Genomic DNA, 72,089 nt, shown 5'->3' on the forward strand with positions numbered 1-72,089 from the left:
ATCTTTTTTATATAATTATTTAATGATATATACACATACATATTAGAATCTATATATATATATATATATGTACATAGTCACAAACTCCATATACATAATGCATTCTAGAAATAAAATAGTCAAAAATTCTAATACAAAAATATGAAGATTGCAATAATTTTTGAATTATGAGTAGTATAGGGGCAACTGTAGCGAGACACAACAAACCCCCACTCCTCGGCCACTGGCGCCGACCCCCTGCTGTGCCTGTGGAAAAAAAAGAGTGGAGGGGACTCATGGACGTCTACGAGGCAATTTTCCCTTTAAATTTTTTATTTATTTTTAAAATTTTTTTATTTTTTTATTTTTTATTTTTTTGGTCGCGTGAACATGCTCGGGCTCAAACCTGGGTCCTCCACATTTCCAGACAGGGTCCTAGTATGCTGGGCTAGCTGAAATCTTATTAGAATAAGGATTAGATGTAGTATTTGTAGAGTAGTCCTCCGGCATAGGGGACCCTACGCTCTGATTGGCTTCCCTATAGTTGCCGGCAGTTTGATTGGATGAGGAGCATGTTTCTGAGTGAGAGGGAAAAACGCGGCAAAATAACACGTGTGTAAGAATCGGCAAGATGGCGGCCACCGAGAATGGAGACGTCACGAGAATAGAAGGGGTCGTAAAAAGCAAGTCTGTGCAGGTAGCGGTTACGATGGTTTTAGAGCTTTATGATGTCGCTTAGACGAGGAGAGAAAGGATAGGAAAATAGTAAATGTTTTTATATAAGCGATTTAAAATAAAAAATTTTTATTAAATATTATACTTATGTTTAAATGTAAATAATAATTTCGCAATGTACAAAATTTGTTATGTGACGGAAAATATGCAAATTCGCTGCTATATACATCGATAAAAACGAGAGCCGAGAAAAATTAACGTTCTATTATATATCCGTATGGTAACGAACAATGACTATCAATAAATCTACGTTTTAGTAATACAGGCTCACATACTTTAGTTTCGTGACCGGGTAGCTGAGACTGTTTGATACGGTGTCTTAGGACAGAGTCTATGACGTCACGGAGACGTAGGGAAGAAAGGAAGGGAAGAAAAATATTTTCGCCTGGTTCTTAAAAATAAAAAACATCTTTATTTATATAGCAAGAGAATATGATATAATATACAGGGAAAAATATTTACATAGTGCTTAATATTTATTTACAGAAAGATTATTTTACCGCTACGGAAAGTACACGAAATTATATTACATAATACAATGATAAAAGACAGAAAATTAAAAAATTAATGAGAAAATAGTATGTGATTAATTTTAGTAGGAAGAGTCGGCTTCCAGGTCTGGGAGTTCATCGATGAAATCCTGGATAGCCTTCTCGAAATTATCATCCTCGGAAGACTGGAGAAAGCGAACGGGGGTGGGAAAACGGTGGATCGGGAGAAGGACGCTCAGGAGAGAGAAAGAGAATATACAGGAGAGTAACTGGGTTCAAATGAGTCGTCTTCATCGTCCGAGTCTATAAACAAAAAATAAAATTATATATATGTATATATATATATATATATATATATATATATATGTATGTATGAATAAAATTTTCGCGTGTCGCCAAAAAAGTAATATTTACCCGATAACGTAATGACTTCGACGGTGTGACCAGGGCGTCTTCGCGAAGGTCCTGCTACAGGCTCTTCTGCAGGACGTTTTCTTCGCATTGATTCGGCTCCTATATTCGAAATGGCTAGCATATCTATTTTTAACAAAAATAAAAATTTTATTAAAATAAAAATTAAAAATTTACTACATTTTTTGTAATTGTTATTATTATAAGTGAAATATATTTACCTAACGCACGTTGTCGATGGTAATGCATTAGAAGATGGGTTATATAGACGCCGATATCTTTATCCTCCTTTTTTTCCGTAGCTAGTCGGTATGTTATAATTTCACCTGCTATATTTAATAGGCGGACATCACCGCCAAAATGTCCCAAGCAAAACATTATCGCCAATGCATCACTCGAACAGCTGTTGGCGGCCTTTTTAAATAAGCGATAATTGCTTTCGCTGTCTTCCTCCAATATGCGGTCGAGATATTTTTTGATATCAAATCGCGGTAGAGCAACAGCACACAATAATGCGATTTTTCTTAAAATATTGGCGACACACATTTTCGCACACTAGGACTTCACTTAACTTAACGTACAAAAAATTTCAAGAGGTGAAAAACTAATGTTGGATTTTTCATGGGAAATCAGAATTTATACATAATCCCCCCAGTGTTTTCCAGAAAGACAATAAAGTGGGGGGAAAAGGTTTCCTTATTCTAGCACTGGCCATTTTTAGTTATTTTCATTTTATGGCTGACTAATTCCCTTAGTTTCTATAGGGTTTCGCATTTGCCGCACCGAAAGAAATTACGTTACCTCAACCAATGAAAGAATAATAAAAAACAGGCACTAAAAAGTTCAAGCGTTTGGAGCATTATACTGTAAAAGGAAAGAGGGGAGATGAAAAAAATTTAACAATTTAAGTAAAGAAACATCATACGTTTATTGATATTAATTTTACATAAATCAATATTCTTATTATTATATATAATTAAGATATTATAGAGGAGTACATCGTCTATAACGTATTACAATTCGAATTACATGATTAAACACGGCAACGCATAGCGTACAATGTTTCACTTGTTTCTTTTTTCGCGAAGAAAAATTTTACGAAATAAGTGTACGATTAAGCGATCGTTATGTTCACAATCTTCGGTAAAAAGACTAAGAAACCGATTAAGATCATAACCGTTGCACATATAATATAAAAATACGCAACTATATTGTCCACATGTTTGAGAAAAAATTCCTTGTAATTGTTGAATATTCCAACGATGAATGACGGAGTTTCGACGAAGTCGGAGGAGAAATCCGGGGTGCAAGGGTGGTATTCCGTAGCTGTCGAAGTATGTGCCAGTACCATGCTCGTCGAGGAAGAAGGCGACCCAATGTTCTCCAGGTCGATTGTGGTCATCCGTATTAGCGACGATGGCTGTCGACCTCGTCCACACCCTCGGGACTCTGTCGGCTGTCGGATAAACTCCCGCATGCCTGGCATCGATGTGACGTAATGCTTGTAGAATTTCGCGAGAGTTCATTATTTTGACAAGGAGGCGAACGAACGAGCGGTATTATATATTCAATAACTTCGGTATTTACCTCCTTCGGTAGTGTGTCTTTGGTCGTGCCGGCTTGTAACGCTGAGTTTTCAATGTCGGCTTGTGTGGAGTTAGTAGTTGCTTCGAGCTTGTCTCTATCCATCAACGACGATAATTCAGATTTTTCAAATTTCTCTTCTTCTTTTTCTATTGATCGCTCGGATGTTTGCAGATTTTTGTTCTCTATTTCATTTCTATTGCGCGAAATCTCATACGCGCTACTGATTTCCTCGTCGTCGTCGTCGTCGTCGTCGTCGTCACAGGCGTTTAAATTCCAATTATCCGGAGAACCGCAAGTAGCTTGAGTACTAACGTTCGTATTGCCATAGACGATATTATTTCGCTCGATCAACCAATATTTTAATTTATATACGTTGCGTAATGCGCAATGAAAGATTCCAAATTTTCGAAATCCGTGGTAACCACAATATCGTCCGCGCACTTCTCTCTCTAACAGATTTTTGAATGCGGGAGAAATATCTTCCAAATTATATATATTTCTGGAGAGTAGATTCCGCAAGTAGGTTTCTTTTTCGGCACCTCTGACGTAAATGTATCGTGCCTGTCTTGTTATTTCACGTAGTTGCGATGTAAAATATTTCGGATTAGCTTCACCGTCGAACCATTCAATACCGTGATAATTTCGTGTAAGCCAGTTATTTTCATGCCTTACATTTCTTGGTAAATCGCCAAATGAATGCGGGGGCATCATAATCCAATGTCCGACGAATGGAGCATCAAGCGCGATAATAGCAACTTCCTTGGGGATAAACTTCGCATTGCCATCGCGGAAACCTTGTATGTCGATGACTATATCCATTTTGTAAAGACTGGAGCGCACTCGACAGCGCGGTTATAATAGTTTAAACTGTTCGCGAAGCGTCGACGTTCGTGTCTCGAATGAAACTGAATTCTTTTCTGTTATATTGTATATTTTTTGATATTTTATGCTGCTGGCATTTTGATCGAATGTGGAGGGGAGAAAAAGGAGGGAAATTTTCCGAGTATTACGTTGTAACAGGCAAATACTTGAGCGTGATAAATATCTATCCGGCAAAATCGACGATGACTTGACGAGACGAGTCGATTTCTATTACATTATCGAATTCGGCGTAAATAATACAATTAACGGTCTCAATGAGAGCTTTCTCGAATCGCACTTCTAATCGCAAACTACCATGTCTTACGAGATTCCAATGCCCTGCGTAATTAGCAGACAGATCGGGCGTGAGATCAAAAGCGAATAACGTATATCCCTTGGAATAATCGTCTCTACTTATAGAATTTCCTTCGTTCAAAAAATGGATGCCCGTTCCCGCGAAGAGAGTTTGATAAGCTTCGACAAAAGCGGTTCCTCCGGTGAGAAAACCGGTTGTAACGGTTTACTAGGAATTTGCATACCGTCGACGTATAGCGAGAAGAAGTTTATTCCGTAATTTTTGAAATTAAACGGATTTAATTTTCTATCCCCATTAAACGCTTTATTATTAACAAAGCCGACTATTATCTTTTTCGGAAGTTGACCCAGTATTACATTATCTAACGATTCACCCACAACACCACTGTGAATCGTTTTAACTTCGACTCTCGTGAGCGGATATTTGGCCGTAACTTTACTCAACATTCTAGCATGCGCGAGTAATAATCCTGCGCTTATTTTCGCCCTTCTCACGAGTAAGCTCGCATCCAGTATATGAACTTTCGCCGATGAACCGTTTCTGTCCATAAGACAGAACGAATCTTTCGAACGAATGAGCCTCAAGCGTACTTCTACACCGTTAATTAAAAATTTGTCTTGATTAAAAACATCGCAATGGAGATGTCCTACAAGATCTAGCGCGCGCCCGCCGCGAATGTAACGCGCGCGTCTCACGAGAGCGGAATTTGGCGATTTTGATTCCATCGGTTCGTCCATTTGACCGGGTGTATCCGCGTCCCATAGACAGGAGGTTAGATGGGAAGTTTTTGCGGGTGAAGAATAATTTAATAACGCCTCGATGTACGAGCGGTACGCGTAGGCGTTGTTTGGAGGCGACACGAGCTTTTGGTTGAAATACACGTCGATCTGATTGAACATGGAATGAAGTAAATGATTTACGGGGCCTATAGTGGCCGCGGCGGTTGCGCCCGCAGTATGTCCCGTGGAATCGACCGGTGTTTCTACGCGTACGCGGAGACTTAACATGGTGTGCGTGAGATTTAAATATTCTTCTCCGTGACCCGGAATGACGAATTCTATCGGAGAATCGTCCGAGAGCGAAGTCACGGGTTTGTAATGAATCCATTGCGAACTCTCGATACTAGTTTGTGTGGGTGGTAAAGAAAAGAGATCGAGTTCGCTCTTTAAACACTCGCTCGAATGCGTGTGAAGAAAGGACATGCTTATTTACCGCAAATTTTTTGTCGTCGCTGTAATTCTCACTGTTAGATGTGTTTAGAATATACGCCGTTTAAGAAAATATGTCGGATACGGTGCGCTTTTTACCGGTTTTACGCCGTTTCGCGGATGTTTTAAGTCTTTTCACTGTTGTGCGCTTTTTTCTCTTATTTTTCGATGTTTTTGTATTTGCTTTTTTTTTTCCCTCGCGTCTGGCGCTTTGACGAACTTTTCTTACGCGCCTGGCGTCGTCTACATAATGTCGCGGATTTAGCGATGCGCGTGTTGAGCCCGCCGAAAGGGAACTGAGCTACATGCATTTTTGCATCCGACTTATAACCTGAGCCCTTCATCAGACTACTTATTTTTTCTTTAGCTTTTCTCTTAAGATTGTCGCGCGATTCTTCAAATCGGTGCTTAGCCGCTACTTTAAACGGCATATTGTTTTCAACATCTTCGATTATATTAACACCGGCCCGTAAAACTTCTTTCCCCACAGCCCGTACCCCTCTGGTTAAATAAGGTAATACACGTCTGAACAGTCCTCCGAGAAAACTGCCAATACCGTGACCTCGTTGATAGGGCGATCCGACGAAAACTCGCGGAATTCCACCGCCTCGACTGCCGCCGTTTTGTAACTCGTCGTAATACGTCGAATAATAATCCATTAACGTTTAATTTTTTATCGCGCTCTCTAATTATTATTATGTTATCTACTCGATACGCCTGAAGTGCAATGTCACTGTCAGCGTTCCAAATTCGAATGGTATACTCTGTCCTAGTTGATCTTTTATATCTATCTCGATTGTGCGAAAAGACGTTTGACGCAGGGCAATGTATTGAGTGTGTGAGAAATGCTTTATTTGAGTAGACGCGAACGCGTAATCATTTCCAACATCAAGTGCGACTATTCGCAAAAGAGGAGATCGCACATCGCCGATAATATAGGGTTCGCAAATATCGCAATAGACAAAGAGCTTGTCGGGAATACCTCGCAACAAACTAGCTGGTTCGGCGGCTATTATTACTCGTTCACGCGGAAATACGTAAAATGGTGATGTATAAATTTCAACATCGTCATAAATCCAGGCTGGTAAAACGCCCGATGTACCGGTATTATTTTCAATTTTATCATGTTTCTCATCGCCATTCTGTATATCGAAGGCGGTTTCGCTAAAAAGCCATAACGGTAAACGTTCCACAACACTAGCATTGAGCTTATTGCGCGTATCGAAGCCGAGTATTCGGCAAATTTTTTCGGAAAAATTTACATAATGAATCATATCACATTTCATAATGTCGCAGGAAAGTTTCATAATAATTTTGCGCCCGATAATAGCTCCAAATTGCCAATGGATACGCGAACCTACGGATTTTGCAGAGTAATTCACAGCTTCTATAATATCGTGCAAACTTGAGTAAATACCCGAAGGTATTTCAGATTTCTTAGCGATGATTTTCTTTTTTTGGGGGCCTATCGTGAATTCTTGAATATTTATAAATCTTATGATTCCTTCTCCAGGGCGTATATGAAGAAAGCTAGTCGGAAATTGAATCTCCGTGAGCGCTACTTCCCAACGTCCTTGCAAGTCTATACGTTGAGGTAATTCAGTGGTGAAACATGTGGTTTTATTCTCCGGAAAAAAACGCATACTGCTATTACTAGGGAGAATCATATAAAATCCTTCCTCCCTCATTTTTGATTCAAAGATTTTAAACTCGAAGAGGGTATCCAAGAATCGAATTTTGAAGGATATCCTTGCCAACTAACTAATAATTGTTTATTGTTACCACGCCCCCTACTTTTTATCACACGTTCGACGATAAATTCTTCTTCTCGCAAGTTTTTAACAACAGATGCTAATTCTTGTTCATAAAAAATTCCGTCTATAACTTCGCCCGCTAAATCGCTTAATTCGTATACGTGCGGTTTTCTCCATTCGAGAACACGGTGAATTCGAAATATTTCTTTGCTCCACTTTGCCTCGTATCCTTTCTCAAAGGCTACTTTTGCTCTACTGACACGCACGAAATCGCCCACGTTATATTTAGCCTTTTGCCCGCGATTCTTTTTCTTCGCCCCATCGCCGTTGTCGTTCCAACGACGATTCATATTTTCGCGCGCGCTTCGCGCATTTTCCCTCGTAACGACTGCAGGTTGCATTTTGATGGTGGAATGTCGAGTATGATTGTAAGCGCGAACGATATCCTGCAAAACATCGATGTAGCGTCGCGTATTTTTGTGCGTAAAATATCGCCACATCCGTTCCTTGAGCGTTCTATTAAAGCGTTCCACTATAGCTGCTTTAATATCAGGATTACGTGCTACACAAAATCGAATATCTTTTTCTTTTAAGAAATTTTGTACTTGCCGAGCAATAAATTCTTTACTTTTGTCGGTCTGCAGGTATACGGGTAGACGCTCTTTGTTTCTCGAGAATATGCGTTGAAAGGCTTTTACCACGCAGGCAGCTGTTTTGTCGCGTAAAGGCTCTACCCAAACGAATTTACTAAGCACATCGATAACCGTTAATAGATATGAATAACCGTCATTATAACTCTTGAGATTACGAATATCGATCAAATCAGCCTCCCATAAGTCATCGATATTTGTCACGTTATAATGTAAGCGTGGAAATTTTCGACGTACCGGCCGATGTAACGTGTATGCGTCTTGCGATTTAAGCCAATCGATGACCTCGTTACGTGTGAAATTCGGTTTAGCGGCTCGCGATAAATTGGCCGTCGCCGAATAGCCGGCATAGTGCGAGGGATTGTATTACAATTTTTCGAGTTCCATCATTCGAGTTTGCTCCAGTCGAGCAACCCTTTCTTTTTTTTGTCGGAGAATCTGCGTAGCTCGTTAATGTTTTGTCGCCTTCGTCCTCGTCGGCGGATACAAATAGCGTATCTCCTTTGGTTTCGCTCGTTTCGTCTACCTTATGGCTGTACGACTTTGAACGCACGCTCGAAGTTTTCGGAGTGGAACTTCCGCGCGGAACCGCGTTTTTAATACGATGAGATCGGGCGTACGCATGTAATAAATCACGATTTCCTATGAGATTGAAAGGAGTGTCTATGTCGCGCAGTAATCGAGCAAACTGAATTCTTCCGGTTGCTTTTACTGTTTTTCTCTCGCGTATCGTCGTTTATAAGTTCCGCGATATTCGAACCCGTTATGACAGAGCCGTCTATAGTTACGAGTCCTCGTCTATCCCAGCTAATCTTAGATGTCGAAATATCAATCAAGTATTTTAATAGCGCTCGCGCTTTGTCGCGATAAGATTTCGGTACACTATCGAGAATTTTTTTGATCATTTCAGTCGATTGTGCGCGTTTTTTCCCGAAACTACTACTACTACTACTACTAGCGCTACCGTCACCGCGGCCACTGCTAATTAAAGTTGACGTTTCCATAAATTCGTTATCATCGACATCCAAATTCGTGTCTTCGTTCTGCTCGTCATTAATGTCCTCGCCGTTACCCTGTGTATCCTCACGTAAGCGTTTTTTCGCTTCCCGAACAAAGTGAAGATAACGTTGGAGTACTTCCTTATACAATTTCCATCTTTTGTCCTCATCGACAGGAGTCGCGAGGTTAAGAATGCGCCACATCTCCGCATCGAGCCGCGATAAAGCTGTTCCCGGTGTTCGTACTGAATTATTATTATTTACATTTTCCGCATTTGATATTTCCGTATTTTTCTTCGATGAATTATCAGTCATCGCAATAGATGCCATTTCCGGTTGCTGTTGCATTCGCTGCATTCTCTCAAAATTTTCGGTAGATATCAAAACCATTTTCTTAGCCCTCTCCATTCTTCAAAGTACAGGTGTTAGCACTTTCTTTTTTTTTATTATTTTTATTATTTTTCCTATACGGAGAATGTACGGGATGTATAGGATTGTATTTTTCTCTTTCATTCGCCGCGATAATCCGGGATAATATAGCCCCTAGTAAAGGTCCAATAAGATAGGGTAAAAATCCACCTCTCTGTACTAACAGTTTTCTTTTAATCTTCCAATTACCTTGTTTTGCCGCAACACGCCGTAGGATCGTTTTATGTTTGGCTAATCGCTTTTTATCGCTACAACAAAGCGGTACGTTACCCTTTAGCGTATTGAAAATGCACTCTTGAATGCACTTTATGAGCTTATTGTCGGCGGCTCGCAAGAATACAGTTCTTTGATTTTTTTTCAAATGACACAAGGTTTTTAAAAGGCATAAGTTTCTTTCACCGATAGACCGTCTAGCATTCTTTATTGCTCTATTCGATGTCATCAACTTTTTATCAGGTTCTTCTTTTTTCACCATTACGCTGTAATCGCACGACTGACAAGTTGCGGACACGAATTTTACCCTTTTATACGCCCCCACTTCTATTGTTCGATCTACGTGGTATGTAAGCGTAATGCAGAGTATCGTCGGGAAAGATGCACGTACGAAAGCGATATTCGTCTGGAGTCGATTGTTTCAAATCAAGCAATAAATACCCGTGTGGTCGATGTAGCGTCGTAGTACGCTTCTTCCATAAATTTTGGATCGTCGGGATATACTTGACGCGCTAGATGACGTATTTGAGCGCGATCGCGTGGATTTTTGAAAACTACTATGTAATTCGCGTTGAGAGATATGTCGCGCTGTCCGCGTCCTTGATGAAAGAGATTTTGAGAGATGAGTATAACGCTGAGATTTTTATGATGGCTTCCTTTGGTAAACAGATCTACGATAGCGTCGCACGACGATGATTCCCTCATAAGATCGTCAATTATTATTAATTTTGACGAGAGCGGATCGTTAGAATAATCTTCCGAGCGGGGTAATCCCTCGCGAAATTCGATTATATTTTTCTTCGATTTTATCAATGCATTATTAACGTAACCGGTCCTTTGTGCTTTTTTCTCTTCTTCTTTTTCACTCACGGCACATTGTAAGCGTCGATACGTATCTTGCCACTCGGCGTAATAAAATAAAATTCTCTCGAATCGAACATCTGCCATGACGGATAAATGACGAAGAAACGTTTTCACGAAAATTGTTTTTCCGCATTCCGTAGGTCCACAGACGATCGACATCCAAGGATGTTTCCACCGTACATCCATTTTGCGAAATGAACGATTTGCCGATTACGCTCGCACTCATAAATAAAAAATCATCGAATATTTTTAATATTTATCGTAGGTATGTGTTGAGTAATAAGCTTATCCACGCTCCGGGGGCCCCACCGCGGCGGCCGCATGCTCACGCTAGCGTTTCCCGGTACGTAAACGAGCGGAAAGCACCGTTGCCGATTAGCTGATAAGTAGCCGCGGGAATGATGCTAATAAGCGTATTCGCGGGGACGCGCTTGCGTCAGCGTTTTTTGAGCACCGTTGCTTACGAGCTTATAAGCGGTGCTCTATGGACACTTATGTTAGAAATAAATTGCTCGTTTAGCGTTCAACTAACATTTGATATTATTTTCGATAGAATGTTCTATGCGCAAAGTAAAGAAGTAAAGGAAATATTAGAGAGGGGTAAAGGGAAAATATAGTCTGTGATTTTTAAGGTGAGAAAAATTTCATATTTATTGATAATAATTTTTTATTTTTTATTTTTTATTTTTTATTTTTATAAAATTAACAATTACGATTTAAAATTATACGTACAATTTCATTAAAGCCGAGCGAAAGTAATTCTTCAAATACAATATTGAAATATACATCTAAAAAGGTTAAATCTCTTATTTGCGTTTGTACATTGCGTTCAATTTTTTAAAAATTATCACTAATCATGAGTTTTATAATTTCACGATTTATGTAAGCCGATGGGAGTTTTAATTCTATCTCGTTCATTAAGTAATTGGCGCAGGTGTTGACGGCGTCGGTGATGGAAACTAGCTGTGACAATCGAGCATCCACACATCTTGTAATATTTTCCATGCCGAGAAAAGTTGCTTTCTGCATCACAATAGCGACACTGTGCGTTTTTCGTTTCTTCAAGGGTGGCTGCGCTTGCTCCTCCGTCTCACCATTACTCGCGGATTGTTCCACATTTTCCTTGTAAGTCACTATCACAGCCCTCGTCCCGTAAGCGGTGGTGAAGCCGATGGAAATATTGTTGATGATAATCGGATTTGGTTTGGTTTTTTGATTCTCACTCAAGTACAGTCCTATCTGTTCCATGTTGAGTTGAAATTGTTGCCAGGTGACGGTATCGAGACAAATTCCGTCCACATAATTACCCGTTAATTTAACAATTGGTGCGAAATAACCTTCGTTTGTTGCTTGTAATCCCACATGTAGCTTTTTAGTACACGATGAATTAAGGTCATACGTTGTCGATAGTAATAAGTATCGCTGTTCGTTTCTTCTATCGTTGTCGAACTTGTTGTCCGATTTGCTAATATCACAAACGTGTGTAGATTTAACAAAATCGGTTAGATTCTTCTGATCACTGGAAACTTCTTTCGTGGCAGCCATTGTTATCACTTTCGAGTAAAACTGGGTGAATACTAGTCACAACAACGATAAATTCTTGTATCGAAGCCGAAAGGAAAATTTTCGTACGAGCAAACTCAAATGAATAAGAATTCGCATCTTCTCGCGCTGCTTATATATCGAAATATAAAGAAAAGTGGGGGGAAAAGTTTATATAAACAACTAAATAACAGGAAAAATCGTGATTTTTCATGTTCAATCTTGTTCAACTGGCTAAAAATTACGCGAAAAAACATCTAGAATCATCTAGAAATTAGATTCGTTACAAGAGAAAAATTTTTCTCTAAACTTTTTTTTCTCTAAATACATTTACAATATGTTATAAAGTGTAAATAAAAGCTTAGCAGACGTATAATAAATTTTTATAGCTTATATTGTAAAGAGAAAAATGTTATAAAGGACGAATTTCTAATTGACATAATCCTAACCCTTCTACGAAAATTTTAAAAGATTTTCACAACAAAGTCTTTACTTTGACACCTCTATAATAAAAACACCTATGCAATAAAACTAAGTAAATAATGTAATAACGTAATAAAAAATAAAATATTTTTTTGTCTACTTTTTTCTTAAAAGAAATAAAAAACCGGGATTTTTTTTTTGTCGGCGTTCTTTTGTTTTCTTTAAACTAATCTAACTACCTAGAAAGGAAAAATTCTAAATCTTTCAACGACGTTCCTTTTTGGAAAAAAGTGGGGATATGCATTTAAATAAATTCTCCGCGTCGAAGTAAAAAAGATAATTTCGAGTTCGACATCATCCGAAGTAACGCGAGTCGTTCCGCGGAAAATAGCGATATCGTGTATTTCGTGAGTAAGCGACAAAAATGGCTGGGCTTAAAGTGGTATTAGGAAAGTGCATAATTATAGGCTCAAATTTGTCGCCTACGTTAAATAGTGAACGCTATTTATCAGCGTTATCGGACGATTCATCGGAAATAAATTACTCAGTTTTTCGGGCATTTGCGTGTGCTAGTTCGAATATTATACTCGCTGTGCTATATAGACTAGGATATTTCGGCAATTATGCCGAGTTGTTACATATCGCGGGTGAGATAATAGAAATGCGCGAGGCATTTGACCACGAGGAGGAGGATGCAGACGGTCTTATAGCCTTCCTGCTATCAAACCATCGAGGAAACCGCTTAAACGGTAAGCAAAATGTTTATATTTATATTGTAGAAATGTAATGTAATCGAATACGCTAGACAGTGTTTAATCAAAATTTTCAAAATCATAATTTGTAGATCGAAACACGACTGCGACTGATGAGCGAGAGACTCCCTCTCAGCTTCGAAAACGTCCGGCTGAAGAAGAGCTCGAAACAGGACCTTCGAGTAAGTTTCGCATAAAAATAAAATAAAAATATTAATCTTTATACAAATTCTATATTCAATATTGATAAAATATTAAATTTTAGGAAGAGCACGTTCCGATGAAAACGACGGCGAAGCTGATATCATGGCATCACCAGGTGAGATACAAAATTTTGAAAAGAATAAAAATAACGTAGATGTAATTTTTATTTTATTTATAATTAAATTTTTCTTTTGTTTCGACAGTGCAGAGAGGCGGTGGTGGTCAAAATGAAGAAGTGACTCCTGAAGAACGAGTAACGCAACTCTGTAATAACGAGGAAGTAACTGATGAGGATGAGAATGAAGAGGAAGTCGTCGGCGAAGAACGCTGTAATCCCTCGTCGGAGACAGAAGATGGCGAAGAGGAGCCGGGGGTGGAAGAGGAGCAACAACGTTATGGGGTTGGCAATATTAATTTTAATTACGCAGATTTATTGACGGAAAATATGCGGCAATTTAGGAGGTTCGGCATAATCGGGAGAGAAGCGAGTTTCGCGATACGACCGATACGCGAAGGTTCGAATATTTATCACGCATTAGAAAATGCGTTTCGTGAAATTCACGCATATGCGTTAAATTTATGCGAACCGGGAGATTATGTGGGAATGACTTTCCATTCGGCGAATTTATCTCAGGGCCCTGCTGGATTATCCTTTCGTCCGGCTAGAGACATGTCGTATGAGGATATCTGGAAACTCGTGAGTTCAGTAGCGCAGAGTGCTGGGGAGCTCGATATCGCGGAACACTTTAACATTCGTGTTTTTAATGTCACGGTTCCTTCGGGTCGCGGACATGTTAAATTAACAAACGAAGACGTTGTGAAGCGCTCAATAGTAACAATAAATAATTCCGACAATTTATGTTTTCCGCGCGCTCTCGTAGTAGCGCGAATTTACTGCGAACGCGGTAACTTACGTACGGGTGAGTTACATGAAAAATGGAATAATATAAGACACATGCATTCCCCGCTTCAACGGGAGTTCGCATTACAATTAACTAGGAACGCTGGTGTTACGATAACTGAAGAGGGATGTGGAATTCCAGAAATCGAGCGCTTTCAACGATATCTCGCAGTTGATAATATCGCAATTGTAGTTTATAATTTCAGTACTTTCGGGCGCGGCAAGAAACCGATGTACGACGGAATCGCGCTACTTGCTTCTCTCGACCGTGAACCCTCGTTACGCTTAAATATAATGTATTATGAGCGTTTACGTCATTATAACCCTATTATAAATTTAAATGCCGCCGCGGGTTGTAGGAATTATTGCGAGCCGTGTAATATAGGTTATCGGAACGATAAAACGGGCCATCGCTGTCCAAATAAATGCCCGCGATGTTTCACTGTGCCGCCGTGTAAGCAGTCCAAAAGTATAAAATGCAACGCGTGTAATCGGGCATTTTTCGGTAAGAAGTGTTTCGAGCGTCATCGCAGCGTAAAATCGTACGACGGTAAATCATCTGAAAGTATTTGCAATGTCGTGCGATTTTGCGACGGATGCGGTCGCATCGTTAAATTTGGTGCGAGACACGAATGCGGTGTTTCTTACTGCAAATTATGCCGTTCACCAAAGCCTGAGAATCATTTGTGCTACATGCAACCTCTTCGACGTGATAATGGTTCCTCTACCGCACCGTCGTCTTCATCATCGGCAATGGCTCCAGCGATGACAGTTATGCGAAGCACAGAAGAGAGCACAGAATTCGTCGGTAAAGTGGCAAACGATCGTGCATGTACGAGCAAAAAAGAGCGTGTAGCATTCGTATTTTACGATTTTGAAACGCGACAAGACGAGTCACTCGAAGGTACGTCGAACGTAAAGAAACACGTTCCCACTCTTTGCGTGGCGCAACAAATTTGCGAAGCGTGCGCGAAAGAAAATAATTTGTCCGCGAGGTGCCGATGGTGTGGGGTGCGAGAGTTCGTATTTCGTCATGATCCTGTGAAACAATTCGTCGATTTTGCAACGCGTACGACAAAATACTTCAAGCAGATCATTTGCATAGCACATAATGCGAAAGCGTTCGACGCGTAATTTATTTTAAAGTATATTGTTGAAAATCGTAATAACTTAGAACCTAAATTAATATTAAACGGTACAAAGATCGTGGTGTTAACGGTAAGACATACGAAATTCATCGACAGTGTTAATTATATGCCGATGCGCTTATCCGAGTTACCGAAGGCTTTCGGATTACAGGATATGTCGGATAAAGGCATTTTTCCGCATTTGTTTAACACTGTCGAAAATCAGTCATATGTCGGCCCCTTGCCTGACGCGCATTATTATTCTCCGGAGACAATGAAATCGGAAGAGCGCGAACGCTTTCTTGTATGGCATACTGATATGCGACAAAAAAACACCGTGTTCGATTTCCAACGTGAGATCATTCGCTATTGTCGTACCGACGTTGATATTCTTCGACAAGCAGGTATGGCGTTCAGAAAAATTTTTATTGATCGTGGAAATGTATGCCCGTTCGAGGAATGCACGACAATTGCTTCGACGTGCATGACTGTTTTTCGGAAAAACTTTTTGCAACAAAATACGATAGGCGTCATTCCAACTGGCGGCTACAGAAAAGCAACCAATCATTCCCGTAAAGCTCTGCAGTGGTTGATATGGAAGGAACGCGAGCTCGGACATTCTATAAACCACGCAGGGCGCTCGCGCGAATATCGTACAATCGACGGCACGCTCGTCGATGGATATTACGAAACGCCTGATACAGAGACGCCTCAACGTCATGTGCTACAATTTCACGGCTGTTTTTGGCACGGATGCCCGTCTTGCTTTCCTATGAATCGCGATAGACCACTTTCTACATCGGATTGCAAGGATACGATTGACTCACGTTACGAACGAACTCTCGCAATCTCGTGGAGACTTCGACAACGGAAATACTTTGTGATAGAAAAGTGGGAGTGCTCTTTCAATCGCGATATGCGAGATAGTCGCGAAATGCGTGAATATCTCGAGAACCATCCGTTGGTGGAAACGCCTCCGCTCGATCCGCGCGATGCATTTTTCGGTGGACGCACGGGGAATATTGTGACGCACTATGAGGTTACAGGTATGGAAAAAATACGTTACGTGGACGTATGCTCCTTATACCCATATGTTTTGAAAACAGGTGCTTTCCCGATCGGTCATCCTGATATTTATGTCGGCGAGGAATGTTCCGCAATAATCGGGAGGGCACCGAATTATAATTTTAATACGATCGAAGGTCTCATACGGTGCAAATTACTTCCACCGCGTGATTTATTTCATCCTGTACTCCCATATCGCGCGCAGGGAAAATTGCTTTTTGCATTATGTCGCAGTTGCTGTGAAACATTGTCACAATCGGCCTGTATGCACAACAATGTTAAGGAACGCGAATTCGAGGATACGTGGGTGTCCTGCGAATTACGCAAGGCCGTCGAAAAGGGCTACCACGTGACGGCTGTAAGTGAGATTTGGCAATATAAAGTTAGTCAATTCGATCATACGACCCGTTAAGGTGGATTGTTCGCCGAGTATATAAATACATTTTTGCAACTTAAACAAGAAGCCAGCGGGTGGCCGAGCGAATGCGGGAAAAACGACGACGATGCTAAAGAAAGATATCTGCGGGAGTATGAGAAAACCGAAGGTATCGTTCTTGATAAACGTAACGTCGCGCGGAATCCCGGTTTACGTTCTGTCGCGAAACTGTGCTTAAATTCTTTTTGGGGCAAATTTGGTCAGCGCTCCAATTTACCTAATACCGAGGTCGTGAGAACGCCGCAACGTTTTATAGCCTTGCTGACAAGTGCCGAGCATGAAATAACCGACATATTACCCGTAAACAATGAGGTAATATATGTTTCGTGGCAATTGCGACAAGAAGCTATTGTTTCCTCCCCGCTGACTAATGTCGTGATAGCGGCGTATACGACGGCACAAGCTCGTTTAACGTTATATTCTTATTTAGAGCGATTAGATCGTCGCGTTTTGTATTATGATACGGATTCATGTATTTACGTGAGCAGCGGTGATCAGAACGAGTATGAACCACGTACGGGAAATTTTCTAAGCGATATGACCGATGAACTCGAAAGCTACGGGAGCGGTAGCTATATCGAGGCGTTCGTATCTGGTGGCCCTAAATTTTATGCATATGTTGTACGCGCACCAGACGGTCGAACGCACGAGTCATGTAAAGTTAAAGGCATAACCCTAAATTACGAAAATTCGCGGTTAGTCAATTTTAATAGTATTAGGAATTTATTGCTAAATAAAGAGAGAGTACGAGAAAATGAAGAGAACGAAAAAGAATTGGCTGGAACTTCGACATAAATCTATGTTTTAGAACAATTCGTCGCACCGCGTTTCATGAGATCGTAACAAGGGACGAAATTAAAGTATGTGAGCCTGTATTACTAAAACGTAGGTTTATTGATAGTCATTGTTCGTTACCATACGGATATATAATAGAACGTTAATTTTTCTCGGCTCTCGTTTTTGTCGATGTATATAGCAGCGAATTTGCATATTTTCCGTCACATAAGAAATTTTGTACATTGCGAAATTATTATTTACATTTAAACATAAGTATAATATTTAATAAAAATTTTTTATTTTAAATCGCTTATATAAAAACATTTACTTTTTCCTATCTTTTCTCTCCTCGCTAAGCGACGTCATAAAGCTCTAAAACCATCGTAAACGCTACCTGCACAGACTTGCTTTTTACGACCCCTTCTATTTTCGTAACGTCTCCATTCTCGGTGGCCGCCATCTTGCCGATTCTTACACACGTGTTATTTTGCCGCGTTTTTCCCTCTCACTCAGAAACATGCTCCTCATCCAATCAAACTGCCGGCAACTATAGGGAAGCCAATCAGAGCGTAGGGTCCCCTATGCCGGAGGACTCTCTACAAATACTACATCTAATCCTTATTCTAATAAGATTTCAGCTAGCCCAGCATACTAGGACCCTGTCTGGAAATGTGGAGGACCCAGGTTCGAGCCCGAGCATGTACACGCGACCGAAAAAATAAAAAAATAAAAAAATTTTTTAAATAAAAAATAAAAAATTTAAAGGGAAAATTGCCTCGTAGACGTCCACGAGTCCCCTCCACTCTTTTTTTTCCACAGACACCCTTAGGGGGGAGGGCCCCAGACAGGCACAGCAGGGGGTCGGCGCCAGTGGCCGAGGAGTGGGGGTTTGTTGTGTATCGCTATAGTTGCCCCTGTATTACTATTATGTGATTAAAATTCGCTAATAATATTGCATACAATTCATATCCAAGCTTTATACACATACTGATCTGTCATCTCCTATTGCTGACAGACAAAATGAATAAATAAATTTATACAAAACTTGGTCAAATAATAATATAATAATTAATCAATAATTGAAATTATTATTGAACAAAAAATTAAATATTTTACGTACAAGTATAGTTTGATATCAGCTAATTGCATAACATAATACTCATACACATAAAAAACAATAAAATCAGCCGTGCAATAAAAATCAATATTACCTGATTTGTAAAATCAATAACAAATGACAGATCAGTACACGTATATATGTAGTTACGGATCTGAATGCGCGAGATGTATGCGATATTATAGTAAACTTTGGTCATTTATAACTCAAAACATTACAACTAAAAAATGTTTGTATTTCAATTTTTGACCCTGTTTTATCCCTAGAATACATAATTGTACGGAGGTAGCGAGACAAGCTATGTATATTGTGTTTGTGTGTATATATATACTGGGTGGCCCATTTTAATCCATCCAGTCGAATATCTCAAAAACCAAGCCCGGAAGAGAAAAATGTTTCAGACAAAAGTTGTTTGGTTTCGAAGGGGCCATAAGATGGTACCATTGGTTTGACCTTGAAGAGTCATTTGAAGGTCACGTGAAGGGGTTTCCATTTATGATTTTAAAGTTGACCTTCACATGACCTTCAAATGATTTTCCAAGGTCAAATCATTGTCACCATCTTATGGCACCCTTGAAGCCACACAACTTTTGTTTGAAACATTTTTCTCTTCCGGGCTTGGTTTTTGAGATATTCCACTGGATGGATTAAAATGGGGCATCCAGTATATATATATATATATATATAAGTAATACTGAATATATTACATAAATCTCTGAAAAATAAGAACGCAGTCTTTTGCTTATTTTGATTTTTTATTGAAAATTTATTATATTTGTATTTTATAATAGTAGTTAGTGCAGTAGTTAGTTAGCCAGAGGCGGTTAGTTCGTGAGCTGGTTGTTTTAAGAATATTTAACACCAAATGCGTTTTGCATGTTCGCTTTGGTTAAAAAATATATGCCAGAGGCGATCAATTCGTGAGCTGGTTGTTATTTCACACTAGATGCGATGTGCATGTGTGTTAAAAAATATATGCCAGAGGCGATCAATTCGTGAGCTGGTTGTTATTTCACACTAGATACGATGTGCATGTGTGTTAAAAAATTTATGCCAGAGGCGATCAATTCGTGAGCTGGTTGTTATTTCACACTAGATGCGATGTGCATGTGTGTTAAAAAATATATGTCAGAGGCGATCAATTCGTGAGCTGGTTGTTATTTCACACTATATGCGATGTGTATGTGTGTTAAAAAATTTATGCCAGAGGCGATCAATTCGTGAGCTGGTTGTTATTTCACACTAGGTGCGATGTGCATGTGTGTTAAAAAATTTATGCGAGAGGCGATCAATTCGTGAGCTGGTTGTTTTGCATGTGCGTTATGCTGGTTATAAAATATTTTAGAGGAATTTATGTTGTTAAAACATTTTATTGTATTATATAACTAATTTTTAATAACACTTAGATAAAAAAATGTATAAACAAAAGACTGTACTTATTTTTCAGAGGTTTATTTTTTTTCAAAAATATATTAAATTATATATAATATATATTATTATTTATAATATTTTATTTCTGTAGCTATGTTTTAAAAAATATTCATCTATTAATTTTTCTTTGCAGGCGAAAATTATTGAAGCTAACCCAAGAGGCAAATGGCTCCCGGTACACTAGCATTACTGAGGGTACTAACGAATCTAAAAATTTGCAAAAATCGGTTGAAGTATTTCCCGATATAATGGATTCGATAATTAGTACCCAAAGAACGCAGTGCCTCGAGTCAACTTCAAATACAGGTATGTGTGAAAATGTTGAATTTTGCGAAGATAACAATAATTTAAAAGAAAAGGGCCTTCTGGATACAAATCGTATCCAAGAAAGCCTGAAGGCCGTCGCATTGTCGACATTGCTTTTCTGTGGAATGAAATCCACAGAACCTTTGATAATCATATGCAAGGAATAGAGTGCCAATTTAAAGATTGGAAACTCGTAAATTCTCATCGACGTGGGTTAATGACTCAGTTGTTCTTCAAATGCCAAATGTGCAAATATGAAGCCAACTTCTGGTCAGAACCCACAGAGCCGGAAACAATGGACACTAATACGGCTGCTGTAACAGGAACTGTTACAATGGGAATGCCCAGCTCGAAGAGTTGTGTGCAGCCATAAATGTTCCTTGCATGTCCGAGCAAACCTATATCAAATATAGGGAAAATTTAGTCGATGACTTTAAAAAAACAGCCATGGAAGAGATGAAAATGGCTGGCGAAGTTGAAAAGTAACTCGCTCTCGAGAGAAACGAAGTTATAAACGGTATTCCGTACATAACAGTCGTAGCGGATGGTAGTTGGATGAAGAGATCGTATGGCAATGCCTACGACTCTCTTTCCGGTATTGGAGCCATAATTGGTTACCGCACCAGAAAGATTCTCTTGGTCGGTATCCGCAATAAATTTTGCACGCTATATGATGTAGCAAAGCAAAAAGATATCGAACCAATAGTTCACAAATGCTATAAAAATTTTGATCGCAATGCGAGCTCTACAAGCATGGAGAGCGATGCCATCGTAGAAGGTTTTAAAAGTAGCCTCAAAATGCATGGACTGATATATAAAACAGTTGTTGCCGATGGTGACAGTAGCGTATATCAGGCCATTATTGATAACAAACCATACCGTGAACATATGGTGACTGTCAAAAAAATTGAATGCACCAATCATTTGCTTCGCAACTTGTGCAAAAAGCTGAAAGGTGCGGCAGAGATGACTCAGCCAAAAATGTGTAGACAGCGTGGCTTTGTACAAGTGCGAAATGTTGTAAAAAGCAACATTTTAAAAATACAAAAAGAGGTAATAGAGTCAGCCGCTCGACAAAGAAAAAAAAGGCAACTTCTACATTGTCTGGCTATGGAATTGCAGAAAGATATTTTGAATATTCCTAGTCATATTTTTGGCAAACATAAGCGATGTGAAGCACGCGGTATATGCAAAGAGAATTGCAATGAGATAAAGAAAAATTATGTACCGTTTCTAAAATTACATGATTTCTATCCAAAAATAGAGACTGCTGTCATGTATCTCAGCGCTTATTCCGAGAGCTTATTGTTAAATTTAACAAATAATCCTGCAGAATCGTTCAATTCGATAATCTGCTGTAACGCAGTAACCTCGCTCGACGCTCGGATCGGCTCGTCGGTGTCCGGGTTCGAGAGGAGGGGAGACTCAAGCTTACGAAACACAATATATTAAATACAATTCGATAATCTGCAAAGAAATTGGCGGAAAACGTATTAATTTTGGTAAACGAGGCTCCTACGATGCTAGAATTGCAGGAGCAGTTGTTCAATATAATACGCAACAAGTACTTACACAATTACATCAAAGCATGTGTAAGATTGTTCCGCCTATTCTCGAGAATCTGGAAAAGCGACGACAAATAAAAGTTGCAAAAACCAGAGAATCTCGAGAAGCGCAGGGAAGGCAAAGAAAATTCAAACGAGAATCAGCAACAGATCGTTATTACGGTCCGCAGTCGCAAAGGCCGGATCACCCATCCGATATATTCGAGCAACTGCGACTAACAGTATAAAAAAAAATTGTAAAGATTTGTTAAGATTTTAAAGTTGACTTTCATATGACCTTCAAATGTTTTTCCAAGGTCAAATCATTGTCACCATTTTATGGCCCCCTTGAAGCCACACAACTTTTGTTTGAAACATTTTTCGATTTAATGCAGTGTTTCTGAGATATTTGAGTGGGTCCTTTAAAATGGGACACCTTGTATATACGCACACATAAAAGGCACACATATATATATAACAATACATGCACACACACACACATGCCAAATATTATTCCTCTTGGAAAGATATATGGAAAGGCACACAACACACGCACATATATATACAGGGTGACCCATTTTAACTTAGGCAGCCAAATAACTCGAAAAATAAGCACACTACGAAAAAATGTTTAGAATCAAAATTTTGTCATTTCGAGGGGGACGTACAATGACGTTAAAATGAGCCCCCCCACCCCTTCCCCTGGGCGGTGAGGGGGGGCAAGTTTGAAATCTTAAATAGGAACCCCTATTTTTTATTGCATATTCGGAATCTTTGGCTAAAAACACATACAATTTGTCTGAAACATTTTTCTCGATTCATGATAGGTGGCGCTGTAATCGACGAAATTCAATTTCTTCGATTTCTCTTACTGAGAACCCATGCTTACGATTCTGCAATAAATTAACAATAAAAATACCACGTTTTCATTGTTAATACTCGAAATTAGTCTTAAAACAAACTTCTCATTATTTTTTATTACTCATTAATTACTTCTCAAGAAACTGCTTGACTGATCGTAACAATCTATGTGCCGTAGTTTGAGGGATTCCCAGTTCTCGTTCTATTTGACGGGTACTAATATGGGGATTTTGATGAACCATAGCCAAAACTGCGAGCAATCTAGGGTCATTATTATTATGAAGTCTATTCCTTCGCCTTTCGCGATGAAGTGGATTATTACGAGATCTCCTTTCAATGTTTATAATTTGTTGATCAGTAGGATGGCGGCGATTTGGGAATCGCTCCGCATAAGTACGGGCAGTAAGTCTGTAATTTCTACCACATTCGCCAAAGGTTATAAGAATATCGACTACTTCTGTAGGCGTATAATTTGCCATTTTACCAGAATTTTATCAGAGTACAAATGTTAAAAAAATACATAAACACTTGTGACTTTGGCACTAAATGGACAAAATTTTGGAGGGATACTTAGAGGAACTCCATCAGATGGAAAGTCCAAAATGTCTCGGTACTTTGCACCATTCAAGTTGCCTAAAGGGCAGGTTACGCTAAAAGCAGTTTCTTGAGAAGTAATTAATGAGTAATAAAAAATAATGAGAAGTTTGTTTTAAGACTAATTTCGAGTATTAACAATGAAAACGTGGTATTTTTATTGTTAATTTATTGCAGAATCGTAAGCATGGGTTCTCAGTAAGAGAAATCGAAGAAATTGAATTTCGTCGATTACAGCGCCATCTATCATGAATCGAGAAAAATGTTTCAGACAAATTGTATGTGTTTTTAGCCAAAGATTCCGAATATGCAATAAAAAATAGGGGTTCCCATTTAAGATTTCAAACTTGCCCCCCCTCATCGCCCAGGGGAAGGGGTGGGGGGGCTCATTTTAACGTCATTGTACGTCCCCCTCGAAATGACAAAATTTTGATTCTAAACATTTTTTCGTAGTGTGCTTATTTTTCGAGTTATTTGGCTGCCTAAGTTAAAATGGGTCACCCTGTATATACTTATTATATATATATATATATATATATATAAGTCCATATAAGTAATGTGTGCAATTGTGTTCAAATATGCAATAAAGGCAGACACGTGTCTATGTTATACTGTTATCTATACGCTTAGATACGCTTAGATATGCGTGCGAGGCAATAGAGCAGTAGAAATACACGATGTTGTCCGATTTCATCATATTGAACACAATTCTCTTTCAAATATTCATGAAACATGCAGAAATATTATCGGTAACAGCGGAACTAAAATTATTGATATTATCGATAATTTCGGTCGGTATTATCGATAATTTTAGTTACGCTTAGATGAGGGCGCTAACCCGTCGGAGTTCGCTCGTCGCTGTTGGATCCCCTTAAATTATATAACTCTATCTACATATAAATATGTTTATAATTTTTTCTACGTTTATATATAAATACATGTAAACAATTATTTCTTAAAACTTTCTGAGAAAAACAAAACAAAAATTACTTTTCTAATTATTTTTCAATCATTCTTTTTATTATTTTTCTTTATATACATATATGGACAAAGAGCATATAAAGGAGAAAATATATGAACATATTGTAATGTTTTACATATGTATGTGCGTGTGTGTGTATATATGTACAATATGCTTAGGTTCAATGTTAATAAAACATTATGATTCTTTTAATCGTGTTAGAAAAAAATCTTTTTAATAAAAATTATTTTATTTTAAAGGATCTATTTAATCCTTAAATTCCACACTTCGTTCGCGCATCTTTACATTTTACACTGGTGTGAATTGGGATGTTATATTTTCAAAACAGTATAACTTCAGTCAAGATAAACGATTTTTAAGAGAATAATAAGGGGATAATGTGTTTTTAAGAGTAACAATTCTTAAGGAATCGATTGGCGATATTAGTAGTATTAAGGCAAAAATAGTATTTTACTTTAAAAAATGCATTTAGAAAAAAGTATACATTGAAAAATGCAACAATGGGAAATTTTAACTGATATAAGCAGTGTGGTATTTAAGGATTAATGATATGAAAATTTTATATATCATTTTATTTTTTTTATTAATATAAATTTAATTTTTTTAAATAAAAAATAATATATCTATTTTAATATAATTTTATAAAGAATTCTATAATAAATTTAATAATATGCAATAAAATATGAATCATAATTAGTCCCACGATATATATTATATATATATATATATATATATATCTCATGGGACTAATTATAATTCATTTTAAATATATAAACTTTTACAAATGACAATATCTCATAAACTGTTATTATAATTCATATTTTATTGCATATTATTAAATTTATCATTAAATTTTTTATAAAATTATATTAAAATAGATATATTATTCTTTATTTAAAAAAAAAGGTAATTAACATTGAAAATGAGATAGAGACTAAAATAAAAAATTTTCAATTCATTAAATAGGTTGTTTAAAATAAAATAATTTCTGCCAAAAAAAATTTTTTTTTAACTTAATTGGAAGAATAATTACGTATTAATATTGAAACCAAACTCACGATATATATTTATATAAAAAGAGAGAGAGAGAGATAGAGAGAAGATAGGAGGGAGAAAACGAAGGAATGTGTGTGTGTGTGTGTGTGTGTGCGCGCGCGCGTGCGTGCGCGTGTGTGTGTAAGATTGATAGTTAATAATAATAAATACATAAATAGTTTATACCTGTATTTTGCATCACGCCGATTATTTTAATTTTGTCGCCTTTTGTGAAATTATATTCATTTTCGTCAAAATCCATTATATGTACTTCTAATTTAAAGTGTCCATCGGTTAAAGTACCACAACCAATTTTTTTATTTAAATTATTAATATAGATTGGTCCAAAATTCGATTTGATACAGCCTTCTAATATTATAAAATATATGTATATATATACAAAGTGTATTTTACAATTATTACACAATATTATTTATATTGCTTTATATAGGAAAAATAAAGTCAAAAATATTAATATGATTTTGATTTAACATTACAATAGTTTTTAAATTATAAAGTTTTACAATTAATTAATGAAATCTTGAGCAACTCACACGCTCATTGTTATAATTATATTTATATGTATAATTATTTATATTCAAAAATATATTATTTGTTATTAATTTTCATAATTAATTTACATAAATATGAGTACAAAATAAAATGATATATGCGGTAAAAATCGATATCGAAAAGTAAAATTCAAAAACAAATAACAGATATCAGATCATGTAAGTTAATAAATAAACACATGAATTCTGTAGGATATCTATCAACTATTATAGCTTGAATTCGAAAACTTATAACCCTAAAATTTTTACATTAAAATTTTCTATTTTTTAAATATGTTATTAAAATAAAATTGTACGATAATTAAGATATCCCCTGTATATATATAAATAGTGAAAGAAACAAAATTTTAATTTTAATTAATTTAAATTACATTATTTATTATAAATATTATAAAGTCTTCCAATATGACAGCCCACTTATAATAATAGATTCTTGAGATCCTTTGGAGGAAATTTTTCCTGAATGAAAATATCGAGAAGTAGGATAGTAAGGTTGCTTTTGGCTCAGTTTGTCGTGAGTGTGAGAGAGAGGGTACCGTTGGAGAGGAAGAGAGAGAGATAGTTTCGGAGCAGTTTGTAGGCGCTCGCGGGGGGGAGTTCGGGTTGGGCGGGTGAATGGGGGGGGTAAGTAGGGTGAGAGGGGAAGCGCGGCCGGGGGGAAGCAGTGGGTACGAGTCGCCGAGAGCGCTCGAGAGATGGCGCTCGGGGGGTGGCGGTTTCTCCCGATTCGACCTTGACGCGACTCGTTCTTTAGGGGCGCGCGCCGCTTCTAGCCCGCGATCCGCTATCGCGATTTTTTAGGGACGCGCGCCGCTTCTAGCGCGCGATCCGCTATCTCGATTCTTTAGGGACGCGCGCGACGCTTCTAGCGAGCGGACGGCGGGCGCCCGGTGTCGAGGGGGGGGGGGGCGGGGGATCGTCGGTGGGCGGTCGAGCGGACGGAGGGGCGTCCCTCGTCGCTCTCCTCTTCTCGAGGCGCGCGTTAGCGGCGATACGAGCGCGCTTGTCGCTTTAGCGAGACGGCGAATCTTCGAAAGGTCGTGGAATAAAGAGACATCGTCGTTCTAGCGAAAGTGTTTTTATTGTTTTCTTTTACAATATTTTTAATATATTTGTAAAGAAAACCACTTCACTCATATATGAGCTTTTTCTTTAAGTTTGTCTTTGCCGCGCTGTCGACAAAGCCTACTAGATGTCATGACTGAGAATGGGGATTTTAATAAAAGGAGAGAGTGGGTTGGTATGAGGGTAAACAATAGACGCTTTCTTAAGGATAATATTTTCTATACTTGTTAAGATATAAAAAGACCTGAAATAAAGGCTTTAAATGTTGTTTCTTTCGTTTTACAGGTGAGTGAATCTTTTGTTAACAGACATTGTAATTAATTAAATGTTGTAAGTATTGTACATAAATATTACTTTCGTTTTACAGAGAAACGCGTCTTTGTTTCATTTTTTCCGATTAAACCAAGAGTGAAAACACATTATAAAACAACATTTTCTGCAAATATTTCACGAAATATGGAAAAATTGAGGTTTGATTTTGCTGTGAAACCGACTGCAGATGGAAAATCAAACATCATATGCATAACCTCAATAGCTACACCTGATGGACAGATTTTTGGAATACCAGCCGAAGACCAACCTGCAAATCTACACAAAGAAATTACAAATACTCCCAACTATGCCAAGATCAGAAAATCATTAAATAAAAGACATCAAACAAGAAAAATATGGATAACCTTGACAGATGATATATCAAAAGTATATTTGGATGGAGAACAAAACTTACAGTTTAATGATCTTTATCTAGAAGAAATTTTGGAAAAAACAAATAGTGCTGAATCTATACCTAGTGGCTCAGATCAAACGTTGGAAAAACTGTTGGAAAAATTGCTTGAAGATAAACAAACAAAATCTGAAACTCAAAATGTAGGGAAAATTGCAAAGGATTTCATGATTGAGAAATTCACTGGCAGAAACTCAAATGCTTACCAGTGGATTAAGGATTTCAATAAAGAATGTGAACGTTTCCAAATCAACGAAGACAAAAAGAAAATTGAAATTTTAAAAAACTTTTTGGAATACTCCAGTGTAGATTGGTACAACTGCATGCTAATGAAACTTACATTGGAATCGGAATGGAACAGATGGGAGAAAAATTTTTGTGAGACGTTTGCAAACAAAGGATGGTCACCCATCAGATATGCTCTTGCCTTTAAATATCAAGCAAGTTCGTTACTTGAGTATGCTTTAAAAAAAGAAAAATTGTTACTAGAAGTAAGAAAATCAATTGATATTGGGACACTTATAGACCTTATAGCATTTGGCTTACCTAATTATGTGGCTGATAAAGTTGACAGAGAAACTTTACAAGGAACGGAAGATCTCTATAATGAGATAGGAAAATTGGAACACCTTGCCGGGAAGAATAAATACGATAAAAAAAGTATTATATATTCTGACACTAAATCCAAAAAAATTGAAGAAAAAAAACCATGCCAAATTTATGTCAACGAGAAAAAAGGAAAACGTTACCATCTTGAAGAAAACTGCTGGTTTAAAGGGAAAAATCAAAAAGCAGTTATCAAAACTGTAAATAACTCGGAACTGGAAATTGAACTGAACGAGAAGAATCCAAAAAACTAGAGGTGCCACCATTAATACAAGTAAAATTACTATTAAATGATACTTTAAAAGTTTCTGGAATTTATGATTCAGGTTCAAATGTGTCATTAATTAATGCAAAATTATTGAAGATACAACCAAAAGAAATTACAAGTAATATACAAATGGTAAATTTGAAAACTATTAATGGTGAGAAGAAAACAAAAGGTATGGTAACATTAAAAATAAAAATCTACAATATGAAAAGAATTATGGATGTTTTTGTGGTAGATAATGAAAATTTTAAGTACGATTTTCTAATTGGTTTGGATTGTATCAAAGTTTTCAAATTATTGCAAAATGAAGAATTGAAAATCATACAATGTAACAATCCAAAAGAAAAGAAAGAAACCTCAAATGAAGAGGATATGAAAAACAAAAATTACTCAAAACAAGAAACTAAACACATAAACAAATGTGAAATAAATTTTAATGAACATATAAACTCGGATGGATTTGAAATGTTAGTAAACCATCTAGATTTATATCAACAATCAGAAATTGATAAGTTAATAGAAAAATACAAACCAGTCTTTGCTAAGGATAAATATGACGTCGGTACTGTACGAGATTATGAAGCTCATATTGACTTGATGGTGGATAAATACTGTTACAAACGTCCATACAGATGCACAGCTGAAGATAGAAAAGAAATAGAAAATCAAATATCAAAACTATTAAAGGAAAATTTGATTGAGGAATCTTACAGCCCATTTGCTGCTCCAGTAACTTTGGCAAATAAAAAAGAAGATGAAAAAAAAACAAGGTTATGTATAGATTTCAGAGAACTGAACAAAATTGTGGTCCCTCAATCACAACCTTTTCCGTTGATTGAGGATTTAATGGTAAAACTGTAAATTGTAAATATTTTTCTACTTTTGACATAAATTCAGCATTTTGGTCAATTCCTTTGAAGATTCAAGATAAATACAAAACTGCATTTGTTACACAAGAAGGCCATTTTCAATGGACGTGTCTCCCATTTGGATTAAAGACTGCTCCAGCCATTTTCCAAAGAATATTGAGCAACATCATAAAAAAATACAAACTCTCTAGTTTTGCAGTAGATTTTATCCAAAAAAAAATTTTACCCAAACCTATTTCTTATTTAAAACAAAAATTTGGTGTGGATTACGTCGTATAATTTAAATCAAATTTTGGTGTCCAAACGAACGGTGTCCAAACGAACGGTGGGCAAATGAACGGTGTCCAAACGAACGGTGGGCAAATGAACGGTGTCCAAACGAACAGTGGGCAAATGAACGGTGTCCAAACGAACGGTGGGCAAATGAACGGTGTCCAAACGAACGGTGGGCAAATAACGGTGTCCAAATGAACGGTGTCCAAATGAACGGTGCGCATCTTTCTGTGTCCAAACGAACGGTGTCCAAATGAACAGTGTCCAATTGAGCGGTGTCCAAGTAAACGATGCGTATTTTCTTATGTGTCCAAAAGCTACTGTATCCAAAATTACTGTGTCCAAATGCACTGTGTCCAATTGAACCGTGTGCAAAATCTCGTGTCCATTTGTAACGTGCCCATTTGCACCGTGTCCAATTATACTGTGTCCAAGTGCACCACTCCCAATCGTTCCATGTAGCGACCGAAATGCTTTAGTAAAATTATTTTCGGGATATACCGCAATTGATCGGTGGTGAAATCGAGAATATCGTCGCCATCTATTAGTAGGATAAACATCTCGATTCACCGCGCGCGATTCGCTACTGCGCGATCGGTGGCGATCTATTCCTATATAAATAAAAAGGTCTCGCCCTGCCTCGCGCGAGTGTACCGCGCACGCGCGCGGCAAGAGGAATGCGCTTCGTGCGGCAACCGATCGCGATAAAGGTGACGAACCTCGACAATAGGACGCGACCGTCGAAAGAAGCGCGCAGACACGGTCGTCTATTACCTAGCGCTATTCGCTGCGTCATTTGCGGCCCCTCTAGTTGCGGCAAAACGAACGTGTTGATAAGTTTGTTGGAGAGTCCGCATGGCGTACGCTTCGAGAACGTTTACGTTTACTCGAAATCGTTGCAGCAGCCTAAATATCAATATTTAGAAAATTTATTAACACCGATGGAAAATATAGGTTATTTCACATTTTCTAATAACTTTGACGTTATTCCGCCCAGCGAAGCGCTCCCGAATTCGATATTCGTGTTCGACGATGTAGCGTGCGACAAACAAGATACTATCAGGGAGTATTTCGCTATGGGTCGACACTCGAACGTCGATTGCTTCTATCTGTGTCAAACGTACGCTAAAATACCAAAGCATTTGATTCGAGATAACGCGAATCTGGTAATTCTCTTTAAACAGGACGGTACTAATTTGCGTCACGCGTACAACGATCACGTGAACACGGATATGTCGTACGAGAATTTTCACGCGCTACGTCGCGCGTGTTGGCGGTATAAATATGGTTTCTTAGTGATCGACAAAGATAGCGCGCTTCGCGCCGGTAGATACAGACAAGGGTTTAACGACTTCATTGTACCGTAGAGCGATCAGTCGTAGCGGATACGTCGAACGCGCCGATCGCTCTCTCCCGCGAGCTAGAAGAATCGATTCGTTAGTCGCAATGGCCTCGACGGATATCGGTGAACGCGAAAAGACGGCGAAGGAGATAGCTGAGACGCGCGCGTCGATTCGTAAAAAACACAGAGCATTGAAGATCGGCAAAATGGAAAACGAGATCGCGATAGAGAGTCGTTTCAAACTGATCGTCGAACCGCTGCGGCGCATCGCTGATCGCGCCGAGCGAGACGAAATTAAGCGCGAGACGATAATGCGAGACGCGATCGACGCCTCGTCCTTGACGATGAGCGTCGAGGAAAAATGGAAGGACGAAGCGCTGACTCCCGTTTGGAAAAAACCTAAGGCGAAACGAATACGAGCGCGACGACGATTGGACGCCGTCTCTACTCCATTAAACGAGTATTCCGTCGAGAGAGATCCATTCGCGCGAGACGAAACCGAGGTGGAGGAAACGTTCGAATCCGAGAGTCTCGAATCGCCCTCGACGCTCGAAATACCCGTTAGACAAATTCCGCGAATTTCTCAAGGACGCGAGATATCGCATGATCGACTAGGACCGTTAAGGCGAAAGTATATGGGGGCTCTTCTCGGCGAAGAAGCGCCGAACGATATCGATCACGTTTACGGAGTTTACATCGGCGAGAAAGCGCGATGCTCGGCGATAAGCGATTCGACGTAGACACGAATGATTCCATATTCATAGATGAGATTAAATACATCGGTACTCTCGGTTTGTACGAATTAATCTTTATGAAAATTCCTAATAGTCTCATATAAACAGAAAAGGATAAATTAACATACAGAAGTATATTGTTAACAACGAACGCTCATAGACGCGATCATGACGCTAAAAAGTCTGTCTTAGGAAATAAAGGATACAAATACAAATTCATTATCGCTCCGCTTATTCACGGCAGCGGCGCGAAAAAAACAGGCGCGGGTCGCGTACCGTTGACTATGCGTGTCACAAACAATAGAATCGATTACGTCCATTGGGATGATCCGAACGAATTAGTGGATCGTCTGCGATTGTTGGACGCTTCGCGTCGAGCCGGCAACAACGCTCACGAAAACGAGATTCTATCGATAATCGAGGAGCTTCGCGAGACAGGAGCGATCGTATAAATCGAACCGTCGCGTCGACGACCGTCGCAGTCGTACGCGGAATTCGCGATGTCCGTGAGCAAATTCGGCACACCTCTAAGAAACCGAGGCTACGATGCGAGAACCGGAAGACTACGTCCGGCTATCGAGTCTCTGCGAAATTACGTGCGCGATAACGCGCTGTGTCTAAGCTCTTCCATCGAGTACGACGCGAGAGAGCGCAAGATAAAACGCTTGGCTCAGCCTGAGGAGGACGCCGATGCGACGAGCAAAAGTTACGTCGAGAGAATCACATCGTAATTGAGAAAAGACGCAGACGAGGCGGGGTAGGGCGTCATTCTACTGTTCACGAGACTCGCTCAGCTCGATAGCGCTCTGGGTAAACGAATAGGGGAGTGGTGCACTTGGACACAGTATAATTGGACACGGTGCAAATGGACACGAGATTTTGCACACGGTTCAATTGGACACAGTAATTTTGGATACAGTAGCTTTTGGACACATAAGAAAATACGCATCGTTTACTTGGACACCGCTCAATTGGACACTGTTCATTTGGACACCGTTCGTTTGGACACAGAAAGATGCGCACCGTTCATTTGGACACCGTTCGTTTGGACACCGTTATTTGCCCACCGTTCGTTTGGACACCGTTCATTTGCCCACCGTTCGTTTAGACACCGTTCATTTGCCCACTGTTCGTTTGGACACCGTTCATTTGCCCACCGTTCGTTTGGACACCGTTCGTTTGAACACCAAAATTTGATTTAAATTATACGACGTAATCCACACCAAATTTTTGTTTTAAATAAGAAATAGGTTTGGGTTAGGTTATATCTTCCGGAAGTGGAGCCCCCCCGCAGGGGGGGCGGAAGCCATTGTATCCATGCATGACATCCAAATATGCGAAAGGCTAAACAAAGTGCTAAAAGCAATGTAAAATTAATGACATCAGTATCAGAGATATATAAGTATGAATATATTTTATTTTGACAGATATTATAACCTTCAAATGTATCTCCTTTTCACGATTTCATATTTTACATAGATTTACCAGTATAAAGTGTTATAAGAATACTGATTATATTTTCCCAAAATGATTTTTATTTCTCTCCATCTGTTACATATTCAAACAAACAGTGCGCATGTTTCTGTGTACAAATGAACGGTGTCCAAACGAACGGTGGGCAAATGAACGGTGTCCAAACGAACGGTGGGCAAATGAACGGGGTCCAAACGAACAGTGGGCAAATGAACGGTGTCCAAACGAACGGTGGGCAAATGAACGGTGTCCAAACGAACGGTGGGCAAATAACGATGTCCAAACGAACGGTGTCCAAATGAACGGTGCGCATTTTTCTGTGTCCAAACGAACGGTGTCCAAATGAACAGTGTCCAATTGAGCGGTGTCCAAGTAAACGATGCGTATTTTCTTATGTGTCCAAAAGCTACTGTATCCAAAATTACTGTGTCCAAATGCACTGTGTCCAATTGAACCGTGTGCAAAATCTCGTGTCCATTTGTAACGTGTCCATTTGCACCGTGTCCAATTGTACTGTGTCCAAGTGAAGGCCACTCAACGAATAGACGTCGCGGAGAGTTTCGTTTCCGAGATAAAAGCGCGCGACGACGCTCTAAGTAAACAAATAGACGCTGCGAAAAATTCCATTTCGAGAATAGAAACGAGCGCTAACGCTCTAAATAAACGGATCGATGTTTTGGATAAACGAATCAAGGATTTAAGCGATCGAATCGATGCCGCGAAAAATACTATATCGCTCAACGCGGCGGAATTCTCGAGAAGAAACGCGAGCGATCGTAAAATAATGTTTATTCAAGGTAAAGCAATATAGGAACTAACCCAAAAATCGCGCGTCGCGGCGAATTCCGCGGCGAAATCCGAGACGAAGATACGAGAATTGGAAGATTCAACGTCGCGATTGAAGAGAGACGCGGACGAGCTATCAGGAAGAGTGACGGAACTGGCGAAGATTAGCGGAAGCGGCGAGCCGCTCGAGAGAGAGATTCCACCCAACGTTATTCTTGAGAGAAAGGGAAGAGAATTATGAGCGTCGAAAAACGAAGACTAGTCGAGGAATTGCACGCGCCCGCGAAAAGAAACTTCCCGCGTCGTCGCGTCGCGGTGCGCGAGTACGATGACCTATGGCAGGCGGATGTGGTCGAGATGCGTCCTTACGCGAGACTCAACAAAGGCCATAACTACATACTCACCGTTATCGACGCGTTAAGCAAATACGCATGGGCTGTACCGCTTAAGAGCAAAAGCGCGAACGAGGTTACCCGAGCGTTATCTAAAATAGTGAGAGACTCTAAGCGGTGTCCGAAAAATCTACAGACCGAGAAATTTCGCGAAGAAGCGCGGAGTGAATCACTCGACGTACTCGGTGATGAAGGCGTCGATAGTCGAACGATTCAATCGTACGCTTAAAAACTCTATGTGGAAATACTTCACGCTGAATGGAACGTACAAGTGGATCGACGAGTTACCTCGACTCATCGAGGAATATAACGCGCGAAAACATCGCACTATAGGTATGAGACCCGTCGACGTGACTCCAGCGATCGCCAATAAACTTTTAAATACTGTATACAGCAATATAAAGATCGCGGCTCCGGCAAAATTCAAAGTAGCCGATCCAGTACGCGTCAGCAAATTTAAGACGATCTTCGAGAAAGGCTTCACACCAAACTGGACTACAGAGAATTTTCGAATAATTAAGATACAACGGACTAATCCCGTAACGTGAATATCTGTTGAAGGATTCGTGCGGCGAGCCGATCGCCGGAGGATTCTATGAGCACAAGTTGCTGCGCGTCGGCGATCCCGACGTGTATCTCGTGGAAAAGGTGCTGCGTCGAAAGGGCGACGAGGTTTACGTGAAATGATTGGGAATGGACGAATCGCACAATTCTTGGATAAATAAAACAGCTGTATTATGATAAAAATGTATTTTTATTAAATAAAACTACATATATTAAATTTAACTTCATATATTAAATATAACTTCATATATTAAATATAACTTCATATATTAAATATAACTTCATATATTAAATATAACTTCATATATTAAATATAACTTCATATATTAAATATAACTTCATATATTAAATATAACTTCATATATTAAATATAACTTCATATATTAAATATAACTTCATATATTAAATATGTAATAAACCGCTTTCGCGAGGCGGTCGTGGATAACTCGGTCGGGATCCGGGGCTCGTGAAAGGGTATCGAGAGACGAACGATAGATGCGTTAGGTAAAATATAATTTATTGCGTGTAAGTATGTGTGTATACAGAGTGAGTGTGTGTATAACTGTTGTGTGTGTTGGTGTGTGTGCGCTTGTATGTGAGTGAAATGATAAGCGAGCGAGTACGTGTGCGAACGCGAGATATTTACGTGTGGTTTACAATGTGTCGAAAATATATGGGCGAGGCGAATGATGATGTGCATGTGACAAAACGCACTCGTGTATGCGTGAGTATTGGACTTGGCTAGCGGTGTGGTCGTGCCGGTCGCGATGCATACGAATTACAATGCACGGGGTGTTTGTGTGTCGGAGCGCGCTTTCAGCGATTCGATACAATTATCGATTACGTGCGCGGATCTGGATTGCGGCAGAGGCCGCTAACCACCGGGCGGTAATTTCGGTCGGGTCGGTGGGCGGTTCTTAGACGTGTCGGTATCGATCTGATTGCGTCGATCGATGTCGCGGCCGGGTTAGATCCTCCCCCTTTGAGCGGGACTTAGCGCGCCGTATTAATGGCGATCGCGGTAATGGCGGTCGCGGAATTACTGCGAGTTCGCGGATATCGCGGTATTGTTTCGTCGGGGATGGTTTTCCCGTAGAATGCAGGAGTGCAACGGCCGACGGGAACACCCGTCAATGGCAGGGAACTCCCTACCACTGGATGATCGCCGTTGCACTTAGGTGGACGGATGCGTGCGAGGTGTCGAGAACTCCCGACGGAGGCTGAGTACGCCCAACCTCGTCACAGAGATTTCAAAGGATCGCTCTTAGAGATGCCGCAAACTCTCGGCGGAGGCTGGGTACTCCCAACCCCGTTTTCTCTCTCTTTGAGCGTGTTTTCAGGATCGTTCTGGATTCCAGGCGTCATACTGACTCTGGCGGTTGCGGAAGATCTGGTCCTGAGATGTAAAACGTGCCCTATTTATACCGCTTTTCCGGCGGGTGCGCGTGCGTAATATGCCTGATTGTTTTAAGGCATATTATTTAACGGTGCACCGCCGCGCGCGACTCGGGTGGTTTTGGGAACGGTCGGTACGGTTACCCGAGCGCGGCGACGGTTCCGGGTAAACACGCGTCTTTAACGGCGGTTTACAAATCGGAACGTTTGATAAATCTTTAAAAATGGGCGCTCGACGCCTCCGCATTATGCCCGACCGGTGTTTGTCGGGCGGCGGACTTCCGGCGGATCGACGGCCGGGTAACGGTGGAGGGATGCATCGTTACAAATATAACTTCATATATTAAATATAACTACATAAATAAAATTATTATCGCGTTCCATACGAGTTCTCTCTCGCGCTCCATATAGATTCTTTCTCGCGCCGCTACGCGGCCGCCGCGTCCTGCGTTCTCTCTTTCGCGCTTTATACGGACTCTTTCTTACGCTCTATATACATTCTTCATCGCGTCGTTAAGCGAACGTCATATCTCGCGGTAACCTTTTTTTCGCGTTGCTCGATATATAATACTTTCGAAAACATAATAAAGAGTCATGGAAATCATCGATTTGTCTAACTCGCGGCAAATCTCGACCCGATTTGTGGTAAACTTCGTTGCGTTCTCTCTCGCTCGCATAGAGCATAGCGCTCTCTTTCATCATGCTACATGCAAGCGAGAGAGAACGCAAGAATTTACCAAATCGAGTCCAGATTAGCCGAGACTTAGACTGAATGGTGGTTTCCATGATTTTTTATATCGCAAAAACACGCGCGAGTTCGTCTTTTTGGCGTTATATACGAATTCTTTCTCGCGTTCTATACGAGTTCTCTCTCGCACCGCTACGCGGCCGCCGTATCCTGCGTTCTCTCTTTCAAACTTTATACGTACTCTTTCTCGCGCTCTATATACATTCTCTATTACGTCACTATGATAACATCGTAACTCGCATTAACATCTTTTTCACGTTACTCTATATAAAACACTTTCAAGAGCATAATAAAAGGATCGTGAAAATGTCCGATCAGTCCTATTTATAATAGATTTTAACAAAATCTATTACATATAAGACTGATCGAACATTTCCGCGATTTTTTATTAAAATCTATTATAAATAAGACTGATCGAATATTTCCGCGATTTTTTTATAATATAGAAATACTCGACCCACCCTTGTTATTTCTCTCTCGAAACGTTTTATTTAAAGTAAACTATATTAAACGCGAATATTTATCGCATTTTCGGATATACAAATTATATTATTTATAACAACAAATTATATTATTCGCGTAAAACGCGCGTTCTTGGAGACGATTCGTAGAACGTCCACAGATGTTTCGAGTCTCGAAATTCCAAGTCAAAGAATACAAGCCTGTGATGTAAAACTTGTATATATTGATATGAAATTTAGAAACGCGTCTCTTCGCGATAATTCGTAGAATGTTAATCAACGTTTTCTCATCGCGCGAAACGCGCGTTCTTCGAGACGATTCGTAGAACGTCCATCGATATTTCGAGTCTCGAAATTCCAAGTCAAAGAATACAAGCCTGTGATGTAAAATTTGTATACTTTGATTTGAAATTTAGAAACGCGTCTCTTCGCGATAATTCGTAGAATGTTAACCAACGTTTTCTCACCCAAATAGTTCAAATCGAAATATATAATTTTTTCTTTTTGAGTTAAAAACATGTGTTTCAATTAGAAGTCTTTTCGAACTATTATCTTCGGCGCGACCGCGAAATATTATATCGAAAATGCGATGGTAATATATTATTTATAAAATATGTTTATACTAACAATAAACTACTAAAGTTTGAATGTTTTAAGAAACGTTTCCGATAGCGTCGTAGATAGAATAGCGAACGCGCCTCGCAATATTACGAAGCGCTCGCGAGTTCGATCCTCGCGAAACGCGCGCTCGTTATTCTCTTCTATCGACTTTTCTCTTCTCTTCTCGCTCGCGGAATATTTTATTAAACGTAAATAGTATTTTCTCGATATACGTTTTTTCGATCCTTACAGCGGTATTTTATAATGTCCCCACGGTAACGTATCCGTAGTTCCCGATATCGCGTATCACTTGTCATCGTGCGGACTGAGCGCGATCTTCAACTCCGACACTGTATACATCTCGTGTAACTCGGATCTTATACAAAACTTCATCTCGATCCCCCGTCGAAGACAGCGCGCGTAATCGTCGAACGTTATCGTTCTCGCGACGACGCCGCTCTTAACACCCTTGATCCTTTTCGTATCGCTTCTACCGTCGACTCGCAGCGCGTACATCTTCGCTTTGAGTCCGATAAATTCGGTCATAATCGCGCCAGCGTTCTCATCCTTCATCACACCGGGTATTTTCTTATTAGCAAGAGGCATACCGTATGCGTTGTCCGTCGCGTAATCGCTCGTTTTTCGCGTTAATTCGTAATCGCGTATTCAGTTCGATGTATTCGCGCAGCCATAGAGATTGCGCGAATCGCAATATTCTGTGTATTTTCGTAACGTGTAATCCGTGTCGAACGCATTGCTGCAGATTGCGATAATATATTACGTAACGGCTCTTATCGTACAGCGTGGCGAGAAGCTTCTGGTCTCGTTTTCCGGGTGGCTTATCGCGCGTCGGGCAGAATGGCAAGTCAGCGTGAGAATAGTGAAGGTCGGACGGATACGCAAGGTCGACCTCTAGAATGTAACCGATAGGCGAATTCGGTGTCACGGACATTAAGTCAACGCTCGTAACGTCATCGACCCATCGAAAATTTTCGTAAGGCAACGATTGACACATCGCCCATCCATACAAATTATTTATATCAAAGTACATGAGATACGACGATGGTTCCGAAGGATCATATGATTGTAAATACTTGTTATTAGCGCGCGCGTATCTGTTGGAACATTGACTTAGCCCGCCGCGTATTCCGCGTTCCACGAACATCACCATATCGATGTCGGTTAACAATTCGAATCGCGCACCCGTATACTTTAACATAGCGTCCCACGGGTATCCTGGTAACGTGTAATAGTACGCGGGATCTAAATTATAACTCCTCATACACGCGTCGCGAAAATTTTCGAAGATATCGGCCAATAGAAGAACGTCGGTCTTTAAATACAAATCGCTATAATCGCCCAACGTTTCGACGCGAAACCGCTCCCAGACTCTTATCGCGCGCGCGTAATCGCTCTCGGATATCGCGTCACCGGTTAGCGAACTCTGAAAAGACTCGCGCTTAGAAACTTGAAAGAATCCACGAAGCGCAATTTCAAGCGTCTCCCGAACCATCCCTCGTCCCACGCATCCTCGATGTTCTTCGTAAAAGAAATGTACGTTTCTTTCGTTATCGGCAATACTTTCACGTTGCCGGGAAAAGCGTTAGCTACATCTTTAATGATAAAATGTGCGTCGTAGTCCGATAAATTGTGAAAGAATACGGGAATTACGTAAGTATCCTTATAATTTAAATTACAATTCGAATGCGCCGAACCTCTGTACCGTCCGGTCACATGACAGTGATCGCGCACGCGAGCGTCTTCCGATTCGAACGGTCTCTCGCATATGCTACAGTGCGTCGCGCCTCTCCCACTCGTCCGGTGTAAGATCCGTCATAGGCGCATCGGTGTCGAGAATAGTCTTCGCGCGAAGCGCTAGATCGTGCAGTTCTTTAACGAACCACGATACGCAATCCTCGCCGCGATAAGCTCTGTAAGTCGAGCTAACGTCAACGAGCGCGCATCGCGCGTAATATCCGGCCCTATAGACATTGTGATGCTGAACGATAGATGTGTTCGACGTTCTCCTCTCCTCTTTCTTCTCCAGCGCGCATTCGAGATCGGCATACACCACTAATGGAAGTCGCTTCTTTCTACTATAGTTGCGAAACTCTAACCATTTGTCGTCTTTGGTAGGAAGGACTATAGCGCACTCGTTCATCCTTTCGCAGTCCACGCTGTGAGCCGATAAACTTATCGCTCGTTCGAAAATAATGCATGCATCTGCGACATAACGCACATTTTTAAATCGCGTACATTATCGACATCGCGCGACAATTCTTTTAATTTGTACTCACCAATCGCAGATATATTTTTGGCTATTACGTTTGCTCAGTTGCGAGCTCACGAGGCGGGATAAATTCTTGATCCACGCGAAATGCGTCGCGTTATCTCGTCGCGTCGTATCGCCAAAATACAGCAGATTAATGTGTCTGTTCTTTTTATCGTCAGTGAGATGCAGAGGAACGACGCGGCAACCGCCTTTTCCCTCCTTTTTATCTCGAACGGTGTACACATTGATAGATATGTCGTTAATACGCTCGAATCTAGTAATTCTGTTCAAACTCATAGGAAACTTAACGCCCTCCAGATTCAGCACTGTCGTGTAATGCGGGTACGAAGATTCCCGACCCGCGTTTTTTTCGGCTGGATACAGAGCGGCGACCACCGCCCATGCGAAACACGCATTGTCATCAGATCGCACGTTTATTACCGCTCTCTTCAACACGATCTCTCGCGGTAATTTAACGTGGCACCCCGCGCGCATAGGATTGTATCTGTTCACATTCACCGTTAAATTGAATATTCGCGATAACGCCCATCCGCTATCGCACTCCTGAAATTCCTCCAACGAGACTAGAGTAGCGTCGACCACTCGCTTCTCGTACCACTCTCGCAAGTCGGAAAGAGGTAGAAGCGGATAATTCTTTGTAACGATAGTCTTAACACCGATCTTGTCGCCCGAAACGAACTCGCCGATGAACGCGGTATTGACCTTAACACTGTTATATCCAACCATAACATCGCGTATTCGATCGAGCACGGTATCTCTAGCGTCCTCGAGAAATCGCCGAGGTTCGATATAAACGAAATTAATAACCGCGCCGGTTAAAACGCGTCTAGAGAAAGCCGTCTCGATCTCGGACCACGAGAATCCCTCGCGTCTCTCTACGCCGCCTCCCACGCGTTCGAAACGTCGACGCAGATCGTCTCTCGCGCCCGTCAATCGAACGATTCGAGCGATAAGAGAATTGATCACTTCGGTCGATCTCCCCCGGCGCTCGCCTCGACACCTCTCCCGCAGAGACTCGAGACGCTCGTCGCACCGTCGCGCCCACGCGCGATACGCGTCCTCCGTCGCGACGTCCCGCGCGCTATCGAGAAGATCGCGCGCCTCCATCGTTTCTCGATTCGTCACTCGTCTAACGAACGCCAAGATTTTTTACAGATAAACCACGTCTCTTCCTCGTCGTAATTCTCGATATAGAACAAAGCTCTCGTCTCGCAGCCGGCGCACCAATTATTCGACACGTCGAAAACCTTGTCGACGAGATCGCAAGCGGGCACCATCTCGCTATACACCGTTTTCGTCACGTGCATCGATACGCTTCTCGCGAAACTCGAGCTAGGCGCGCAATACGCGCAATATGTCTCGTCCTCCTCGAAATAATTTCCGTTCTCGAATCGGCAACCGAACTTAAAAAAACAATGCACGACGTGATTCACCTCCCACGAAAATTTCGGAATTCCGTATCGCCGTTTCCAATTGCGATAAAGCAAATAGCCGTCGGCTCCGACATTCGCGAAAGGCTCGTCGAATCGCGTCTCGCTCGCCTCTCGCACGAACTCTTCCGCGAAGCCGATCTCTTCTATACAGTACAAACGGTCCTCTATATAACGTTCGCGCAGTTCCTTCTTCAAACAATTCGATATCTCCAAATTCCGTATATCCTCGATACTTCCGATTCGAACATTCACCGCTCTTCCGGCTAATCTCGTTAAAGCGGTCGGCGCGCGCTTTATCGCGCCGCGAAATATTCTCGAACGTACTAATACCTCGAGACCGTCGCGGCGTCCTTTTATAACGGGGAAAAATAGCGAGGACGCGCCCCCGATTAACCGAGCCGGATACTCGCTCTCGAACGCGTCTCGCCACCGGACGCGCGACGTCGCCGGAAAATGGAAAAAAACTCGCCCCGAAACGCGATAAGCGCGCTCGTATCGCCGCTAACGCGCGCCTCGAGAAGAAAAGAGCGACGATGGACGCCCCTCCGTCCGCTCGACCGCCCACCGACGATCCCCCGCCCCCCCTCGACGCCGGGCGCCCGCCGTCCGCTCGCGGATCGCGCGCTAGAAGCGTCGCGCGCGTCCCTAAAGAATCGCGATAGCGGATCGCGCGCTAGAAGCGGCGCGCGCCCTTAAAGAACGAGTCGCGTCAAGGTCGAATCGGGAGGAACCGCCACCCCCCGAGCGCCATCTCTCGAGCGCTCTCGGCGACTTGTACTCACCGCTTCCCCCCGGCAACGCTTCTCCTCTCACCCTACTTACCCCCCCATTCACCCGCCCAACCCGAACTCCCCCCCGCGAGCGCCAACAAACTGCTCCGAAACTATCTCTCTCTCTTCCTCTCCAACGGTACCCTCTCTCTCACACTCACGACAAACTGAGCCAAACGCAACCTTACTATCCTACTTCGAGAAAAAGATTTTTTGCAAGTTTTTAATTTTTACCATCATATATTTTTATAATTAAACTGTCAATTAAAATTTTATTAAAGTATAATATGTCACTTAAAATTAACTGAAGAATGTAGTTTAGTTAATTTTTTAATTCCACAAAATTTATTTTGCAGAAAGCTTTTTTTTCAATCGTTTTATAAGATGGAAATTATTGGGAACTCGATATTTTTGTTAAAGAAATATTGTTTCCAATAATAATGATTCCAAGAATCTATCATTAGCAGGTGCGATGACTCTTATATATTTATATATCTCTTATATATTTTATATGTTTATGTAAACAATCGCAAAACTTACCGACACGTGTCGTATTATTCATAACGTCACAAAATTTAACATTTTCTGGCTCTACATCTGATATATTAAGTGGGTTATATTTACCCAAATTTGAAATGATTGTGTTAGACCGTACCTACAGCTCATAAGGCACATTGCCATTATTGAAACGCGCTATTTAAGGAGTTCGCGCTTGTACACCATCGAGATGAATAATCTGTTATATGTATAAGAAAATTTTATGTAATTAAAAATACATACTAATTCATATTGTTTATATTAAATGCTAAAAATTTACTTACACACATACGCACGCACACACGCATTTGCGCACACATACGTCACATACGCACAAACACACTCATAAATGTTCTACCAACTCTATCCTCAAATTTCTCATCTAATGTTATTTCGAGTAATTAAATAAAATGTTTTAAAATTTTAAAAATGTTTATAATATAAATGTCTAATATATAATGTATGTATATATGTATATAAGTATGTAATATATATATATATATATGTCTTTGCTTTGTTTATTATATATATAAGTGTTTTATATACAGGGTGTCCCATTTTAATCTCCTCAGGCAAATATCTCAAAAACCAAGCCCGAAAGAGAAAAATGTTTCAGACAAAAGTTGTTTGGTTTCAAGGGGGCCATAAGATGGTACCATTGGTTTGACCTTGGAAAATCATTTGGAGGTCATGTGAAGGTCAACTTTAAAATCTTAAATGGAAACCCCCACTTTTTATTTAGTATTCTTGTAGCTGACATCGAGAGCTTTCCAAATACTATAATACACTATAATACACTATAATAAAGTATTTTTTCATTAAGTACTTTTTGAGTTATTTTATATTTTAATCTGACATATTTTGATATAAAAAATAAAATATTTCGTAAAATATTCAGTTTTCGATAATCTTATCGTAATACTTTTATATACAGAATAATGAGACAAATTAATTAGGGCCAAAAAAAACAAATAATTGTTTAGAAAAATACATTGTAAATAATTTTTTTTAAAACAATTTTTTTTATACTATTTGATTTCTCATTATTCTGTACATAGAAGTATTACGGTAAGATTATCAAAAACTAAATATTTTACGAGATATTAATTTTTTTTATCAAAATATGTCAGATTAAAATATAAAATAACTCCAAAAGTACTTAATAAAAAAATACTTTCTTATAGTGTTTTGGAAAGCTCTCGATGTCAGCTATAAGAATACTAAATAAAAAATGTGGGTTTCCATTTAAGATTTTAAAGTTAACCTTCACATGACCTTCAAATGATTTTCCAAGGTCAAATCATTGTCACCATCTTATGGCCCCCTCGAAACCAAACAACTTTTGTTTGAAATATTTTTCTCTTCCGGGCTTGGTTTTTGAGATATTTGCCTGAGGAGATTAAAATGGGACACCCTGTATAGTGTATGTATTTTGTTTTGAAATAAATTTATTGAGAAAAGTGTTAGGATTTGCATTTTGTTTAAGATGATAAATATTATAATGATTGTGGATGTGTAAATTTTTTGTTATATTGAGCTTTTCATCAATGCATTGTTTTAGAAGTCTATTCTTTTTATGTTTTCTTTTCTTATTTTTTAAATAATATTGGTTTATTGTTTTGTTAATTTGTGTACATGTGTTAGTCAGGACTTTACTTACATAACTATTGCCCAAGAACCTTGTGCGATCCTGAATGAGTGGGAGTTTTGATTCTGCTAATAAAATGTTTGTCGGTGTGCTAATACGATAACCCAAAGCTGATCTTATTGCTGAATATTGTATTTTTTCCAATTTTTTTCTTAAGTCTTTACATGTTGGAAAGTATACAAAACATCCGTAATCAATATGTGAGCGCACAAGACTCTTATATAAGATTAATAAGATTTCTGGATCTGAGCCCCAACATGTTCTACACAAAAGTTTTATGATGTTAAGGGCTTTCATGCATTTTTTTTTATGTGAAGTACAATAGTTGCGGTATAAAAATCATTTTGTAGTCAAAAGTTATACCCAAAAAACGAGTAGTTTCAGTAGACTTAATAGTATGCTCATCGATTTTGATTTCAGTCTGACCCGGAGTAACCTGTTTATTATTAAAATGTAGTAGTGTTGTTTTTTGTGGGCAGAGTTCAAGTCCTAGGGAATGTAGGTTATTTTTGATTATTGTTATATTGTTTTTTCAATAAGATTTTTACATTTATTGAATGGAGAAATTTTTGAGTAGATTGCGATATCGTCGGCAAATTGGGAGTCGAAAACGTGTTTTGGTATATTATTCGTTATGTCAGAGACATATAATACGTAAAGAAGGGGGCTGAGAACTTCTCCTTGTGGTAGACCTTTATAAACTAATCTGATTTCGTTCTTTAATATATCAGTGTGAATATTTCTTTGAGATCTATTTTTGTAAGAAATTTTATAAATCGTATAAGATGATTGTCACAGCCAATAGCAGCTAATTTATTTAACAAGATATCACTGTTAACGTTATCAAATGCACCTTAAACATCTAAAAATGCAGCTAGGATGTCTTTTTTATGTATCAGTTCTTCTTCTATATGTAAGCTCAGCTTTATTAATTTGTCTACACAGGTTTGACCCTTACGAAAGCCTGTTTGGTTGACCGGTAGTAAATTATTATGTTCAGTCCAGTATTGTAATCTATTTTTAATAATAGTTTCAAAAAATTTACAGAGACATGAGGTAAGAGTTATCGGACGAACATTTTTTCCATCCGGTTTTTTAACGAAGTGAATGTAAGAATGCATCCAATCTGTTGGATAGTTGTTTGTTGTGTACATTTGATTGTAAATATCTACCAAAATTAATTTATATTTTATGGGTAAATTTTGAATAACTTCGTAATTAATTCCATCTAAGCCTGGAGCAGATTTAGCATTACGTGAATCTAAAGCTATGTTGAATTCCATTAGATCAAAGAGTTTGTCGAAAAATTTATTAGGTTTGCTTTTGGGTAGGTAATCTGGATCATTAGGAACCCATGGGGGACTAATTTTACTAAGCGCCATAACGCTTTGATTTTCGGTTGGTAAATTTTCCGTTACATGTGTTGTATTTGTTTTTGTCCATTTGTTTTTTAAGATTTTACTTCTATTCCAGGTGAATTTTATATCAGAATGGAAATTTATGAATTTTACAAATTCCTTGAAGTTTTCTTTTTTCTTTTTTTCAAACAATTTTTTAGCTTCAACAGTTATTTTTTTATAATTTATCAAATCTTCTAAATTTTTTATGTATTCAGATTTTTTATAAGCGCCTCTTATTAATCTTTTAATTTTGTCGCATTCAGAATCCCACCAAGGAACCGGATTTTTATGCATGGAACGATTAACAATTTTTTTTTTGGGGTATAGAGTTTAATAGTATTTGTTATTAAGTTAATAAAGATTTTATATTTTTCATTCGCTAATAGTGAATCGTATTCCTTCGCAAAGGTTCCTTCATAAGATTTTTCTAGGCACCTTAAAACTTTTTTCCAATCGGTACGAATAGAGTGTAATTTAAATGTTTTTTTATAATAGTATGTTTTTTCAGTATTTATATTTATAAAGATAGGATAATGATCACAGTCCCAAGTTTCATCATGTATTCTTACATGAATTTTATCTGCATTGCTCATTGTTGACATTATAAGATCAAGATTTGATTTTTTATTTCTATAGAAGTCTATATGTGTAGATGAATTAGGATTATGAAGAAAAATGTCCTGATTATCAATAGTATGTAATAGTCTTTCACCGTTACTATCATTGTTCAAACAGTTCCATAGCTTATGGTGGGCATTAAAATCCCCCATTAGTATGCAGTTCTTATCTTTTACAATATTATTTATTATGTGTTCCTATTGTGTTTGAGAGAGGATAAAACTTGGAGTTCTGTAGCATACTACTATTTTTAAAAAAGGCTTTACATTAGTGATATTTACTCCACAAATTTCAACTGTATCGGCAGGAATGTTTAAATTTTTTAATTCTACAAACGCTAAGTTTTTTCGTATTATTATTATTATACCCCCTCCAGGTGAGTGTGTTCTATCCTTTCTATATGTATTAAAGCCTGTAAATTGTAGGTTTTTTTCCGGTGTTAACCAGGTTTCTACACACGCAAAGATGTCTATGTTTTTTAATATATCTTCAAGTTCTTCTTTATGTCTTAATATATTTCTCGCATTCCAGAACAGTATTCGTAGATCGGTACCTTGTTGTCTTGATTGCAGTTGTGCGTCCATTTTCATTTATTTTGATGATTAGTGAGATTGTGTGACATTATCTTCTCCAGAACTTACAGCATCACTAGACATGTCTTTTATATTATCGTCTGTAAATGGTTTTAGTTTTTTTTTGAGTCGTGTAATTTTACTTTTAAGACTTCGTTCGCTAATAAGGCCGTATGCGTCTGTTAACATGTTATTTAACGCTATCAGATCATTTGTGTATTTTTGAGCAATTCCTTTAATGTTCGAATTTCCATATGTATTTATCAGAAATTCTATAAAGTTATTGAAAGTGAGAGAGTATTTTTCTTCATTATTTGCCAGATATTCCTTAGCTGGTTGTAACTGTTTCTCTATGTCCATTTTGCTTGTGATCTGTTGCCTTTAGTAGTATAGCTAGGCCGGTTGTAAGCCATTGTCCTCTGAGGGGGTGAGGGGCGAGGGGAAACCGGCGCGGGGGGTATGACGTCACGGGGGGGGGGGGGTGATGTCACGGGGGGTATGACGTAACGGGGGGGGGTATGACGTCATGCGGGGGGGATCGCGGCGGAACGGTTGGCGCGGGGTCCGCGGTGAGGGGGAGGGGGACCGCGGCGGAACGGTAGACGCGGGGTCCGCGGGGAAGAGGGAACGCGAAGGTACGATGCCGCGAGTAGGTGTGACAGAGATGGCGCAAGGCGTCTGCAATGTGTAAGAGAGGGATAGCGCGAGGCGGTGAGAGAGAGAGAGAGAGAGAGCATACGCGAGGCGGTGCGAGAAGGATAGCGCGAGGCGATCACAGGCACGAGGGAGAAGGATAGCGTCCGCATTGGTGTTGGAAAAGGATGACGTTCGCGGGAGAAAGAGATAAAGAGAGAGATAGCGCGAGGCATGCATGTAGGAAAAGGAAAGAAGAAGGTGCAGAAATAATCGATACTTTAATTATAATAATAATAATAATAATAAGTTTATTTAATAATTGTGTGTATATTACAATGTGTGTGTGTGTGTGTGTTAAAATAATAATAATAAAAATAATAATAATAATAATATATATATATAGGGGGCGCTCCTTCTGAAACAGAAAAACATTATATTAATATAAATTTAATTTTTAATATTTAATATTGTTCGGGAGTCGACCTCGACGAAGTCGCCCGAATCTTTAGAGACGCTCAGAAATGAGCGAGAAGCAGTGTGTTACGCGAATCCGTAGATCCGCTGGAGGATAAGGAGAATGAGAAACGATTTGAATGCGGCTTGTTTTGATTATTCGTTTATTTAGAATAATCGGAGCGAGCGACGGCCCGTATTCCGCATCTCCGACGGATATCTTCAAAATGTCCTGTTAATGACTGCCTTCAACGCGTATCGGAAATCTTGTAGAGCTTCTTGCTAGAAGCTCTCGCGAGAACGGATATCTTGCACGCGGCCGCCGGATATTGCTTGGCGCGAGGCAGAGGACATTCGCGGAACGGTGAACGCGCGTCGACTCTCGGACTCCAAACGCTTAACACTCACAAACTCGATAAGTTCATAACAGGTAGGAATACAGACACTGAGGCGTCTTTCGCACTGAGTTTAATTCTCGATAGTCTGCTAGAATGTCAGTTGAGAATTTCCAGCGAGAATGACTAAATCGCATATGACACGAGCGAGATTAAACAATACAGCGCGAAGTTCACAATAAGTAGCGCGAAACGACACGAGCGAGAATATGACACGAGAGAATATCATACGAGAGAGTATGAAACGAGAAATTATGATCGATTGCTATCGACCAGCTCGAATCGTCGTAAGCGGCAAACTCTTCGGACCGATTTTGAGACGAGTACTCCCACTGAGTAAGCGACACGAGCTCGAATGTGCGAAAGAATATCATACGAGAAATGATGATATTCGAAACTATGATCGATTGCTATCGACCAGCTCGTATCGGTGTCAGCGTAAGACTAAATCGACCGACCGCTGAAACTCGCGCTCTGCCGATGTGAATAACAAGTTTTTCCGATTTCGAACCTTCGAGAACTAGCTGTTTGTCACAGTTTTTCATTCTAAAAGGAATGCGATCACGCGCCTTTTTCTTTGTTATGATCAAGCGATCACGCGCCGATCGGCTGATCGCGACGATGCTTACTCTCGCTCGTGTTTTTATTTCTCGAGGCAATCGTGTTAATTTAACGGCGACGTTCGCCGATTGAAATTTAGGCATTAAATGTTTCAATTTTGAACAAATATTTTTTAAAATAGATACATTATCCTCCTGGAGCCGCAAGCTCTTCCTCCCAATCCTTCTCCCAATCCTCCTCCTCTTCCTCCAAATTTTCTTCCTCGTCCGATACTTCTTCCTCTTCCTCCGACTCCCAATTCTCCTCTTCTTCATACGGCTCCAAGCCGAAAAGAGGCCGTAAATAAAAGATGTCTTCGTATCGTGTTGGGTGCACGCATGCACACTCGCGGGCTTCGCGAGTGTCACCCCACAAGCTTGCGTGCGCCCAACGCAAATTTTTTCTCATCCACCGCATGTATCGGCGGTGGATGACATCAATTTGCACGAACTAAAATATATTATTAATTAATAAATATCACACATAATGTCGCACACACACAGTGATGCCAGAATTGAGACGCGAGCAACATGCAACCGAGGTGGAAGGGATAACACACACAAGCGCAAACCGCGTACGTGTGAGCTCGGTGCTTCGGCTAGCTTCGGATAGTAGAAGAGGACAGATATACTGTTTTCTGTCTCTCTTCTTTCTATCGAGCCGGCAACTATAGCGACGGGCGTACGGCCGACGGCGACGAGCGATGTAACTCGCTTTTCGATTCTTTATATACATGAGCGTTAAATGTTTTTTTTTACAGCCTTTTTATGTCATATAATAAATGTTTTTTCCAACTTTCCTTCCTACATTATATATTAAATGATTTTTCACGCTTTCGATATTATATATTTATATTAGACTTATAAGAGAAAATACATTATTATATTAAAACAATTTTGCCTTACTTAATTTTTTTTTTTATTTAAGTATACTGCATATAAAAGTATTCGAGTAAAATACTCGAAGATTGAACATTATATTAAACATTTCATATTCTACATACCGCGAAAAAAAATAATTTGATAGTAAAAAATTTTATTCTACTCGAGAAAACTATTTATTCGGTGAATTTTAACGTTTTTGTTTATATTTAAATCTTTAAGTTTCTTAAGTAAAATATATTTATTTAGTAAATATGAAATATATTTTTCTTATCAAAAACAATATCTATATTATTAAAAAATATTTCTTAAATGAAAAAAAATTATACAAAGATAAAAAATGAATATTGTTAGAACAAATCAAATAATTTTTGTTAATAATATACTGGAAGAATAAAAATATATATATTATGCGAGCACTTTTATATATCTAAATAAAAAAATATATATTAATTAAAGCAGTATTGTTGTAATGTAATAATGTATTTTCTTATAACTCTGGTATAATATTAAGTATAGTATTAAAAGGCTGTAAATATATTTTTAAATTGGAAAAATAATATTTGCAATTGTAAATATATTTAGAAAGCATTGCGATTTAACTTAATAAAATAAATAATAAATTTTGAAAATAGTTACAAATTTCATTTATACAATTCGAGATATATCATTTATATGGGAATTAAACTCCTACTTTTTGTGCTTCAAACAAACAGTTTACAAATATTTACCGTGCTCAATTCAATCAGTTTAATATTCTGAATCTTGTATTGGGCTTATATCAGATATAATCAGAAATTAAACTGATTGAACACTACTACGCTTTAAATCTTACATTACTAGCCAAACCTTGCAGACTTTATATTCATTTGCAAGAATACAAGAAAATACATCATCTAACGAAGAAATTAATAAATCGTTCGCATATTTAAATGAAATGAATCGATTTTTAATAACAAAAAATCTAATTGTCTAAGATACATATTTGATTAAATATTATGTATTTGGGATGGCTTTACATAATGAATGGTGCTTTTCCACACCACCCGTGGGGTATCACCAATGGCGCGTTCGGTTTTTTAAAGTGGACCTTCGCTTGGAGCCCTATTATACCACTGTATGTTATATATTATATTGTACCAAGGACAAGAAAGATAAATGATAAAAATGTGGGGTAAAAATAATTAATCCCAAAATTATGTATATTTATTTTTTATTATTTTTAAGATTTTTAATATTTGATATACAAATTTTTTACAATGGTGAGGCCACTTCTGCTTCTGCCTCTTCCGCGGCCGCGGCCGCGGCTGCTTCCAGGACCGTCTCTACTGGCCTGGCCGCCACGTACGCCCCATCCTCTGCCCCCTCACTGGGGGCAGTCAATAAGAAATAATTTACCATTTTTATTATTTTTCGGCGGCTGTTGCTGCGGCGGCTGTTGCACTTCTTGCGGCTGTTGCTGTTGCATTTGCTGCTGCTGCTGCTGCTGCTGCAGCAAATATTGCAGCTGTTGCTGCAGTTGTTGCTGCATTTCTCCTTGCATTCTTTGTTGATGCAACAATTGTTGCATCAACTGCTGCATGTTGCCACCTTCATTTTGCAGCACCAATTGCGGCATTTCTTCATTAATTTCTTCTGCAAAATATAAAATATGTAAATAAAACTTTGATAAATAGATTATTATGTATAATTACAAAGAAGAAAAACTGAAACTGAAACTTTCTTAAACTTTTCTAACAGATACAAATAATAATGATTTAATTTACTACTTACGAGACATGATATGTTCTATGACAGCACGTTTCTTAGTGAACTGAAGTATTCGGTACTTTTTCATTTGTTTCGTACGCCGTGCATTTGTTTCATATGCGATCTGTTGTTTCACGGCGCTTCTGTGAGATAATTTCGTTGCTTTGTACTTGCGAGTCAACGTATTTTTTGATACGTGTCTGGTGAAGTCTTGATATCTAAGAAGCTGAATCAATTCTGATTGTGAGTCTATTTGAGTTCTATTGTTTATTGTTTATTTTTTACTTGATTCATTCTTCTTTAATTCTTTGTTTCTGCCTATCTTTTGCTGTATATAAAAATGTGTGATGAATTAAGAAAAAAATCTAAGCGAAGCTTTTCAGAAGCTTGGCTTAGTGATGATAGAATTAAATCTTGGATACGTAAAGTATCTTCTGATGATAGTTTTTATCATTGTATTATACACTACGCAAAAAAATTAAAGGGCCACTTTCTTCCTTCTACAAAAAAGGCAATTTTTAAGTGGCTGCAACTTCGTCGCATATATTCAGATTGAGATCAATAAAAAAGCGTTACAAAGCTTGAAGTTTCTAGTTTTAGAATCTTTTAGTCAAATTCAATTCTTTTCATTTGTTACGAAGTTACATTATGAAAAAGCAACGTCCGTCGATTAATACGATTTTAACTCTGTAAAAAATTTAATTACACAGCACATTTAATTACACACACATACACACACACATACATATGCGCATCAGAGAGTTTGGAGTCATAAAATACTGCGAGAGTGACGAATCGCGGGGTCTCGTTCTGTTTGTGCGCGGACACACACACACACACGCACACACAACACACACACAATACACACACAACACACACACACAATACACACGCACAACACACACACACACACACACAGAAGCGTAAATCCGACCGTGCAACCTCCATGTGGTACGCTTTGGATAACGCTAATGCCGGCGGTAATTGAATTTTTCATTTTAAACTTGATTTAAGTCTTCGAGATATAGAGAAAAAAAAATCTTAACGATTCGACCGGTTGCACATGTAATTGGGATACTTTTTACTTGTAAAAATTGTAGAGTTCATAAAAATGTTAACGTTTTTTCATTAAGTTGCATTGATTTAAATGAAAAAGTGAAAAAGTGCAATTTTTACTTGATTTTAAAGTAATGATTACACTTTAACAATGAATATTAATTGAAAAAGCAATTAGTGCATGTTAAAGTGCCGACTCTTCTCTTTAAATTGCTTTTTTAATAATCATTGTGCGATAATTTTTTCACTAATTATGAACGCTCAAAGTCAATAGATCGATTTTACTTCAACAATGAATAACTCGGCGAAAAAAAATCGTAGGACATTCATTAAAAAAGCAAATTAAAGATAAAACTCTGCTCTTTAAAATCCAATTAACGAAATTGTGCTACAATTTTTTTTTCTTCGGCATTCTTTGACAAACTTTTGAAAAATTTAGTTAATCGACGGACGTTGCTTTTTCATAATGTAACTTCGTAACAAATGAAAAGAATTGAACTTGACTAAAAGATTCTAAAACTAGAAACTTCAAGCTTTGTAACGGTTTTTTATTGATCTCAATCTGAATATATGCAACGAAGTTGCAGCCACTTAAAAATTGCCTTTTTTGTAGAAGAATGAAAGTGGCCCTTTAATTTTTTTGCGTAGTGTATGTAATAAAAATATTTCGTGCAACACACATGTTTTAAGACATGCGGATTCTGCGTGCCACAAAAATAATATGAAAGAAAGTACATCATTATTATTAAATGCTGACAATAAGAGTTTAAATAAAAAATTAACAGAAAAATATAAATTTAAACAACAATGGCTAGAGATCGAATTATTTAAGCCATGGTTACGCGAAGTATCACATGACAAAAATTCGTTTTTTTGCTCATTTTGTAATAAATCTATGATTGGTGGTTTATCACAAATTTATCGTCATGCAGAATCGATAACACACATAAAAATATGTCAAAATAATAAAACAGAAACAAAGAATACGGATGAAAGTATCAACATGACGGACGAACCACTTTTGTCATTTGAAGAGCGAAAGAAATCAGCAGAAATTCGATATGCCGCGTTAATTGCTGATAAGAATGTTTCGCATCAAACGGCAAAAGAAATTCTTAGTTTTTTCCAAGAAGTAGGAAAAGATCGTAACGTATTGAAAAGTATGACCATGGGTCGAACAAAATGTAAAAGTATAATTTCCAATGTATTGTGTCCGGTTGAGACGGCCCGTGTGATTAGTAACATGCAAAATACGAAATTTACAATTTTTATTGACGAAACGTCTGATATTAGTAATGAAAAATGGATGACGTTTCTTGTTCGATATGTTGATTCTGAAACATTAGATATTCGCACGCAATTAGTTAAATTAATTAATATTGATGCGAGAAATAGCAGCGCGGAAAAATTATTTAATGCATTTAAATGTGAAATGTGGAAATTAAACATTCCATTTTTAAATATTGTTGCCCTATCATGCGACAATGCGTCCGTCATGATAGGAAAACATCTATCGTTCAAAAAAAGTTACAAGAAGTTTGTAAAAATTTATTAACATTTTCATGTCCATGCCATTCTGCTGCATTGGCTGCACATGCTGCATGTGCAAAAATACCGGAATATTGTGAAGAATTTTTAAAAAAGATGGCGAATTATATTAACAGTAGTCCCAAGCGTGCTGCTATTTATCAAGAATTTAGCGAATGTTTTCAGGAAACAAATCATAAAATTTTAAAGTTGTCTGATACACGGTGGCTTTCTCGCCATTCATGTGTTGAAAGACATCTTGAGTTGTGGGATACTACCAAGCTTTTTTTGACCGAAATGGTCGTAAGTGAAAAATCAAAGTCAGGAGAAAATTTATTATCTATAATGCAAAATCCTGATGTAAAAGCATATTTGCTATTTTTAAAACATATTTTGAATTTTTTTAATTCTTTCAATGCATTTTCCAAGCTCTGCAAACAAGAATTCATTTATTGCAGCCAAAATCAGTAGAGCTTTTAATAACAGTTTGTAAACACTTTTTGAAACCAGAGCTTCTAAAATATGTATGTAATGATGATTTTAAATTTTCTGAAAAAGAAAACCAAAAATCTTTAAATAATATAAATGTAGGATTTGAATGTGAAGAATATCTCGAGAGTTTAATGAAAGAAGGACACGCAGACATAATTGGAAATGTTCGAGATAATTGTTTGCAATTTTACGTGACTGCTGCCGAGGAGATTAGTAAAAGATTGCCCATTAAAGATAAATTTTTATATAATTAAAGGTTTTTCAATTAAACGCAGCATTATGTAGCATCGATAGAGAAACATCATTTAATGATGTTTCTTTTATCGCTCAAACCCTCGGTGGTTTTGACGAAAATGCATTAAAAAAAGAGTGGCATGCTTTACATCTCGATTTTATAATAGCAAAAAAAGAACATTTTTCTAAATTAAACTTTGATGAGATGTGGAAAGAAATTTTAAAACGTAAATATCCCAATCTGAAGTCTCTTTTGATTGCTGTAAGATCACTTCCAAATTCAAATGCTGACCCAGAAAGAATGTTTTCTTTTCTATCTGATATAAAAACAAAAAAACGAAATAAATTTTCGCCCGCGTGTGTAAATGCTATTTGTGTATTAAAATCAGCACTAAAAACGAGAAAATAAACTGTTCTAGACATGGAGATTAATGAAAAGCATTTATCTCTCATGTCATCGGAAAAATTATATTTTACTTGCCCTAAGAAAATGAACAGTCTTACATTATATGCTGCTGACATTGATGACATTGCTGGTCCATCATCGGTTAATGATATGTAATAATAATGTTGAAAATAAAATAAAAAGTATCTTGTCTTTAAAAAACATACTTATAAAAAACAAGTGTGTAAAATATATCTTGTCTGTAAAAGACATCACACTTGTAAAAACAAGTGTGTAAGATATATCTTGTCTGTAAAAGACATCACACTTGTAAAAACAAGTGTGTAAGATATATCTTGTCTGTAAAAGACATCACACTTGTAAAAAACAAGTGTGTAAAATATATCTTGTCTATAAAAGACATCACACTTGTAAAAAACAAGTGTGTAAAATATATCTTGTCTGTAAAAGACATCACACTTGCAAAAAACAAGTGTGTAAAAAATATCTTGTCTATAAAAGACATCACACTTGTAAATGAAAGATACAATAAAATATGTAACATACAGTGGTATAATAGGGCTCCAAGCGAAGGTCCACTTTAAAAAACCGAACGCGCCATTGGTGATACCCCACGGGTGGTGTGGAAAAGCACCATTCATTATGTAAAGCCATCCCAAATACATAATATTTAATCAAATATGTATCTTAGACAATTAGATTTTTTGTTATTAAAAATCGATTCATTTCATTTAAATATGCGAACGATTTATTAATTTCTTCGTTAGATGATGTATTTTCTTGTATTCTTGCAAATGAATATAAAGTCTGCAAGGTTTGGCTAGTAATGTAAGATTTAAAGCGTAGTAGTGTTCAATCAGTTTAATTTCTGATTATATCTGATATAAGCCCAATACAAGATTCAGAATATTAAACTGATTGAATTGAGCACGGTAAATATTTGTAAACTGTTTGTTTGAAGCACAAAAAGTAGGAGTTTAATTCCCATATAAATGATATATCTCGAATTGTATAAATGAAATTTGTAACTATTTTCAAAATTTATTATTTATTTTATTAAGTTAAATCGCAATGCTTTCTAAATATATTTACAATTGCAAATATTATTTTTCCAATTTAAAAATATATTTACAGCCTTTTAATACTATACTTAATATTATACCAGAGTTATAAGAAAATACATTATTACATTACAACAATACTGCTTTAATTAATATATATTTTTTTATTTAGATATATAAAAGTGCTCGCATAATATATATATTTTTATTCTTCCAGTATATTATTAACAAAAATTATTTGATTTGTTCTAACAATATTCATTTTTTATCTTTGTATAATTTTTTTTCATTTAAGAAATATTTTTTAATAATATAGATATTGTTTTTGATAAGAAAAATATATTTCATATTTACTAAATAAATATATTTTACTTAAGAAACTTAAAGATTTAAATATAAACAAAAACGTTAAAATTCACCGAATAAATAGTTTTCTCGAGTAGAATAAAATTTTTTACTATCAAATTATTTTTTTTCGCGGTATGTAGAATATGAAATGTTTAATATAATGTTCAATCTTCGAGTATTTTACTCGAATACTTTTATATGCAGTATACTTAAATAAAAAAAAAATTAAGTAAGGCAAAATTGTTTTAATATAATAATGTATTTTCTCTTATAAGTCTAATATAAATATATAATATCGAAAGCGTGAAAAATCATTTAATATATAATGTAGGAAGGAAAGTTGGAAAAAACATTTATTATATGACATAAAAAGGCTGTAAAAAAAAACATTTAACGCTCATGTATATAAAGAATCGAAAAGCGAGTTACATCGCTCGTCGCCGTCGGCCGTACGCCCGTCGCTATAGTTGCCGGCTCGATAGAAAGAAGAGAGACAGAAAACAGTATATCTGTCCTCTTCTACTATCCGAAGCTAGCCGAAGCACCGAGCTCACACGTACGCGGTTTGCGCTTGTGTGTGTTATCCCTTCCACCTCGGTTGCATGTTGCTCGCGTCTCAATTCTGGCATCACTGCACACACATGCCAAAACACTGAACACTACTTACCAGATTAAGACGAAACATTTTTATTCACCGTTCTTTACCACTTAAACTTTTCGTCACTCACTTCCAACTGACTATCAAATACTTTGTGACGAACATAACGGGAAAGACATTGTCTCAAACATTTTAGAGTAGGAGATGTATCACTTACGAAAAACGCTTACTCTTAGCTCTTGATAAGAAAACAAAAGTTAGCATGTTTCCACGAGCAAATATCTAAAGTCTTTTAAATATGAATAATATATTATTATAATATGTAAACCACTATCGAACGGCAATCGAACGGCTATGAACGGCTATTGAACAGCTTTGAACGATTATCGAACGGCTTTGAACGACTATCGAACGGCTATTGAACGGCTATCGAACAGCTATTGAACGGCTTTTGAACGGCTTTGAACAGCTTTGAACGACTATCGAACGGCTTTGAACGACTATTGAACGGCTATCGAACGGCTTTGAACGACTATTGAACGGCTATCGAACGGCTTTGAACGACTGTCGAACGGCTTTGAACAGCTATCGAACGGCTTTGAACGGCTATCGAACGGTTATTGAACGACAAAACAATTATTTATACACTATTCAAATATTAAAGTCTATGTGCATGTACTAAAATGTAACATGAGTAGCCTGATAAGGTGGCTGACGACGCTATCTAACGTCACGTACAGAAATTTAATACACGCGTACTGGGATATGAAAGAGGAAAAGGGAAGAATAAAAGAGAATAAAATATATTTCAACAATAGTTTATTCTAAATAATGTTTGGGTGAATCTTTATGATGATTCGTCCACCAATTGAATATTTTTAATACATTTTGTAAAGCGCAATTTTTCAAATGTTTTTCACAGCGCATAGTATTAGTAACATCTAGCTTATTTAACGAAGTGATATCTTCATGGTCCGCATCCAAGGTCTCAATAATAACGTTTCTCGCATCATCGTCAAGTATATCGAACAGCCATTTTCGTTTTTCGCATCCTTTAACATACACGATAGGAGATGCTCCATATTTCTCTTCCGTCGCGCACATCACAGCTCTCGTAATCAAACGCCTAGCGAAGCTGTATGGAACGTTTCCATCCTCGCATTGAAGTCCATGGTGATGTCCGATTAGCCATGAAGCTTGGCATCTTTCAGATTTTGTAAGCGCACGCCATGGTACGGGACTTGCAAAAAAGTAATGAGAGAGAACAGATCCATTTCTCAATATCGCTACTTCCTTCACGACAAAGTTTCTCCCGATAATGAATCCCTGCAGATCCACAAACGTTGACGCGATCATGCTGATAATATTACCGTACAATTGCAAGAACGATGTACGACTGTTGCCGATCGTCAAAATCTCAATCTTTTTATATTTTGACATTGGAGGGGATATTTGCTGATTTAGGTAATTTTATGAACTACGTTGGTCAATGGGCAATTTTCGACAACGCGATCGTGCAAGATGAGACAATAGGCGGTAGTATTTGTCGGTATATCCTCCTTGCACTCAAACTCTAATCTCACGTCCACGGTGGAATTTTTGACAAACTCGTTTTGTCGCGAGCAATCGATAACCGCGAGAGGATCGCAATGTAGAAATTTTGGAATGTTTAATAGCACATCATCATTATCACATCCGTAATAAGATTTGCGAAAACGAGAGTACATATCGAACAAGAGGGCGAATCTATTTTTATCGAAATTTAAATTCAAATCATCGTAGAGATAAAATTCCGAGTTTAGATAGAGTTTAACGTTGGTCAATTGCAGTCGTCGAATGTAGTAATATCTTTTGACACAGCATTTTTTCTACCAGTCTGCAGCGCAAAGATCAGGTATCGCGGCTTCTCCAGCTGAGAGGCGGTTTTCACGGTCCACGAATGCTTGGTCGTATTATGCAATAGAGTAAATTCGTATAGATCCCAAGAGCAAAAACTGATATTCAAGTATCGCCCACTTTCCAACGCGCGCAGCGAGGATAGTTTATTGACCTCGCTCAATATTACATGTGGCATACGCCATTGTATCTTGAATAATTCGATTTCAGCTTCAGCCGAAGCATGTCCAAATACGCAATTGTTATCGTTGCGCGAACGTATCAGAATTAATTCGTGACGAGCGTTGATCACAATTCGCTTATAATCTTCGCAAAAACCCAATAGTATGTTTAGCGGCACGCAAAAATTGAAGTAAAATTCAACAGCATTATGTGAAATATTCCACGCAGCATTCCCCAAGATTTTACCATTCTCGGTTGTTAGAGAGATATAGTTTTTAATCGTGGAAGTTATTCCAACGTTTCTGTTGCGGTCAATCTCCACACCGTCGAGTTCATATCGAAGTTCATCAAACATAAACGCGACACAATTGTTTCCCAATACCACTCTTCCCTCTTCAGCTACTTTACGCACCATCAACTTTCCTTCGACGTATAGAAAACTTTTACATGGTAACGTGTACAAATCTTGATGTTGTATCGGTATCCGTATCTCGTCGCTATATCCAAGCGTTGTATTGGCATATGGATTGTACGTATGAGTCTCAATCTTGATGATACGGTCGTCAAAGATCGGCTCACCTCCGATATTCAAGATGTCAATCATATTGTTAAGTATTTCGTACGACGAATCCCAATGATTTTAAAAACTTGCGATTCAACGCGCTGAGCTTCTTTTTAGCGTAACCAGATATCTGATTATTGTCACCCGATACAGCAGTCACTCGCTTTCTCGCAAAAATATTGTCCCTCACAAAGATATTGTCTCTCGCGTGCTCCGTGCTTCCGTTCAACACAAGCATTTCATTTGTCAAAGGCTTTATTTTTGCCGCCGCCGTATATGCAATCTTACGGTAATTTCCTCTCCTCGAAAATCGAGCAAATGTCCTTCTTGATCAACAATGCGTATCGTTAAATCAGTAATGCTTCGTGCGACGATCGGTAGATAAATGATGTGCTGGCGTTTCTGATATTTTATATCCTGGTGGCACGCTTGGTGAAAATTCATGTATCGTGTGTACGCGCTTGTCATTGTTCCAGTGGTTACGCTGCATTCTATACGAATAATATTTACGCTAATAATATTTATCGGTACATCCGATTCGTGCCATTTCCGAGGCTGTAATATACGATTCGACGAGAATCCCAACAATGATCCAACGTTGCCCAGTTTACTAAAATTTATTCTATAGACACATTTGATTTCACTTTTTAGCGTATTATGATTAGCGCGAAGCGTTATTGGATATTCATCGTGTTCTTCGCCATCAACAATACCGTTGGAATCGACTACGCGTCGATGTCGTAAAATTGCATGTCGGAGATATTCGTTTATAGCGTGTAATTCGTACGATCCCTCGGGAATCGTAATTTCCTTATCGTCGTTATCAAAATAAAATTTATTATTCCAAGAATTCACGTTCGATATCGTATGATACGTTTCAAAGTCCGTTAAACCAAGCTCGTAATCGCCATCGTCTAAATCTGTAGCTGGAAAGTAACTTACAGCAAGCGCGCTACTCTTGCCGGTCAACGTAAGTGTAAGTTACATGCTGGAAAACTGTCAAACGGATACTGAGTCGCGACGGTGAATTGTCAGGCTTTAAATTCATATCGATCATCGACCGTTTGAAGAAATCCAAGACACAATTGTCCACAAATACTTTGATTATAATTTTGATAGGCCGTGTGATTGTATTCTATATTTGCAACATTCTGTCCAAAATATTGCACTAATTCCTTGGGCAGTCGCAGATTTCCAAAACTATCAAAATATACTACACGATTCCCCCTCTATGCATACGCAACCCAATGAGTACCGGAACCATCGACGTCATCCAAATTGACGATACCGCTCTCATTTTGTCGTACACCGTTTATCAGTAAATTATTGCGCATGAAAACACCTCTAAAAAATTGTATACGCATACGTCTTGCAAGCTGTTCCAATTGTACATTGGTTGTCACACCGGCAGGCATTTCTATTTTGATATTTTTTTTTCATGGCTGCTGTTGGGAACCCTCGTCCACGCTTGTATGGAGCGAGATAAAGTCCGTGACCTTCCATGGCGCGATAATGACGCTGCATTTCTTCGAGCTGACGTTGCCTCGCCTTGCTATCGTTCACCACCTTCGCGATTCCCGCTGCTCCGCCAGCCAACGAACCGAGAACTCCCAATAATGGTAAAATTGGTAAGATACCACCGCGCTTCGCTATAGGAAGTATTCGTTTTTTCGCAGTCTTTTTCTTCATCGATGATTTTTTTGTTTTCAGCCCCATACCGAATTTTGTCTTTGCCTTCATAGCCACCGAAACAGCTGTAGCGGCTGCTCTTTCGTCAAGAGTCTAATCTCTCGCGGTAATACGCGTTCGCGCTTTCGTGGCGAGTATATTATCCGCAACGTGTCGTTGACCGAGATCGTTGCTTCGGGAATAAGCTATATCGTGCTCGCGACACGCAGCATCCAATGGATTGATACCTCGATCGCCTCTAGCCAATCGTGTTTCTAAATGAGTTCCCGGTCCGCAAAACTGATGGGAGTGGTGCACTTGGACACAGTATAATTGGACACGGTGCAAATGGACACGAGATTTTGCACACGGCTCAATTGGACACAGTAATTTTGGATACAGTAGCTTTTGGACACATAAGAAAATACGCATCGTTTACTTGGACACCGCTCAATTGGACACTGTTCATTTGGACACCGTTCGTTTGGACACAGAAAGATGCGCACCGTTCATTTGGACACCGTTCGTTTGGACACCGTTATTTGCCCACCGTTCGTTTGGACACCGTTCATTTGCCCACCGTTCGTTTGGACACCGTTCATTTGCCCACTGTTCGTTTGGACACCGTTCATTTGCCCACCGTTCGTTTGGACACCGTTCATTTGCCCACCGTTCGTTTGGACACCGTTCGTTTGGACACCAAAATTTGATTTAAATTATACGACGTAATCCACACCAAATTTTTGTTTTAAATAAGAAATAGGTTTGGGTTAGGTTATATCTTCCGGAAGTGGAGCCTCCCCGCAGGGGGGGCGGAACCCACTGTATCCATGCATGACATCCAAATATGTGAAAGGCTAAACAAAGTGCTAAAAGCAATGTAAAATTAATGACATCAGTATCAGAGATATATAAGTATGAATATATTTTATTTTGACAGATATTATAACCTTCAAATGTATTTCCTTTTCACGATTTTATATTTTACATAGATTTATCAGTATAAAGTGTTATAAGAATACTGATTATATTTTCCCAAAATGATTTTTATTTCTCTCCATGTGTTACATATTCAAACAAACAGTGCGCATGTTTCTGTGTACAAATGAACGGTGTCCAAACGAACGGTGGGCAAATAAACGGTGTCCAAACGAACGGTGGGCAAATGAACGGGATCCAAACGAACAGTGGGCAAATGAACGGTGTCCAAACGAACGGTGGGCAAATGAACGGTGTCCAAACGAACGGTAGGAAAATAACGGTGTCCAAACGAACGGTGTCCAAATGAACGGTGCGCATTTTTCTGTGTCCAAACGAACGGTGTCCAAATGAACAGTGTCCAATTGAGCGGTGTCCAAGTAAACGATGCGTATTTTCTTATGTGTCCAAAAGCTACTGTATCCAAAATTACTGTGTCCAATTGAACCGTGTGCACAATCTCGTGTCCATTTGTAACGTATCCATTTGCACCGTGTCCAATTGTACTGTGTCCAAGTGAAGGCCACTCAAACTGATAGCCTGGAATATGTAATTCGATAGGAAGTGCGTTTATCGCACGATTTAACAAACCGCTACCTCTTATAATTTTTGCTGACATTTGTAACAATTTTTTATTAACACTGTTGGACCGTCGAAATGTGTTTGCTGCCACGACAAATTATAATGTCGCGTGCATCGTCGATACTGTTGAACCTCTGAGTCAGCTTTTATATGTTCGGAAAGCTTGTCCCACAATTGTTCCACGTAACTACCAAAGTCTCGCAGTAAAACAATCTTGGAGATAATCTGTAACTGCTCGGTGGTAAGCTCGAGAATATCGCTGTCAACCCATAGAAGAAGAAACATTTTTGAGACTGAGCGGTTTCGATTCGGTGCGCCTCATAAATAGGGCCCCGATGACTCATTTTCCAAAATCTGATTTGAGATTCGCGAGAGCAAACATGCGGTTCGCACGACAAGCGACAATAATCAAAGTGAAAAATTTTGACGATAAAACTCGAGTAATGTCCAAGAAAGAAATACGCAAGCATGGAACATGCTACCAACTACTATACGCGGTATCATTTGCGGTCCTTCGAATTGTGGTAAGACTAACGTGTTGATAAGTTTGATAGAAAGTCCACACGGTGTACATTTCGAGAATGTGTACGTATATTCGCTTCAACAACCGAAATATCGATACTCGGAAAATTTGCTATTATCAATCGATGAAATTGGTTATTTTACAGTCTCCAATAATAGTGACGTTATTCCACCGAGCGAAGCGCTTCCGAATTCCATTTTTATCTTTGACGACGTGGCGTACGATAAGCAAGATACGATAAGAGAGTACTTGGAATGGGTCGACACTCGAGTGTCGACTGTTTCTATCTTTGTCAAACGTATGCCAAGATACCCAAGCATCTTATACGGGACAATGCAAATTTACTGATTTTATTTAAACAAGATGGTACAAACTTGAAACATGTATACAACGATCATGTAAATACTGACATGTCTTACGGCGATTTTCGCGCATTCTGTCAAAAATGCTGGCAACAGAAGTATGGATTTGTAGTGATTGATAAAGACAGTTTACAGACTAATGGAAGATATCGAAAAGGATTTAACGATTTTGCAATACCGTAAAGTGGTTAGTCGCTATCGATACATCGATCGAGCAACGTCTAAAAATTTTCGTCCGAGCGCAACATGACGACGACGATTGACAGTGAGAAGATTGCGAGAGAGATTGTAAAAACGAGCGAATCAATCCGCAAAAAATATCGTTCTTTATGAACCGGTCAAATAGAGGAAGACGTCGCATTGGAGAGGCACTTTAAACCAATTATCGAACCTCTAAAACAACTTGTCGAAAATACAATCAATGTGGAATCTAATGAAGCGAAAATTGAACCATCGAGTATGCTCGAAGACAAGCATCTGAAAAAAGAGTCTGGAACAAAGCGAACAAGGTCAAAATACATTGCGCACACACCTAGGTCCATTAGGGCAAAAATATGGGAAAAAAATAATCACGCTCGAGACAAATGTGCAAACGCTGCTGTTTGATAAAATACCAGAGGAGTCTCTGGTTTCGGGGGGTGTCGGAAAGAACGCTTAGAGTCCACGCACACATACATTGGTCCGAGCCGCATCTCGCGAATATTCACACTTACACTCAATTCGATGATTGACTGCTGGTTGATAATGTCCTTACGTTCACTGAGATTCTTGAGAACACCGTGAGATTGATTTCTAGATCCGATCCGAATAGCAAACCAAATTCCGAGAGCTTTGTCGATTTTTCCAAAGACAGCGTGCGCTATGAAAGACCGTTACTCGAGGAATGATCGAGGATCACCGGTAGGATCGATATCGACGCAGGAGCGTGGAAAAACTCCTGAGAGTTTGATTATGATTGGCTGATAGCGTGGCGCGATGCTGATTGGATTGATAAGACCGGCATCGGGATTGGGTTGAGGTCGCGTACGAGAGAGAAAAGGAAGAGAGAAAGAACACTAAAGAGAAGGACTAGAGTGAGTGAGATGATGGTGAGGAGATTGCGCAAAAGTCGCGATATTTTCTGAACATTATGTATGTATGTATTTATGTATTTATTTATTTATTTATCTATTAATTTATTTATCTATTCATCTATTCATCCATCTATCCACCTATCCACCTATCCACCTATCCACCTATCCACCTATCCACCTATCCACCTATCCACCTATCCACCTATCCACCTATCCACCTATCCACCTATCCACCTATCCACCTATCCACCTATCCACCTATCTATCTATCTATCTATTTATTTATTTATCTATTTATTTCGCTTTGAAGACATTTGTTAATTATTTTTAAAGGATATATATTTTAGTATGTACCTTGTCTTATACTATTTCGTCTGTACGGTCTTATTATTACATCGCGTCAATATATTTGTACCAGTATCTCTTTTACTACATATAAGCATCTCTATAATTATATTTTGATTTATCTATAATAAATCTCTTTTCTGTAAGGTAATAACCTAAAATAAATTTGGTCAAATAAAAATAATTGTAATTTTGTAATACGATCTATATTGAAAAGAAATGTATACTTACATTAAATCTTGTATAATTTTTGTCCGCATCACTCGGTGTTTAACATCTAAACACCAATTTAAATTTAAGAATTCTTGAACTTTTTCATTCTCCCTCCCCCACTCCCCCCTCCTCCCCTCTCTCTCTCTCTCTTGTTTATTCTTCCTCTTCTTTAATTTTAAATAAACTATCCTTTTTTGCCTTCCCTCTTTCTCTCTCTCTCTCTCTCAAAACTAAATAAATTAAATAACATTAATAATTTTTAATAATATTTCTTAATAATAATTAACAATATATTTAATAATACTAAACAATATTATTACCTGATATTATATTTATTTTCCTCCTTCTTTCCTTTTGTCTCTCTCCCTTTCTTTTGCTTATACTTCCTCTTCTTTAATTCTAACTCTCTCTCTCTCTCTTGTTTATTCTTCCTCTTCTTTAATTTAAAAAAAAAAACTATTTTTTTGCCTTCGCTCTTTCTCTCTCTCTCTCTCTCTCTCTCTTAAAATTAAATAAATTAGATAATATTAATAATTTTTAATAATATTTCTTAATAATATTAAACAATATACTTAATAATACTGATTCATATTATTACTTGATATTATATTTTTTCTCCTTTTTTTCCTTCTATCTCTTTCTCTCACTCTTCCTCTTTTTTGCTTGTACTTCCTCTTTTTTCATTTTAACTCTCTTTCTCTCTCTCTCTCTTTTGCTTATTCTTCCTTCTCTTTAATTTAAAATAAACTATCCTTTTTTTTGCCTTTGTTCCTTCTTTCTCTCTCTTTCTCTTAAAATTGTAACGCGGTCACCTCGCTCGACGCTCGGATCGGCTCGTCGGTGTCCGGGTTCGAGAGGAGGGGAGACTCAAGCTTACGAAACACAATATAAGTAGAAAAAAATAGTTTATTTGAATAAAGATATGTACAAAGTAGCGTGCAGGGCCAGGCGATGTTGGTCAGCGTGCGGTCGGCAGAAAGCTGGTGTCAGGCGCGGGCGTGCAAAGCGGTGCGCGACGAGAAACGCAAGGCGGTACGCGGCGAGAAACGCGGCTTAATCGCGATGGTGCGGCTTTATTTACAGATGAGCTTAAGATTACGGCGCGGTTATAACTAGCAGGCTTTTAGATCTAGCAGGCTTATTTCTAGCGGGACTTATTATTAACAGGCTTTTACTACGACGCGGTTAGAACTAGCGGACTTACGGCTAACGGTCTTAAGGCTACGACGCGATATCTACAGGTGGCTTATTACTACGGTTAGGATAGGTAGGTGGGTATTGCCGACAGGCCCGAGTGTCACGTCGGGTCCGGCCTTGGCAACGGAAACCGGCGAAACCCGGTAGGGCTGAGCGAAACCTCAGCCCGGGTAGGTGCTAGGAGCCGGCGAAACCCGACAGGGCTAAGAGAAACCTTAGCCCGAGGAGCGGTGACAGGAGCCGGCGAAACCCGACAGGGCTAAGAGAAACCTTAGCCCGAGGAGCGGTGACAGGAGCCGGTGAAACCCGACAGGGCTAAGAGAAACCTTAGCCCGAGGAGTGGTGACAGGAGTCGGCGAAACCCGACAGGGCTAAGAGAAACCTTAGCCCGAGGAGCGGTGACAGGAGTCAGAGAAACCCGACAGGGCTAAGAGAAACCTTAGCCCGAGGAGGTAGTAGGTACTGGTCGGGTCGGTGTCGGGAGCTGGATGTCGGGATAGGATCTGGTCTCGATGCCTCGGCCGGCCGGACTTATATACCCGGCCGGGGCCTCCCACTGTACCATCGGCCGGGAGTGGGGTCGATTCCGCGTGGGGAACCGTGAGCGAGATACAACGAGTCGAGAGCGAGAGCGCATGCCCGGCGAGATAGCGCGCCTAGTGTGAGCGGGATGGTGCGTGTGGCATGCGTGCGAGCGAGAGAGCGTGCGCGGTGGTTGTGCGAGCGGGATAGATAGAGTAGGGTAGAGTAAGCGAGGCAGACATGTTATTGTATGTACATATATATATTTCGCCGTAGTAACGGCCCTGCCGTTACAAAATTAAATAAATTAGATAATCTTAATAATTTTTAATAATGTTTTTTAATAATATTAAACAATATATTTAATAATTCTGAACAATATTGTTACCTGATATTATATTTATTCTTCTTCTTTTTTTCTGTCTCTTTCTCTCTCCTTCCCTCTCTTTTGCTTGTACTTCCTTTTCTTTAATTTTCTCTCTCTCTCTCTCTCTCTTTGTTCACCTTTTTTTTAACTTTAAATAAAATATTTAAAAGATTATTATCTATTAAAATATTCAATCATTTAAAAAATTTAATAAATAATTTAATAATATTTAATACTAAATTTAAATTTAATAATATTAAGTAATATTTAATAATATTTAATAATATTTAACATTATATTTAATATTCAACGATATAAATTTATTTATATTATTAACTGATATTAGATTCTTTCTCCTTTCTTGAGATTTTTTCTCCTTTTTTTTGCATTGGCTCTTTCTCTCTTTCTTTCTCTCTCTGTTTTATACATTCAGAGTGAGTGTATGTGTATAAACGCTGTATGGGTGTGAGCGTGTGCGCTTGTGTGTGAGTGAGATGATAAACGACCGAGTGCGTGTGCGAACGTGTAATATCTAAGTATGATGTACAATGTATCGAAAGTATGTGGGTGCGAACGTATAATATCTAAGTAATATGTACAATGTATCGACAGTATATGTGTGAGGCGAATGACGATGTGTGTGCGACAAGATGCACTCGTGTATCTGTGAGTGTCGGAATCGGTTAGCGGTGTGGTCGTGTCGGTCGCGGTGCATCCGAATTACATGCACGGATGCGCGGCGCGGAGCGCGATTTCGGCGATTCGATATAATATCGATCACGCGAGCGGATCTGGATTTCGGCAGAGGCCGTTAACTACCGGGCGATAATTTCGGTCGGCCGGTGGGCGGTCCTTAGACGCGCCTGTATTGATTCGATTGCGTCGATCGATGTTGCGGCAGGATTAGACCCTCCCCCTTGAGCGGGACTTAGCGCGCCGTATTAATGGCGAGTCCGATCGCGGCAAATGACGGTCACGGAATTACTGCTGGTTCGCGGATAACGTAGTATGGTTTCGTCCGGGATGGTTTTCCTCGTGGAATGCAGGAGTGCAACGGCCGACGGGAACACCCATCAATGGCAGGGAACTCCCTACCACTGGATGATCGCCGTTGCACTTAGGTGGACGGATTCGTGCGAGGTGTCGAGAACTCCCGACGGAGGCTGAGTACGCCCAACCTCGTGTTCCTCGATCGTAGAAATTCGAAGGATCGCTCTCAGAGATGCCGCAAACTCTCGGCGGAGGCTAGGTACTCCCAACCCCGTTTTCTTTCTCTTTGAGCGGTTTATAGGATCGTTCTGGATTCCAGGCGTCTTACAGACTCTGATGGTTGCGGCTGGGCCCATAACCTATTACAAATTATAATGGTTATAATAATAAACACTTCCTGGGTTTATTGAACAAAGCAGAATATTTATAAGACCCTTACTATATAATCAGAGAGAGATTAATTAATGCACAGAATATATCAATATTACAAACAGCAACCTTAAGGGTATTACACAAAAAAAACTAAACGGAACTAACTAAACAACACTGACTAGAAGTGAGTGTGTAAAGAAAGAAAGAAAGAAAACTCCCTAAGGCGATTAACGACACATGCGCACAGGGAAACGCGTCACACAACTATCGCCATCTACCACAACCGCTAAATCATAGAACAATATAATACAAAAGAACTAAGATTAAATTATAGTAAGATTAAATTATAGTATTCAAGAAAAGATTATAACTGAGTACAATATTATAACACTCCCACTACTTAATTATACACGCAAAGACAAAAGTTGAAGACATAATGCCTACACCCAGGTCCGATCCACCTTTGGAACATACGTCCCAGGTTACAGATATCTCTTCCTAACCGATTACCGGCCAGGTAACATAGTAGGTGTATGTAGGTTTCCCACTGCCCGTCTCCCATTTTGCATCCTTCACAGGTGCCATGACTACTGTCTAGCCTGAACCGTTGTAAATGTTCATTCATACCTAGGTCTCTTAATCCGAATCCGGGTGTATCACAGCTAACCAAGCCTTTCCATCTAACACTCCTGTGATATCGTTCTGGAACCGTTCCCATGTCCACCAATCCTGGGGATAAACCGGGCAAGAGTCTCCCCAGTCTAAGTAGTGTCCTCTCTCTTCCGGTGATCCGGGTTGACGGAGGCGCGTTCCTCTGTAGTCCCCAACTTTGGTTGATCCCCACCCGTCATCATGACGCGAGTGGTAACTAGGCTCTCCTCCTTCGTTGTTTTCTTGACGGGTGGGACAACGGTGCCACTTGGCTTCCCATCCACCCGTTCCGCCTCCTGGTTCTTTGCTGGCTCCTTCGTCAACTCCCGCTACCCCGCCTTGGTATTCGCGGGGTCGGTAAGAGGTGTATTTTCTTTTCCAGATACATTTACGCCTCCCTTCTTCCCACCTTTCGCGTTTGAGGTGTCGGTTTTTCCGGTAGATCCATCCTTCGGCGTCGACGCCGGACGCTCGCCTTCCACTAAACGGGCGCCCCGCTGCATGTTTCCCAGGATTTGTTCCATGTCCGTCGTTGGAAGCCTGTAGAGATAGTCGCGGTTAGTACCGCTTGGCGGAAGGGTATCTGGTCCGCGCATCAAAAATGTCCGATCCATGGAATATTCGGCGCTTAGTGTTGATGCAGTACTTGCACTCAAGACTATCTTCTTAAGGGTGTCCAAGTGCCAGTCCCTGATGATGACATTCAACTCCCACCCCCACCGCTTGGTCCTCATGTTTAGCCCCTGTGTATCGAAGAGCTCTGTCCATCCAGCTTCCCGGGCCACCGCGGTGCTCAGGAATCCCTCCAAGCAGTACCCAAATCCAGGACTCCTCTGCTGTGACGGTAACCCTGTGTAGTCTATCCCCGTCATGTTACGTTCTAGATTGAGTCGATTGAGCACTGATTCTAACTGGTAGTCATCGCCACCCTTGTCTTGTGGAACCCACCAGTTATAACTCCAATGCTCGATTGGTATCCAGTCCGTATGAGCTGGAGGCGTGATTGTCCCCGCCCCCCATACTAAACTTCTTCCATTCACTGTTCAAGGGATTAATCCACCATGATGACGATGTCCTGGTACCCGTCGTTGTAGCCCGCACCGTACGTACTTCATTGCATTTTCAACTCCAGGTGGCATACTTGCTCTTACACATGAGACTACTGATGCTTGCGAGCGTACCGCCACTGTTACCTTTCGATTCAACAAAAGCAGTCCAGTAGTTGCCCATGTTTCCATAACTTGAGGGGGTGACTATCTCGTTCCGGATGCTGTTTTGTCTTTTCCAGACCTCCACGCACCTCCTCCAGTAACCGCACCTAACCAGGCTATCATGCCCTCCTGCTTCCACTTGAGGAGACACGGAAACCTTATTTTCAGCGTCGAACGCATTATAGACGGCAAACCCGGAAACGATTCCTAATTCCGCCATATTATCCCACCTCCCTATTCTGA

The 72,089-nt window shown here is 39.1% G+C and overlaps 5 protein-coding genes across 5 annotated transcripts; 2 read left to right on the forward strand and 3 right to left on the reverse strand.

The window, feature by feature from the left end:
* Positions 1–4,496: 4,496 nt before the first annotated feature.
* On the reverse strand, positions 4,497–5,582 carry LOC138942984 (uncharacterized protein F54H12.2-like). The gene has a single exon (XM_070313480.1). The coding sequence runs from the start codon at positions 5,580–5,582 to the stop codon at positions 4,497–4,499; it is 1,086 nt and encodes a 361-aa protein (XP_070169581.1).
* Positions 5,583–34,542: 28,960 nt separating this feature from the next.
* Positions 34,543–34,926, forward strand: LOC138942985 (uncharacterized). Its single transcript, XM_070313481.1, has one exon. It carries the CDS (start codon positions 34,543–34,545, stop codon positions 34,924–34,926), a length of 384 nt encoding a protein of 127 aa, XP_070169582.1.
* A 7-nt stretch (positions 34,927–34,933) lies between these two features.
* LOC138942986 (uncharacterized) lies at positions 34,934–35,384 on the forward strand. The gene is made up of 2 exons (XM_070313482.1): positions 34,934–35,143; positions 35,259–35,384. Exons 1-2 carry the CDS (start codon positions 34,934–34,936, stop codon positions 35,382–35,384), a joined length of 336 nt encoding a protein of 111 aa, XP_070169583.1.
* A 5,374-nt stretch (positions 35,385–40,758) lies between these two features.
* Positions 40,759–41,865, reverse strand: LOC138942987 (uncharacterized). Its single transcript, XM_070313483.1, has one exon. It carries the CDS (start codon positions 41,863–41,865, stop codon positions 40,759–40,761), a length of 1,107 nt encoding a protein of 368 aa, XP_070169584.1.
* Positions 41,866–49,967: 8,102 nt separating this feature from the next.
* LOC138942988 (putative GATA zinc finger domain-containing protein 25) lies at positions 49,968–52,481 on the reverse strand. The gene is made up of 4 exons (XM_070313485.1): positions 52,475–52,481; positions 52,100–52,336; positions 51,433–51,476; positions 49,968–50,099 (listed from the first exon to the last, which is right to left on the reverse strand). Exons 1-4 carry the CDS (start codon positions 52,479–52,481, stop codon positions 49,968–49,970), a joined length of 420 nt encoding a protein of 139 aa, XP_070169586.1.
* Between the last annotated feature and the right edge of the window lie 19,608 nt (positions 52,482–72,089).

This window comes from Polyergus mexicanus, unplaced genomic scaffold, assembly GCF_030449975.1.
Source record: "Polyergus mexicanus isolate NDT 795.1 unplaced genomic scaffold, iyPolMexi1.0 SCAF_24, whole genome shotgun sequence".
In the NCBI taxonomy this organism is placed as follows: Eukaryota; Metazoa; Arthropoda; class Insecta; order Hymenoptera; family Formicidae; genus Polyergus; species Polyergus mexicanus.

Coding starts and splice junctions, on each gene's coding strand:
- LOC138942987 (XM_070313483.1), bottom strand. CDS start 41,865: ATGGAGGCGCGCGATCTTCTCGATAGCGCGCGGGACGTCGCGACGGAG.
- LOC138942986 (XM_070313482.1), top strand. CDS start 34,934: ATGTGGAAATACTTCACGCTGAATGGAACGTACAAGTGGATCGACGAG. Junction 35,144..35,258: donor AAGTAGCCGATCCAGTACGC/GTCAGCAAATTT, acceptor TATCTGTTGAAG/GATTCGTGCGGCGAGCCGAT.
- LOC138942984 (XM_070313480.1), bottom strand. CDS start 5,582: ATGTCCTTTCTTCACACGCATTCGAGCGAGTGTTTAAAGAGCGAACTC.
- LOC138942988 (XM_070313485.1), bottom strand. Junction 51,477..52,099: donor GCCGAAAAATAATAAAAATG/GTAAATTATTTC, acceptor ATCTGATATAAG/CCCAATACAAGATTCAGAAT. Junction 50,100..51,432: donor AACTGATTGAATTGAGCACG/GTAAATATTTGT, acceptor TTCGGCTTGGAG/CCGTATGAAGAAGAGGAGAA.
- LOC138942985 (XM_070313481.1), top strand. CDS start 34,543: ATGAGCGTCGAAAAACGAAGACTAGTCGAGGAATTGCACGCGCCCGCG.